The 72089-nt window shown below is 36.1% G+C and overlaps 1 pseudogene; it reads right to left on the reverse strand.

The window, feature by feature from the left end:
* Positions 1–22520: 22520 nt before the first annotated feature.
* On the reverse strand, positions 22521–25077 carry LOC101546880 (DDB1- and CUL4-associated factor 4-like; annotated as a pseudogene).
* Between the last annotated feature and the right edge of the window lie 47012 nt (positions 25078–72089).

A 72089-nucleotide genomic window follows, 5' to 3' on the forward strand; every position in this document is an offset into this window, starting at 1 on the left:
CAGGAGTAAGTTCTGAACTTAATTGTTCCCCCAAACCAAAGAGAATCTCAATTCAATTCTAACATATGTTACTGGACCATTACAAACTGGGGTTTAAATGCCCAATATTAGAAGGCTTAGTAAGACTGATTACATAGAATTTTCTCTGGAGAATGTCATATTCACTGGTTTTATTTTTTAAGCCTCAGTTTTATACTAGGATGATAAAACTTGTCAGAGCATGCACGGTTGATTATAATTCTTGGTAAATGTGAGAATTTTTCTTCCTCACTTTAAAAACAAAGGAAAAACTCTTTGCTTTAGATATATGGTTTAAATTTCAAGGACAAGGATAAAGGATTTGAGGATGTCCATTATAACTACAGTCACATCTAAAAGAGCTACGGATAGTTTACATGGATAGAAAGAGGGAATCCCATATTAAATTGCTCTCACTGAATTAAACTTTGTATTTTGGATTCAAAACAATTACTTTTAATCCAGAATTATGTTTATTGAATGCCACTCAATTTATCCAATCATTTTGAGAAGAGAAATATTAAATTTTAATAAAGTCACATTGACCAAATGAAAACCATTAGGTGCTAAATTTAAAACTGGAGTTAACTATGCTAGTATATTTTCTAAATTTTAAGACCATAAATATTATACTACTTTTAAGACCATAAATATTGTACTAGACCATAAATATCCACTACCCAGCCACCGCCATGCTCAAGGCCGCTCTCCGGACACTTGGGCCAAACCTCATGCACAAGTGAAGCCCCGCAAAGCCAGGTAAGCAGAACTTTGTGACCTTGAACTCTAGGTTCAAGGAGACCTGGAAACAAGATCCTCTGTCTACATTTTTATAAAAGAATTCAAAATAGAAAACTTTTTCCTTACCTACTTAAATGCTTTGCTGTGGATCTAGAGTAGAATCTTTAGTTTTATCATACTTCATATCAACTAATTCTGCCTCTTTTTCAGATGGGCCAACACACTGTAAGTATATTGCACAGCTAAGTAATATATTATTTTCAGAGAGAGCTTTTAGCTATAACTTTTATTTATCTCTTGAAAAAGTAATTAAGAGAAGGACTGCACCCATTTGTGGAATATAAAATAACACGAGACTAATACCCAAGAACAATAGACATAGGGGCCAGGAAGATTGCTCCATAGTTTGAAGTTTGCCTCATTATAAAATAACACGCAACCCAGAGATTCTTCTTGCAGTGATTTATTAAGAAACCTTCTCATGCAAACGGAAAAGAGGACAAACGAAGAATGGACGAAGGATGAAGGAAGAGGAACCAGGGTGGAACCCCTAGGTAGGCAGCTTCCCTCCTTATATACCTCTCGCTGCTTGTTTACGCCCAAGTGTCTGCAGCTGATAGGCTAGTTACACCTTGTGGGCGTGACAGGACATCCTGTTTTCTTATACCTTGTGGGCCTGACAGGACATCCTGTTTTCAAAGCACGGTGAAATTAGCAAGAACAGGTGTTGTTTAAAAAGCACTCGGTCCTGTGGAGGCTCTCCACACCTCATGAGCAGGGGAGAAGGCTGCTAGAATAGAGAAGGGATCACTAAGAAAATGATGGTTGGAAGGATTGGTCAGGATGGGAGATGTGTGCTGAAAGTAGATAAAAGATCAAAAGTGATGACCTCTCCGTATCTGTATTGCAAGACCAAAAATTAGAGAGAGAGTTTGGGAAATATTGTCTGCCATGGAGGCAGGGGAGGGTGGGAAAGGGGGTATAATGGGGAGATTAGTATACATGAAACCCTGTAACTTTATTTCACGGAGATTCAATAAAATAACATTTTTTAAAAAAGATAGAGATATGGCAAAGCTTTGCTTATAATGGCCGAGCATTTTATTATAAGCATTATTTTCTCAAGCATTAATGGGTACCTCTTTTAAATCAAATACTTAGAATATCATTTCATAAAACAGAATACCAAAACATACCCAAGGTTTGCCTCCCAAGCCCTTGCTGTCTACCCTCTAAGCTCCATAACTGAATAGATGCCAGGAAAGTCACTTTTGAGGAGTTAAAAGAAACACAAAACATACAAGATTAATTTTATCTAGGAATTCATTTCCTAAAGACAGTATTGAAAAATAGGAAATGTCTGTTCTAAATATTCATTGATATAATGACTCATTTCATTGTAATAAAGATAACTGACGTGTGGCTCCCTTGTTCAATCCAGGTGTAAGAATATGAACACACTAGAAAGCAATGCATTTGGATTTAGGGACAAAGAAATGGGTCTCATCAGGTGGTACTCAAGGCTTACTCCAAGCTCTGTGCTCAGGAATCACTGCTGGCTGGGCTGGGGCTGGGGAGGGTGGGTGGGGAAACACAAATACACCACTAGAAATGAAGACTGGTACAAATTATGCAAGGTAAGTGCCTTACCTACTGTATTCTCTCCAGCCCAAAGCACTGTATTGAGGGGTAGGAGCATTTGGGCCACACCCGGTAATGCTCAGGGGTTACTTCTGGCTCTGTACTCAGGAATTACTCTTGGTGGTGCTTAGAGGTCTATTTTTGAGGTTCCAGAGGTCTGGAAAGCCAGGTGCTAGTGAGCTCTCTATTCATTGTACTATCTCCCCAGTCCTGAGCTGTATTTGTTCAGTTAACTGATCCTGTTGAAAATTCTGAGGGGGAGAAAGTTCTAAGAGCATATCTTTTATCATAGTTGAAGCTGCTGCATGTCAGTATACGCAAAAGGGATAGAGGGAAAGGAATCAATCGTATGATGAAAATGTTACAAATACCTCTTAGCCACTATAAATAAGAATGTTACACTTTCCCCTCCCAATCTTACCAGACCCTCTAGACTTCTGCTTACAGGGTAAAATCATCTGAATGTTCTCTACATTGTTCCTGTAGATTTAGCTCACACATCTTTTCTCTGCTTGTGCACTAGAAGCCAGTGGAGCATCCATGGCCCTTTTTCCAGAAGGTCTACTTGCCTTGTGCAACTGCTTTTGTCTTTTCATAGCACTCAGTCTCTATTTGCATGTCAGAAACCACATGGTACACTCTGTCTTGTTTCAGCAGGTGAATTCACCCAGACCCTGGTCATGAATCGCTCAAGCGCTCCTTTCTTGTTGTTTTTTATTTTTTTGAAATTGAATCACAGTGATAAGCACAATTACAAAGATGTTCATGATTGGATTTCAGTCCTATAATGTCCCAACATTCATCTCTTCATCAGTGTACTTTCCTCAATACAAATAGTCCGTTTCCCTCATGCCTTCCACATTTACCCCCACCTGCCAGTGTGACAGGCACTTTTCTTTGCTTTCTCTCTGTCTCTCTCTCTCTCTTTCTCTCTCTCTCCATTTGGGTCTTATGATTTGCAATACAGATAATTAAAGTTTATCAGGTATATTCCTTTACTGATTTTCAGCACTTATTTCCAGTCCAAAATGGCCATTTCCAACTACTATTGTCATGCTGATCCTTCCCTATCCAGACTGCCCTTTGCTTCAATCCCCCTCCCCCCACTGACCAGCCCTTCTTCTGACTCATTTTACTCTGCGTGATACTTTCCATATCCATCCACTTACAAGCAAATGTCATGACTTTATTCTTCCAAATGACTGCACAATATTCCATTGTATAGATCAAGCACTTTGGCCTTTTGCGTATGTCAGCCAGACAACATCCACATCATCCCTGATACCCACCCATGGTTTCACCACCTGGTACCGGTTCAGCCCCTTAAATGTTTGTTGTCTGCCTCATCTTCTGTGAGCCTACCTTTTCTTCGGGGGTCACAGCCAGCCCATAGCTCCCATTGAGTTAGAGCTGGAGACTTACCTCTGTGTCCATCAGTACAGAAAAGAAAACATCACATGGCAGCAATGGAAAACATACATAAATAAAGTCATAACCACTCACCTGATACTGTGGATGGGAATATCTGATAACCACTTAGATGACCTGGCACTCATAATTCTACCCTTGGTGCTCGAAAATAGTAAGAAATTGTGAGAAAATAAAATAAATCAGTTGTTTTGATAGGTGGTCACAGGTCACTTCAAAGAAACAACCCTCTCAATATTTACTGAACTGAGAGAATTATAGGATGGGGCATTAAGTATACTTGGAGAAACACTGAAAAAATTAACAAATTTATCTAAAACAAAATTAAAGCAGTTGAAAACAATAACAAATCTGAACAGCAGAATAAAAGAAGCTAAAAATGTCAGTGACCTCAAAGACAAAACATTTCATACCATGTTTAAGGAAGGGGTAAAGGAAGAAATTAAAAAAAAATTTTTTTTAAAATGTCTTGGATATCCTTATAGGAACTTCAGTGAATCTGTATAGTGCTTTGGAAAATAATACTATTTTGTTGATGTTAAGTTCATTGCAGCACTATTTGCAATACCCCAAAACTGGAAACATCCAAAGTGCCTGAGAACAGATGTCAGGATAAACTATGGTACACCAACACAATGAATTGCTACTCATCCACCAGAAAAAAATACGTCATGAAATTTGTTTATAAATAGATGGACATGAAGAGTATCATGTTGAGTGAAAATAAAGTCTGAGGAAGAAGGACAGACATTGAATAATTGCACTCACAGCATATCAAAAAGCAAAGTATGAGACTGATATACAACTACAGTAGAAACAAGGGCCAGGAGGACTGGTCCATGGCCAAAAACTTACTACATTGGGGGGTGAGGGATGTTGCAATTTATACAGAGTAGGGATGATTATGTCAATTATAAGTGGAAATGAATCCTCTGGACAAGAACTGAGTACTGGCAGGAGGTACAGTAATATACATGATAACTTTTCAGTACCTGTTTTGCACACCAGAAGGGGGTTGGGAAGAGAGAGAAAGATAAATAGAGAGAGATAGAGAGAGAAATGTCTGCCATAGAGGCAGGCTGTGAAGGTAGTGGTGGGAGGAAAAGGGGACATTGGTGGTTGAAAATGGTGGAGAGACAGGAAGACAGGTGTTAGAGCATTGGTATGACAGAAACCCAATCATGAACAACTTTGTAGCTGTGTATCTCATGGTGAGTCAATAAAAAAGAAAAGGAAATTTCAGATTTTAATGTACAATGATAGGAGGAACAAACTCTGAATTAAAAGAATTCCAGAAGGAAAGAGAAAAAAATAATGGCTGGTCGATGATGTAATAATAGACAATTTCCCCAGTATGAGGAGGTGTAGGGTAACACTGAGTTTTTCTTTTCAGCCTTGCCACAGGGAACTTAGTTTACCTTAAAGCAATGGCCTTTCTGTATGGACACAGGAAGATAGTTAATATTATGCTTTGTAACTTGGGAGCTGATTGACTCCAGTAATATTTACTCCTGGGCATCTGCTTTCTTGACTCAGTTGCCATTAGTTCTTAGCACCCCAAAAAGCAGGGTCCTGGCAAGGAATAGAATGGACCCAGGTACGCCAGCTGTAAAAAATACAAAGGCGTGTACATGATGCGGGGTGGGGCTGGGGGTGATATGATGTGTGTTGTGTTGTTTGTGGGCTTCGGGGCAGTTTACTCTCATGCGTGCCACTTGTGTTCGGTGCTTTCAAACCACTGTGTATGGACTGGATCTGGATGGCTTCTCCTTGTGCTCAGCTTCTGTGTGCCACTGTGCTCTCTTCTATCTGTCTCTCTATCTCTGTCATTGTCTCTGTAGTCTCTCCTCTGGCCTCTTCTGACCTCTTTCTGTCTCTGCTTCTATTTCTTATATCTGCTTCTGTGTCTTCCCTCTTGCTTCTGTGGCTTGTTTCTTCTGTCTTGCCTCTGTGTCTTCTCTCCGCTTCTGTCGCTTCTCCTTGCTTATGTCTTACCTATGCCTCTTCTCCCTCACTTCTGTGTCTTCTCTCTTCTTCTGTACAGTCTTAGTTTATATAGCAATCACATAGGGAGGTAACACAAAAGTGGATTTAACATTAACAAATCAACAAAGAGGGGTAAGACCAATTCTCCAGGAGACATATATTATATATATGTACATATATGCACATATATCCATAAAATATATATATATGCATACATAAACATATATAGGAGATCTAAAGTATGTCAACAAAATTAATTATAAAGATAACATCAAGATAAATTGTAGGGGCTGGAGAGATAGCACAGCGGGTAGGGCGTTTGCCTTGCACGCGGCCGACCCGGGTTCAAATCCCAGCATCCCATATGGTCCCCTGAGCATGGCCAGGGGTAATACCTGAGTGCAGAGCCAGGAGTAACCCCTGTGCATCGCCAGGTGTGACCCAAAAAGCAAAAAAAAAAAAAAAGATAAATTGTAATGAAAATGGAAAGAATCAAATGATACATGGAATCCTAAAAGAGGAAAGAGAGTCAAAGCCTCAAGTACAAGGGAAGTCACATAATATTCACACTTCATTTCTAAAATGAGAGTCTACAATCAAGAAGGGAATACATTACTGGATACAAAGAAATTACAACCAAGAATCCTCTGCCTTGCCAAGCTGTTATTTATATTTGACATAATGAATATTAATAATATTTTCAGACAAACAACTAAAGATATTTGTTGCATCAAAGTCAACTTTGCAAAGAACACTGAATGGCCTTCAATTAAAGAAAAAGGTTGCTTGCCAGAGATAGGTACTTTTCTTGCATGTGTCAAACCTGTTTTAATCCCTGGCACCTCATATGGCTCTATAAGCACTCTCAGGGGTCCACTTGAGCAAAGTGAAGAATAGCCCCATGGTCCATCAATTGTCAATTGTGGCACACTGCCCTCCACCCTAACACCAACAAACCACCACCAACAACACAACAGAAAAAACTTACAAATATAGAATAGCTAAATTCTCAGAGAAAAATGTCAATAAGATCTTTATAAGAATAATTTTCTTAAATGTTGATAATTTGCTCTCTCATCACAAGATAGACAGTTACTAGGTAAATCAAGAAACATCATCCAACATCTGATATTTATAGGAATCAATCTAAACATATGGTCACAACCAGTTCAGAGTGAACGGATAAAAAACAAGCATAAAAGCTAAGGACACCTTTTTAAAAGCAGGAATAGCTATACATGTAGTCACCAGTGTTTAAATTAAAGAAAGTAATAAACAAGTGGGATGTGCTTTATAAATACATAAGTAAATAAATTAGAATGTGCTTTACAAATTGGTCAAGGGATTAATAGATCAATATGATTTAACTCTTAAATATATATGCACCAAATAAAAGGGGGTCAAAGTTTATGAAGTTTACGAAGCAATTACTAACAAAAGTGAGAAGATATGCCCATGGTGATAAAGAGTAGTAAAAACATTAACATAAAAACTGTTAAGTCATTTATAAAAGAATAAAAGAGGACATAAGGAAATAGAAATATTTTTCATATTCATGAATTGGAACAGTTTGTATTCTCAAAATGTCAACCCAAACCAAATCCCTATACTAATTAAGTGAAATTCCCATAAATATTCTGAAGATACTCATCAAGAAATTTTAACAGACACTACTAAAATGTATTTGGAAGTATAAAACTTCATGAATAACTAAAGTTATCCTGAGAGAAAGAAGTTGGTAAGTACCCCTTTCTCAAAAAATATCTATACTCTAGAGGTGTATTAATCAAAACAGCATAAAACTGAACTAAAGGATTGACTAACATACCAATGGGTCATAACTAATATCACTTCACTTCACTTCACTTGTCATCCCATTGATCTTCGATTTGCTCTAGCTGGCACCAGTTAGGTCTCCAGCCCAATGATATCTGCTTGCTCCAGGAACAAGAAGAGCCTCAAAATGTTCATTCAGGGATTTGACGAAGAAATTTGACCATCTAGTTGGTGGGCAGCCACGAGGTCTTCTGACGTCCCGTTGAATCCAGTTGGTAACAGCTCTAGTCGAATTAATATGCCAGTGATAAATTATCAAAAATATGGACATAAATTGTGGCAAAAATAGATACATGAAGTGGATCAAAGAAAGCCTCTCAACAGAAGTTGCTGAGAAAACAGGATAATGACTTGTAAAAAAATTAAGCTGAATTCATAGTATGTATTTCTCACCAAAATTAATTCAAAGTAGATCAAAGTCCTTGCAATTAGATCTGGTACCCTAAAATACCTTGAGAAAAGCATAAGCAAAACTTTAACAATCTGGATACCCATGGGTTTTCATTTACCTGAAGCTACAGCAAAAAATAGCAACAACAAAATAGTAAGTGTTATTATAGGTCTTTGAAAAGTTTTAGCATCACAAAAGAAACTTGGTTTATTAATAAAGATACCCAAATCCATGAGAGAAGATAGTAACATGTAATACTTTAGGTAAAGGACTGACATCTAAAATACATAAAGCACAAAGCACAGAAAAAACAACAAAACAATAATTCCATCAAAAATGGTGAAAAGAAATGAATAAACACTTTCTTAGTGAAAATATATAGTAGCCAATAAGAATATGAAATATTGCTCACTATAACTTAGACTAAGGTAAAAAGAAATAAAAATGACAATGTTGTAGCCGCTTATATCAGTGAAAGTGACATATATTAAGAAAGCAAAACAAGTTTTGGCAGGGGTGTAAAGGAACCCTCATTCACTAACCATGGGAATGTTCACCTTGTCCATTCTGTTGGTATATAACATGGAGATTTAACAAAAACTTTGAATGCCATTGCATTTGTTCTTGCAGTCCCACTTCTAAGTATCTACCCCTCCCAAGAGCAAAACTTCAAATAGATGCATTCACACCTATGTTCATTGCACCTATTTGAAATATCCAGGATACAGATGCAACCCAAATATTCAGAAACAGATAGATTTGGATTAATAAATAAGTGTCAGGAGTGTGCCGCCTGCACAGCAGAGCCTGGCAAGCTACCCATGGCGTATTTGATATGCCAAAAACAGTAAAAACAAGTCACAGTGGAGATGTTACTGGTTCCCGCTTGAGTAAATTGATGAACAATGGGACGACAGTGCTACAATGCTATATATACATATGCATGTATACATGTATATTTTATGGAATAATATGCAGCCACAAGAAAAATTTAAGTCTTGTAGTTAGCAACCACTTGGATTGAATTGAAGGAGATCATGGAGAAGCTAAGTAAGCCAGAGGCAGAAGAACAAATACAAGATGATCTCACTCATCTGTCTTTTACAGATAAATAAATCAAGGGTATGGACACTATCAGTCAATAATAAATCTTGGAAATCTTGGATACTGTAATATAGATCTGGCAATTTCAGGTTTGGGGTGAGGAGAATAAGTAGGAAGTAACAAGAGAAAACAAGTGCTTCTCGATAAAAAGTTGTTTAAACAAAAAGCCATTAGACAATAGAGAAAATGTCCCCTTACAAAAACCCCAAGGTCAAAATGTTACCCTGGGTAAAACAGTCCAGATAGCTTGGATAAACAGATCAGTAAGTATGGTCCCAGGAAATATTATACTGAGCTGAGCAATAATAGAATGAGAAGTTGTTAGAATTTTAACCTATACATTAAGAGTGTCTAATGATTGACTATGTGAAATATCCTAGCCTCTATTCATAATGTACTTGTTAAATTTTGATATGTATAATAACTGTTTAATGTCTCTGTTTACAGAAATAATGTCTTACCCTATGGGATCCATGTTCAAGGAGTGAATAAATGGTCATGTTGTGAGCTTATGCATGAATGCTCCTAAAGCTGGGAATCATCCTTGTGTGTTTGTTTTTTCTCATTCTTAAGACCAGGCCACCCATTGGGATGGTATATCCAGTTTGGAATAAAGTGGGACATTAAAAAAAATCCACACAGTGACCAAACTCATTGAAGTTTCTTGAGTGTTCAAGATGCCACTCTGTCTAACGTTCATAAACTTAAAGAAGGCCTTCAATTCTGTTGAGACTGAGGCGGTCATCAAAGCCCTGGCCAAACAGGGCGTTCAAACTCAGTATATCAAAATTCTCCGCGAGCTGTATTGTGGATTCACCACCAGGATCTCGCCATTCTACAAGGAAGTGATCATTGATGTAAAGAGAGGGTTTCACCGAAACTTTTCAGTGCCGCCTTTGAGAACATCATGTGACGACTGGAATGGGAAGGAATGGGAGTGAAGATAGACGGTCGGCAATTACACCAACTCTGCTTCGCTGATGACATCCTTCTAAGAACACCAAACATTATTCAAGCAGCACAAAAGCTAACCGACTTCGACCACGAGTGTGGAAAGGTCAGATTGCAGCTGAATCTCAACAAGACAATGTTCATGAAAAATGAACTAGTCCCTGAAGCTCCATTTGCTCTTAATGGAATGAACATCTCCGAATGCAGCAATGTATACCTGGGTTGAGAACTCAACATGAGGAACGACTTTTTGCCAGAACTGCACAGGAGAAAGAGAGCAGTGTGGAATGCCTTCAAGAGCATCGAAGAAGTGGTTAAGGACAAAGAACCTCCAACTCCTAGCACATCTTTTTGATTTCACCATTCTTCCTGCACTAACATATGCCTCAGAGACCTGGGCCCTACGCAAACAGGATGATAATGCTATTAGGGTATCCCAAAGAAGAATCGAAAGAGCTATGCTGGGAGTATCACATCTCACTCAAGCAAAAGAACGAATCCGGAGTTATGATCTCCATCGATGGTCAAAAATCAGGGATGCTGTTTCATTTGCGAAGGCATCAAAAATCAGATGGGCCAGTCATGTAATGAGATTCAGAGATGACTGCTGGACTAGAGCTATTACCGACTGGATTCCACAGGACGTCAGAAGACCTCGTGGCTGCCCACCAACTAGATGGTCAGATTTCTTCGTCAAATCCCTGAACAATGATTTGAGGCTCTTCCTGTTCCTGGAGCAAGCAGATATCATTGGGCTGCATTGGCACGTGACAGGGACAAATGGAGACGTTACTGGCACCAGCTCAAGCAAATCGAAGATCAACGGGACTACAAGTGATACAAGTGATAAAAAAAAAGTTGGCAATGAACAAATAATGGGAGAATCTGGGATGGAAGGACTGTCTAACCTTAGGTAAAGAGTGATGGAGAAGGGTAATGGTTACTGTATGGTAGAGCTGTGCAGTAGCTTTGAACATCAATACCAGAAGACTGAACACGACTATATCATCATGTTCTACTCTACTCTGAACTTTTGTAAAAAGAACATGAAAAACTGGGGGCTGGAGCGATAGCACAGCGGGGAGGGCATTTGCCTTGCACGTAGCTGACCCAGGTTCAATCTCCAGCATCCCATATGGTCCCTGAGCACTACCAGGAGTAATTCCTGAGTGCAGAGCTAGGAGTCACCCCTGAGCATCACCGGCTGTGAGCAAAAAAGCAAAAAAATAAAGGAAAGGATGAAAGAAAATATTTTTTAAAAGAACATGAAAAACTGAAATAAAACTATTAAAACTTACATACCAAAACTTTCAATTATTTATTAATGTTATATCATCACATGTTTAGATTAAAATTCATGAGCAAGAGAAAATATGTAATTGTCACTACTTGCTTTCTGTTCCTTATTGTTCTTTTTATTTTTTTACATTTTAAACTGTTTTTCTTTATTTAAACATCAGTTTATAAATTTGTTCATAATACAGTTGTTATAGGCTTTCTATATTTTAACAACAATCCCACCTCCTGAGTGACTTCCCTCCAACACTGTCACCATTTTTTCAGTCACTCCCCAATCTTGTACCCCTTGTCAGACATACAATACGTTGTTAATATTGCTTGTTACAACCAAATAACTGAAGGAATTATTAAAACTGGAGTGATAGCACAGTGGGTAGGGCATTTGCCAAGCACATAGCTGACCCAGGTTCAATTCCTCTGTCCTTCACAGAGAGCCTGGGAAGCTACCAAGTGTATCCTGCCGGCACCGCAAAGCCTGGCGAGCTACCCATGGCATATTGGATATGCCAAAAAATGTAACAAGAAGTCTCCAATGGAGACATTACTGGTGCCTGCTAGAGCAAATAGAATGAACAACAGAATGACAGTGCTACAGTGCTACTTCCTTAAAATTAAATTTGTGAAACTTTTATATTATACCATGGCGTCATTAAGTCTTTGAGGACCAACTAAGCTGTTTGTTATTAGTTGAGTCTTCTTTGTTGCTGCTTTTACTTGTTAAGTTCAGTTGGCTTCTATGTTACTTTCTCACCAAATGTGGTGTGTTCCTATAGGAATTTCAGTTCTATGTAATTTGGATGTGTTGTGTGGTCACATACATCATGGTCCAGAAACTTCAGGATCTGTAGAACAGGGATGAGTCTGATCTCTGCAAACTTGGTGAAACCATAGAATTAGGTACTCGACTGTTGGCATCGAGGCAACAGTCGGGTATGGATGTGGCTGCCAGGAGCTTCCACAGGTATGGGAGTAGGCCTGTCCCTCTCTGAGGGCACCCCAGAGTTATTAGTGGGGGTAGGAAAACCTGTGTGTCTATGAACTTCAGCTGCTTTGCTTGCATGTTCTTGAATATTTGATTCGTGAGTCTGAAGAGCAAGGCAGGTGGGTAGTCGACATGCTGGCAACTAAGGAGATGGGTCTGCCCCTTGTTCTTCCATTTGTGATTATATGCATAGGTTACCTTTAACATCCTGGGTCAAGGGTCATGGATTATGCAGAGTTATCAATAACATGACAAAGAGAAAAAAATGGAGAGAATAAAATTAATCTTCGCATAGCAGATTCTTTAAAATATTCTCCATCCATGCTGTGAGCTAATCGGATGCCTTTTGGCTTAGCTATTCCATTTTTGGCATAGATAGCACACTGGTTGATGTCTTACAAAAGGCCAATAGGCTTAAATTGTCTGTGTAAAGCTGCAATCTGGAAGCACAAATCTGTTTTAAGACATGAAGCAATAAATCACACAAGTTGCTGGAAGGGATGTTTGCTTTTCAATTTATTGGACTTCTGATAATACTTAATTTTATGGACTGCTGTAATACCAGACCTATATCAATCATGTTCCATACTTCTTCCAACAGAGGGCACTCTCTTGTGAGGGGCTTTTATAACAATTTGTTTCCAGATGATTTACAACACTGTACCTATAAGCAAATAGCTTTACTTATATCCTCCCTCTTCTCCAGCTCAAGACTGGCATTGGAATACTCCAAAGGCTGAAGTTTATGCTTGGCATGCTAAGGCCTCAGCTTCAATCTCCAGCACTCTAAGGTCTGTGATCACTGCACAGGTAGCTGAGCATATCACATACACAACCTCACTTCTGGGAATGTCCCCAAGGCTCCCTAAGCACTTCATGTGGAATAACAAAGTTAATTGAAAACAAAGAAAAATATCATATTATGACAAATATTGACAGAAAACTTATTAAGACATACTCTAGTGTGGTATTTGGGTGGATTATAATAAACCCATACAGAAAAAATATTTTGTTCATCTCCCCTGTGAAATTAATTTTACAATATTAGTAGGATAAGTCCAAAATTTAATGTTTTGTTTAATATTTTTCTGGTGTATTGGGCACTAAATTTGGTGTCCTAAATTTAAAGATTAGAACGACTAGGTGTACTCAGGATCTAGTATATGAGAAATTGCATATTTTCTGAGAAATTGCTTTCTTGAACTTAATATCATGAAAACTGTGAATAGTTATTCTTGTGATAGTTATATATTCTCTGCAAACATCCTTATATCCAGTCTTACTGGTTAATATTACAACTTTGCAAAAACATACTATTAAATTAATTATATACTTTGGTCACATTCAAAGTATTCAGCTCTGTGATTCTATTTCTAGGAAGATATCCTAAAGAAATTATCAGAAATTCAGATATATTTCTTTGGAAAGTTTCCTCATAAAGTTTTTCATAATCATAAACTAAAACTGAGTTGCAATTTACAGGAAGGTAGTAATTTAAAACATTGTGTTGCAACTCCAAGATAGGAATCTATCAAGTTATTGATGCTGAACAATAATTTATATGTAAGAAAAATATTATACAAAAATGTAGGATTCAAAATTGTGCTAAAAAGGATATAGAATACCCAAAATATAGTCTTTGTAGATAAAGAACACTATATACCTTTAGATGGTGAAATTATCATAGATTTTTATTCCTATAAGTTTGACCATGGTATATGTTTTTAAATGAGAGTGTACTAAATTTCTAATATTTTTTTAGTATAAAATGAACTTCTGAATGAAATACTAAATATGCTGAATTGAAGAGAAATATAACAACCTAAATTCTTTCAGTTGAAAAAAATAAAGGAGGTTTAGTTTTAAGTATAAATATGTACAGGAATCTAATTATAAACAAAAAAGTTAGAAGTAAAGAAGATAGATTAAATTCTTCACTTTAGGATTTGATCATTTTAGATATAAATGGGAAAATCATGTACAGTGATTCAGTGGACAGTTATATGATAATATAATACATGACTTGGGAGCTTTTTGAAATAGTTACTTTATATCTGGCTGATGTTTTTAGACTATATTCATTAGTATAAGGAGAAGTTGTAAAATTGAATGTAGATTATGTTATAAAAATTTTAATATATATCTCACAGTGATTTAATAAAAAAGTTTAAAAAGACTTTAATATAAATAAGAAAATATAAGGTAATATAAAAATGAGATAAGAATAATGAAAAAATATTGCATTATATTTGTATGATTCAAATTTTCATAGTAGGTTTCTAACAAATGTCATATTGATTACTTGTAATACCTAAACTCATTCTTCGAAGCTCTTGCCATAATGGTTAGTGGCTTTGTCCATATTTATAGAGTTTCTAGCAAGAAAAATAGAAGCTTTTTCTTTTTAGCGCAGGCTTGCTTTTCAGTAAAAAACAGATCTATAATAATTAAGAGAATCTTATTTCTCCATTCTTCTTGAACTTGACAATTAGAAAAAAATGGCAATACTTTAGGGGAATTAAAAACATTTTTCTCAAGAAAGTAAAAGTCAGTTACTCCTGACTTAAACACTACTGAAGCAGTTTCACTTGGGAAGTTTCAGCATAGCTCTATTTTTATCTGGAAATAATTATATATGTGTTTATGTGAATATCTACCTAAGTATGTATGTGTATGATACACAACTACTTCTTCATTGTATATAAGTTACCTAAAATTGTCAAATCACCAAACTTATGTAGGGAGAACAGAAAGAAAGGATTAACCTTTTCATGGTATATGCTTGACTGAAGACTGAAAATAAATTTCAATATGTGTGTTGTATTTTATAGGACACAAGACATACTAAGAGTCATGTTTCCTTCTTGTCACTTCACATATAGACTCCCAACACAACATCACCCAGAAAGCGTCCGCTGTTTGTATAGGTAGCAATCTGATACTTTTCAGAAGTTTAAATGACAACATAATTTAACATTTTGTACATTTGATTTCAGTTAAAAATTACAGTTAAAGTGGGAAAAGGTGGAATATCAGATCTTCATTCTGGGCCAAAGTTGAAATGACCTCAAGTGGAGCTCTATTTTCATCTGCAGTCGTGGGGCATAATTTAATTGCAGCTTAGGATGGTGCACACCATTCAGTAATGGTGCAAACCAAACAACAGACTACATAGTTTACCCGGTATGCACAGGTCTTAGTAAATATAGTTAATTTATTTATAAAATAGTTAAAAGAAAAGTATTAGATCAGGATTTTATGTAGGTAGGTATTATGTATAAGGTAAACAACATCTTTTTATAATTTTTATAAATTTGTTTTGGTGAATGAGACTTTTCGATAATTGCTATTGTTTTAGAATGATATTAAAAGTAATATTTTATTACTACAGTATCCTATTTAAAAAGATCTGATACTCTTGTGATTCTGTGTTTAAGTGAAACAGCTATAACAAGATGACTATTTTATGGTTAATTTTCAAATGTAAACTTTAATAGTTTTGAAAAAGTGAAGTGCATCATAATTTTTGTCATATTTTTAGACTTTAAAAGAATAATTAGCTCTCAATAAGCATACTTTTACATGCTGCATGTAATGTATTCTTATCAGAACTGTTTCTTATAATAAGATGGAAGTACATTATTCATGGGACTGAAGAACACATAAATGAATAATCACATTTAATTCCTTACCTTTGCATAAACCAAGCATAGCCTGATTCCTGTTGTACTGCAAAGCATACTTTCTATTCAACCTATTTATCACATTGCATAAAATTCACAAATATTTCAAGACAAAATTGGTTGACAAATTGAAGCCAGGGAGATATTACAGTGTGTAAGGCACTTGCTTTGCAAAATGAATCAGACCTGGGTTTGATCCATGGCATCCCATATGGTCCTTCAAGTCAACCCAAAGTGAACCCTGAGTGCAGTCAAGAAGAAGCTCTGAGCAGTGCTGAATGTGGCCCCCAAACCAAAACAAAGCGAAACAAAAAAATCACTGATGACTTACTAAATTCAACAAGTCTATATCCAAAGCTTCACAAAAGTATTTGAACTGTTACAGTTCCATACTATTAAATAAATGGCATTGTTAGAAGGGGTGAGTTTTGTGGGGGCTCTCACATAAGCCCACTGAATCTGACAAGTTGTAGGGAAATACTCTTTTTGTATTAATTCTTTGATCCTAACTCTTAAGCTGTTATCTGCTATCACAATAAATATAGCCATCTTAACTTTAAGTGAGTAATTTTGCTTGCTATGGTTTTAACAGTAGTTTTTTTTTAAATTCCTGTTGTTGGAAATAGTCTATATTTAGATAATTTTACACCATTTCCAATTGAAAGAAAATTATTACAAACTTTGAGAATTCCTAGAACAAGCAAGAACAATACTCAAAAGAAACATAAATACATGATTAAATACATGTTCCATTTAACGTTTCAGTTCTTATAGTAACAGATCTTGAACATAACCAAGGGGCATATACAGAGTAGCTAGATTGTTTGGAAAATCTTCCTAAGATATTTGCTGTTATTAATAAGTTTTGTATATAAAAATGATTATTTTTTTAAGGAGCAGAAGGAAAAGCAAGTCTGCTAGAAATAATTTAGGAGAGCTGAATGAGCATATGTGACAAGATATGGTAACTATATGAATTGCTCATGTTGGTCTTGCTTTGTCCTTAAAACATCAAACTAAGCCTGCTTCTGAATTTCTACTGGGAGAGAAAATGAGAAGTCATAGGTTTGTGTACTGTTTTTCTTTTCTCACCCATCCTATCTCAAGTGCAGTACCCCTAACTTGGTAATGGATATCTGTGTATTCTGAGATCTTCTTTCTCCTAAACAGAGCTGCATTGCTCCATAATGCTTTTTCAAAATGCCTCTACCACTTCTTTTCTGTAGTTCATACTGAAGTAAGTATCTCTAATATTAACCTGCTTTCTCCCTACCTTACATGATAGTGGCTTCCTGTTCTTTGCCACATGCCAGATTCTTCAGAAAAAATCAGCAAATCACTTTTTAAGAAAGTCAGGGGTTTAACAATTCCAACACAAGACTCTACCTGCCCTTCTTGTGTGAGGAGCTGAGCTTAATTTCCATCAGGGGCCCTAGAATGCCTCCAGGATACCACAAGAGGCAGTTGGTGTTTCTTAAGCACCATAGTGAGTAAATTCTATACAAAATTGAAAAGACAGCAATAAATATATTATTTATTGAGTCAAGTTTCTTGACTGAGTTACTAAAACCTTCTGTTTGCTCTCTAGTTCTGAGGAGTTGGGACTGTACAACTGAGAATTTTCCCCTCTTCCTCCTCTCATATCTTTTCAGATTTCTTCGGCATATTCTGATTTGACTGATCCTTAAGTTTCTATGAAGTAGATTTATTTCTTCCAAAACTCATGTCAGAAGGTTGATTAAATTTATTTCTGTGATTTATTATTATTTTTAAAAAAGAAAGGCAACTATACTTAAACTTTCAAATGGGTTTCTTTCTCCTCTTGACTCAGAAGCTCAGTTCCAAATTCTTACTAATTTCTTTTTACTATAACTTTGTAAAAGTGTAGATGACATGTGGGGAAGAAAGAGTTTGACAATTATATAAGTTAAGATTATGTTAGGACACTATATGGTAACAATGTCCTGGATCATGACATTCTCTAAGCAACCAATTTATAAGGAAAACCGAATAAGAAGAATTTGAGTTTATTTCTGGCAAGACAAATTGCATTTTCAATAGTCTGTATATTTCAAGTGAAAATATATCTAGTTGAAAAATAGATTTAATTGCTAGTTTTGGCAAAGATAATCTTCTGTCAGTGGCACCAGCAATTAATCTCAAAATAGATTGTTTACCTGTTATTGAGGATCAAAGTTAAGATTTATGTGGTGTTAGTTTCTTTATTGATAATGCACACTAAAGTTTTACTTTTTAAACATAAATGAAAATAATTTAATAATCATGTTTTTCAATGTGTTATTGTGTTGTGTTACTTTTAAATTCTTTAGAAATTCTAATCTAGATTATAACTAAAATAATTTGTTTTTTTTGTAAGTACAAAGCAGAATAAATTTTACTTTGAGAAGACACCCATTTTAGTATTAAACCAGAAAATTAAAATTCTATGGGGCTTAAGTAGAATTTATGACATAATATCTAGTTGCTCTCAACTAAATATTGCCTTAATATATGTAAGAAAAGTTACCCTATGATCAAGTGCATATTACATCTTAAAATAAAGTAAACTGAATTTTCAAGATTTGTCTATAGTAACAAATAAAAGGTGCTCAATCTGCCAATTACATGGCTTAGATATCATTCTGCTAGAAAATTCAATGATCACAATTTTCTCTTCTTAGAATGATTCTTCTGCATTTAATGCAATTATAAAATTACCATTACTTGTGCTCTAAAATTATGAAGAAATAAGGCTTAAAAAGACGAAAAATGCATGGCTTTCTTGAAATTTTAGAGATTATGGATGAGCAGTGTATATGAATTGAATCAGAGTCTTAAATATTTTTGATAAGTGATAGACTCACAAGAAGGGCTGAGTTTGAATTTATAATGCTTTAATGATTAAAGAAAAAATGTTTCCTAACTCCAGACTAAGGTTTATTTAGTTTTGCTCTGTGTAATATCCTACTGAAATATTTTTCTCATGAACAAGATTCAGATATGCAGAAAACTTTTGCAGCCAGATCAGATACCAAATGACTAGTGACAAGGTAGTGGTGAGATAATAAAAATACGGAACATGGACAGAATTTAGATTGCTCTAATATGATTGGAAGAAAACTATTAATCGGTTAAGATGAGAACACAAAGGCAAGTCCCCGGTTTTACTATTAGCAAGGATAAATTGGATCAATTTGAGATTAGTTTCACTCATTTCATGTGTTTTTTTTTAAGTAGATGCCCTAGAACGAGGACACAATCATCTATGTTCAGTATCTCTTTATTTCTTACAAGAGGTGTTTTAAGTTGAACTGTCAAACCACAGTTGTAAGATTTACTGCCACTTGTCTAGGCACGGCATCTCCAGCACTGAAAATAGGCTTTATTTCCTTAAAAGAAAATTCTTATTGCCCAAAACTTTGTGCATCCTGGGTTTATTTCCACTGCTTCATTGAGTATGCAAAATAGTTGACTATGCTCCCAACAGCTGTTTCTCATAACAAAACATAAGTCAAATCGTTCCATATTAAGAGACACTGTCTGAGAGTGGAGGGTGTATCTAGGAACTCCAATTCTCATCCTATGAGATTCAGCTTCTTTCGACATATTTAATGATAAAATCTATTCTACCACTGTTTGATTCATCTCAACACATCTTGAATGAAATAAAAATGTACTTCTCTGAATTTTATACTTGTTTAAATAAAACTGGTGCGTTGAAAGCATAGATTATAGAAAAAAGAATAAATAAAAAGATAATGATATATCTCTGTAATGTGTAAAGAGTCTCTTGCCCCTGAGCTTGGCTGTCTTCACCGGGGCCCCTCATATGGGGTAGGTTGAGTTTCCCTTCCCACCCTGAGCAGAGTGCCAGCAGCCGAAGACGTCCGGAACCCAGCCACAGCTATGCTCAAGGCCCCTCTCCACAGGTTCAGACGAGCCTCATGCATGAAGGAACTGGCAGAGGAACCCAGGTGTGTGGGACCCAGGGCTGAGATCTCCAAGACTGCTCAGATCAGAACTGGGCCTCTTCTGCTCAGATCCCCCATTCTCTAGTAGCTAAGTGATCACTCCCAGAAACTGCCCCCGGGGCTGTGTAATCCCATCAATGGCCAACATCCAGAGACTATAAAACCAAGCTCCCGAATGTGAGGGCACAACATCCTATAGCCTAATTCTCCCTCTCAGAGAACCTGGCAAGCTGCTGAGAGTTTCCTGCCCACATGGGAGAGCCTGGCAAGCTCTCCATGGCATATTCATATGCCAAAACCAGTAACAATGATGGGTCTCATTCCCTGACCCTGAAAGAGCCTCCAATGCTGCACCATTGGGAAGGACAAATAGAGTGGCTTCTAAAATCTCAGCACTAGGACGAATGGAGCCAGTACTGAGACCACTCAAGAAAATCAATGATCAAGGGGATGATGATGATGATGATGATGACGATGATGATGGTGATGATGATGATGATGAAAGTGTAAAATTGCAAAATGCTGATTGATAACAGTTTAAAGTTCACCTCTAGAGAGCTTCTCATCAATGTCAGTCTTCTCCATGGGTTAATGGCATCTGTCCCTATTTTTCAGATTTCCTCCAATCTTGTATAAATGTTTAAAATCCAGACTTCAAAAGGAAGTTAAAAAAATTGTGGCTTTGTTTGAAAAATACTTTAATCCCTCAGAGCTTCAATTGCTTCCTCTTTAAAGTGGTATGGGATTTAATAAGTATATTCTTCATAAATAAGTGAACTTTTCAATGCAGATCAAAAGTTTTCAATTATAAAAATAGATCCAGTCTAAAATCTTGCCAGATTAACTAGTGACTGTCAATAATCATTAAGGTCCATTCAAATTCAAAATACATACTTTGTGTGAAAGTATAACTTCAATTTTAAATTGTAATATTAATATTAACTCAAAATGTACAAGTGCTTTAAATAAAAAGTGTCTGTGTATTACCTAATATATCACAGGCAAAGGTCTCTAGTAGAAGCTAGCAATTTGTGCATCTAATAACTAGTGAGAGTAATCAGGTAAAAGACATACCCAATTGACTTTGTGAAAATGACTTAATAGTTGATACATGAATGATTAAAGGTAGAGTGAGGTAGATAGAAGGCTCTTGCTGTGCATGTGACCAAATTTTTATGATCCCTGCTACCACATATGGGTTTTGCCAATACCCCAATGCTACCTGGAGTGAATATAGAGAGAAGAGTAATCCCCCGGAAACCAGGATATAGTTTGCAAGCAACAAAACAAAAACAGAAGTAGAGAGATATAAGATAGAATGTAAGATCTTGGATCATCACACTAATTTCTAGTGTGTACACTACTACATCAATTTGCAACTCTAGACATGAATGTAGTTTTACCTCTCTGTCTGAGAGACTCATTATAGATTTGGCAGTGTGGTTTATGATAGTTTCTACTACTTCTGCTAGGATTTAAGCTTTGTCATCCCAGCCATCACCATATCCTTCACTTTTTTTCCCCAAAGTTCTTCCTAGTTTATTGTGGGGAGAAAGGTGCTGCCGCACTCTTGGATAAATAAGCATCTCAAATAAATAAGCATCTCCCAGGGTCCCCAAAGCCAAGAGCTGTGCCCCTTGAGATGAGGCCCTGGACTCGGACAGTCAAGTCACTGTGACAGGGTGCATTTGTCCAAGGCATGGCGAAGTCTGTCTCCAGCCAGAGATGCTGCTCTCCTTCCTGTGCTCAGGACCAGCCATGATGAGACACCCACAGCACTGGTTGCGGCAGAGTTGTTTCATGGTTCAGGATTCTGCATTCTGGCTTCAAGCCTTTCCCTGAGTCTCAGCTGGCCCGCAGAGGAACAGAGGTCTGCCGGGGGTCCAGACACTGCCGACCCTGCCTGGGTCAGCATTAGGCTCCGGTGCTCTGTCGCTGCAGTTCTTGGAGCCCACACTCAGCCGTGTGCACGCGTCCAGGAGTGACTGGGAAGATGGCCCACACTGGTAGTGCTTGGGCAGGGCACTGGGCTAGTGGGCACTGGGCCCAGAGCCTCACATGTACCAGGACTTTTGGTAGAACCAAGAGCTTTCGCTTACTGAAAGTTACTGTTGCTCTTCAGTCCTTAGAAAAGTGTGTGTGTGTGTGTGTGTGTGTGTGTGTGTGTGTGTGTGTGTGTGTGTAGGATAAAAACTGTGTGACTATTCTAAGGAATTGAACTTCGAGACAAGAAAATCGCAACATTCGCCTTTTTTGAAAAGGCCCGTTTAGCTCCGAGAGCCCCCAGCTTGACCAGTATCCACATGTGATGGGTGCGGGTACATGGAACAGCCACGTCAAACGCTGTGGGCCGCCGTGGTGGCAGGGCTGCATGCTTCCCTCCCCCACCCCCACCCCAGGATCCACCCTGCAAAACCGGTACTAAGCACACCCGTGATGCACGTGTGAGGCCTCGGCCGGATCCCCCACACCTGCTCCCTCCCCACTGCTCAGCTGTAGGAGAAATAATAAAGGTCCTGATGGACAGCCACGGGCAGCCACGGCACCCCCCGGGCACCCCCGAGGCTAGAGGAGAAGGCCACCACGCTGGGAATGTCGGCCTTGGAGGTGGGGTGAGGGGAGGGGACAGTTCTCAGCAGCTGGCCTTCGTGCAGGCTCCAGAACCTTGTGTAGCTGTCCTGGCCCACGGCCACCACGAGCCCCTCCTCCTCGTGCACGTGCAGGGCCAGGCAGGCGTCCTCGTTCACGTGCCCCTCGTACTGCCGCAGACACTGCTGGCCCTCACTCAGGTCCCAGAGTTTGATCTTTCAGGACATGCAGGACGCCATCGGTACTGCTCGTCCTGGGAGATGTACACCGAAGTCACGGCCAAGTCGTGGAAGAGGCGGGCGGCCTTCCAGCCTTTGCCTTGGTTGCACGGACGCAGATCGATGGCAAAGATCTCCGCGGAACGACAGCCACTGGACAGCACAGGAGCCTGGACCGCAAACCGCTGGGCCAGGGCATCACTTCTGGTCCCAAACGCCTGCCGGTGCCCCGTCACCACGTCGGTCACCAGGATCTGCCGAGACAGGCCTGTGCTGAAGCAGTTACTGGCCTGCGTGTTGAGGGTCCACCACGCACAGGACCGGGCCCCAGGGATCCGGAAGCTGCAGAGCATCCCGGGCCGGTCTCCTCCTGAGTGACTGCTGACGAACAGCGAGGCTGGGAGCAGGGTGGCACAGCCCGGTGTCTCCGCGATGCCCAGGAGGCAGAGCAGGACGTGGGAATCCAGGTGGTTCGGCAAGGCCCAGCATACAGAGTCCACCTTCCGGGGTTGGTGAAGTAGAGGTTCTCGTGCACGTGCGCGCGAGGCGGGGGCCCTGCAGGCCCTGCAGGTTGATGATGCGGTACTTGGAGCCCCCTCCATCCCAACCCACCCCCCCCCCCCGACGTCGTTCACCGTGAAGAGCTGCTGCTCGCTGCTGGAGTTCGCCAGTATGAGGTTAAATCGGTCTCTTGCCCGAGCAGAAGGATCCGAGCTCTGAATGACGACCTTCTTCCTCTGCATGCAGCTCACCCGCAGCTCGTGCGCTCAACTGGCAGTAGCTGTTGAAGTTGAGAAAACCCAGTTTGCTTCTTTGCAGCAATGAAGAGAGGCATTGCATCCTGTCCGGGCTGTTCTCTTCTTCTGCCTGTCGTCTGCCTCCAGCAGCTGCAGCCCTTCGGCTCTCCACGTCCTTCAGCCAGATGCTGTCCTTGGTTGAGGGGGTTACAGTTGTTATGTCCAGGCAGCAAGCAGAAGTAGCGTTTCTTCTCGAGGTCATAGTAAAATCCCGGCAGCTCTGGAGCAGAAGAGCTCCCCGCTGTGCTGGACCAGGTTGACGGGCCCTCGCTGTCACCACCAAGGCCACTGTGACTGGGATCCTGAGCCCGTGCATCACACCTCTCATTCAGGGTGCGCTGTCGGACTGGAGGGGTCTGATGTCAGCATCTTGTCCTGCACCGCCACGGCGGCATGCCTGTTCCAGAGCTGAGGGCTGCTTTTCCAACTCCCTTCACTTTTATGAACTCTAAAATCACAAGTTATTAGCCTCTAGATTTAGGAATTTATCTAATTTGCATATCTCTGCTTGCCTCCTTCTACTTGAAGTAGTCAACAGAGGTTAGGGTCTGCTCCAACAGTAAACTTGTTTGGTATCTCTTTGATCCATTATCTACTCTCTTTTACCTCTGGGATTCTATTCAGGAAACATCGGATAGAGCATGCGCACAAAAAAGTAGCTCCGAAGAAACTAATTGGTGGTGTCTGAACTTTACCCTGTTTTCTCACTTACTGGCTGTGATACCTATGTAGTAATTTGTATATTCTGGCCTCCTATTTAATCCTCTGTAAAACAGCAATTACAGTAACAAGCCTAATAGTTTTGAAGAAAGGCAATAACGTTATAAATTTAAAATAATTAGCATTGTAGCTAACGGTGGAAGTTCTCCCTAAAATGTAGCTAACATCTTCCAAAAGAGTGAAAAATCACTGCCTTGGCTGTTCTTCCAGTCTTGTAATCCCTCTTGACCTTCTCCTTTAGTCCAATCATCATGAAATATAATGGTTTATATTTGTACAATAATATTTGTTGAGCAACAGTAACTAGAGGCTATCTTCTAACCCCAGAATACTCACACTGGGAAAATTGTTTCTAAAATATTATTAATTTTGTAGATTTCTTCCCCAAACAGAAACATGTCTCTCATTTCTTTTCCTTTCACTAAAGGGAAACATAAGCTAGAATCAGAGCCCATCTGGCATTTCTGAATGCATAAACATGTGTTCAATATTGTTTAGAACAGCCGTAATTTAACTATAGTTGACTAATTCTGATTATGTTGGTTTATGTCCTTCAAAAGCAGTCACAAAGAATTTACTTATTTGCTTTTATTATAATTTTTTTAATGTCCCCAGAAAGCCTTTTGTGTGAAGATTTTCTCTTTCTTTTTACCTTCGTTATTATTTAGAATGCAATTTTGTCTTTCAAAGTAGTAATTGAGTCTATAATCAGCCAACTTCATGGGGATTATATTATAATATCTTAGACTGTCAAAATTGAGAAGTAAATTAACTACTTTAAATCATTTCAGCTATTGTAGAACATTTATAAAGACATACTAATATTTATGATATCATAAATATATTCAGCAACAAATAATATTGTTTAAACCTTTACAGGAGAAAAGCTAAATGACAGTAAACCACAATGAATTACTGGAACTTCAAAACAAAAATTATGTAAAAAATAGGTTCTGACCTATTTTTTCCTTCAAAAAATATAAAAACAAAATAGCTTTATTTATTTCCCTCATATTATTTCAGGTGTATATCTTTTTTTCTTTATAAAGTGTATTCTCATATTCATAGTATTAGGGGTGAGTTGAAATTTCATTTTAATGAGGATTTGAAGATAATTAAAATAAAAATGCGCAAACTTATTTTAGCAAATTTTATGTAAATTTTACAACAATGAAAATTCCTTATAAAGAATATTTTGTGTTTACCTGTTGTTAATGAGCTTCTTGTGGGTTCCTGATGAGATTTAAAACAAAACAAGCAAATTCAAATAGAATTGTGGGTTCATGCATTCAATCCTGAAGGGATAAAAAGCAGCGGTATAGCACTACTAATGAGAATATGATTAAAGTATAGTAATATACTTATCAATTTTTAGCATAATGAGAATATGTTTTATGTGTCATATTAGGTTTTGATTATAAATAACTAAATAAATGGATCCACAGATATGTAGGTAAGATGACTGTATACAAAGTTAAAGATTAATTTTCTCAACAGCATTGAAATAAATTAAAATTGTATCAAATTTAAAAAATGAGTCATAACTCTACTTGTGTTAAATACAATTATTGATTTAAGTACAAATAAAGTTTAATTCCTGAGTGCAGAGCCAAGAGTAACCCCTGAGCATCTCTGGATGTGACCCAAAAAGCAATATTATATATATATGTACTATTGCTTCTGCCTCTATGATATATCAGGTAGGACAATTGTCTTGCCTGCAGCTGACACGAGTCCAATCTCCACCATTTCACATGATTCACCGAGCACAGTTAGGAGTAATTCTTGAATGTAGAGTTAGGAGTAATTCCTTAGCATTTCTGGATGTGGCCCTAAAACAGACAAACAAAAAAACCAAAAATAAACAATATGTTATTGTTCTATTTTGATTAAATCTCTCTTTCAAACAGTTTGGTCCTTTGCAAATATTTTGCACCCTGTAGTTAAAATAATGTATTTATATATTTTGGTCAGATGTAAAGTGTGGCATTCATTTAGGTGTGTAATTTTATGCTGAATTATTTTTAATGCTGACAGTATATGTGCACACTGTTTTTAAAAACACTTTAAAATAAATCTTTATTGGCTCACTTTGATTGTTTTTGGGGAATATGCCCTGCTGTGCTCAGAAATTATTCCTGATGGGCTTGGGATCATGTGAGATGCCAGGGATTGAAGCAAGTCACAAGCGAGATAAGTGCTGTACTATCTCTCAGGGCCTAAGAGACATTTAAGTACTAAGGAATGGTTCTAGAAACTTTATTTTTTTATATTTAAAACCTCTTATATATCATTAAGGACATGTGGTTTTGTGGATAATGCACCGAAACATCCGGTATAAATTTGCATTGATAACTGAATTTATAATCCCTTTTATCCTCCATTCCTTTTACCTTGTTTGCTTCTCTCCATTTTTCTCTCCTTTCTTTTCCATTTTAAATTCATTTTTAAATGCAGGCACACATTTGGTGCCTCTCACATGAATATTACATGATTAACACAAGTTGCAGAACTAGCATTAATGCATTATGGTGCCATTATTTTTATATAAAACTCCTTGAAACTAATAAAATCATAAAAATTTAATTATTTATAGAAATATACTGATATTATTTTTTAGAGAATCCTGTAACTTTCACATAAACCAGTTAGCTGCCAAAAGTTGTCATTGTCATGTGATAATAGGTAGAGATATGTTCTGGTGTCTAGCATATTGTAGATACTCAACAGATAACATGTTCTTGATATGTAGCATGTGTATAATATTGCCCTAACATAATAATGCATTAATAATAAAACCAATAGCATTATCATATAATCAGTGGTATGACTGTATCACTTTATCACTGTCATCCCGTTGCTCATTGATTTGCTTGAGCAGACACCAGTAATGTCTCCATTGTGAGGCTTGTTCTTACTCTTTCTGGCATATCGAATACACCATGGGTAGCTTGCCAGACTTTGCCGTTTGGGCGAGATACTCTTGGTAGCTTGCCAGGCTCTCTGAGAGAGATGGAGGAATCGAATCCAGGTCGGCCGCGTGCAAGGCGCCCTACCCGCTGTGCTATTGTTCCAGTCTGAGATTTGGATAAATCTATCAAATCCTAAAATGGTATATAATCAGTGGTATATTATGAAATTCACACAATGACCAAATCAGCTACGTATTTGGTTTGGTCATTAAAGCTAATAGAATAACTTGCTGTTATATGAATAGTTTATGTAAAAGGGAAAGTAACTAATACACAGCTCGAAGAGCCAGAGATGAGAGAGATTAGACATTGCATGCAACTCTTGGTTAATTTCCAAACACACCCACAGCATAAGCTGGGAGTGAGGAGAGGAGAAGCCTGTAAGGGTGGCAAGAGGGAAACTGGGGACATTGGTGGTGGTAAATATACCCTGGTGAAGGGATGGATATTGGAATATTCTAGGACCGATCCCAATAATTAATAACTTTGTAACTGTGTGTCTCATAGTGACTAAATTATAAAAATAAAATAAAAAGTTAAAGCTTGTATTTGTTGGAACAACTTTTAAAAATTGAATAAAATGTCTCAAGGAGACATGATTCTCTAAGTTCCACATGGTCTTGAGCTCTTGAGCTAAGAATCAATTTCAAAAATCACCAGTTGTGATCCACAAATACAACAACAAACATTTAAAAACAAAAAGAGGCAGTATAGGATAATTTTCTGCTGAGAAATAAGGGCAAGTATGATAAATACTATAATCCAGTGTTGTTAATTTTTTTATACTTCATAAAGATTATCAAAGACAACCTATGGTAAATTGAACAACCATCAAGCAGATCTTATTTTTATACTTATATTAAGTGTGCCTGTATTTATATTTACTTCCTTTAGTTATCATTTAAACATTTTTTAAATAAGTATTTTACTTACATTTAATGTGCCTGTACTTATACTTATTTGGATTTAATTTATGTTTAATTGTATTTTTCTCTACTTATATGTACTTATATTCAATTTAATTATATTAAATGGCCTCATCCCAAATTTCTTATGTCTTTTAACAAGAATAGATTAAAGAAATAAAATACGCTTGTGAAATATCAGAATGCTAGTTTTACTAATACTAGCATGTCACCATAGTTACTGAAAATTACAGATTTCCAGTTAAAGAAATTCATATTAATATATAAAGAATTTGTAAAATTTTTATTATTTACTGAATCTTCAGGAATTATATTTAAATTGTATACTAATATTTCTTTTGACTTAGCTATTTATTGCTATAAAATTTATTTAATCATACATTTTACAAAACAGTGTTATCCCCATGGTCACATGGGTACTTTCTTAATCCATTCCATTCCTTCAGAGTAACAAAACCATAATGGAAAATATCAATAGAAGAATATCCTGCAAGAATACAGGCCATTCACCTCAACTGAATTGTTGCTGTCATCTCAAGTCACAGAAAGGTATAAACTCTGAAACAATAAGAACTTAAAATGCCACTAAGAATGTTTCATGTTAACAACAGAAAACAGGAAAATGTAAACCAGCATCCATACTTCCTCTGCATCATCTGCAATCAATAAATAGTAAGTCAAATTCTTGTTTTATTTTTTCCTTATGAGAAATATACTTTAGTAATTGGATGTTTCCATTTTATAAACTGGGGATTTTACATGCTGAAATTGAAAATCATTCCTTTTTGTTTGGAAATTTGTATTCCTCAAGTATACTAGATTAAAAGTAGATTTTAACACTTCATATTTTATAAAGAAAAAATATATCTGTATGTACATAATGTATAAAGTTTGGATAAGAATTTAAGGTTATAAAACCAGTTTATTTACCACAAATTTTATCATGGTTTCTTTGCAAATAAGCACATAATTTAAAATTGAATTATATAAGTATATATTTGTATATTTTTATAGAGTATCAAAAGTACAATATTGAATACCTGTGGGATGACTGCATTTAATTGCATATTTTGAGAATTTTTTTGTGTTCTACATATTTTACACATCCTTATTAATCTAAATTTGATTTCTGACACACATGGACTTTAAGACTTCTTTGCCCTAGAGATCATTCTACCATACAATCTAAAAATTTTCAAGTTAATTCAATTATGTTGCATTATTGAATTAAAGCCAATAATCAATGGAGAATGACAAGTTTTACTTAAAATTATAATACAATTACATATTTTTATATATATTTTTAATCATAGATATTTAAATGAATATCAAGCAAGCAATAGGAAAAGAGGGAATTTGCATGTGATCTATTCTATGTCATCACTTTTCATACTAGTGGAATTGTCTCTATCTGATAGTTGAAACCCATAAATATAAACTAGATGAAAAGTTAAAGATCCTCTGACTTAAGACAAAGGAATAACACAGGATGATATCACTTTTATATGTGAAATTAGAATAAATGAATGAGAAAATGCAGTGATTTAAAGGAGGATATGCCTAGACTATTCTTAGTCCCAGGAAGAAAAGGAAAGATAAAAAACAGAGGGAAAAATAATGGGAGAGAGTTTAGGGGATTCAGGTACATCAACAGCGTTAAGGAATGGTAGAACTAAATATACAAACCACAGAGTCAACAACACTGAAATCATGAGACTCAAACATTAACAACCCATCTTATAAAGGTGCCTGTCAAGAGGGCAGGCCTGGGGTTAGGAGATTCTGGAAGCTAACCTGGGAAAATAGGTGGGAGGGACTTGACTGATTGCGGGATAAATGCTGGATCATTGTATGTCTAAAATCCTACCATAAATAACTTTGTACCTCATAATTCTTTAATTAAAAAATTGCAAAATTGCCTCATCACATTTAAAATTGCAGAACTCTGATGTTCGTTAGAGCACAGTTTAGTGAACACTTGATCTGGTTAATCTGCCATATAGCCATACTAGCTCTTCTGTAATAATTCTGTAAACAGTTATATGAAATATAAGAAGGGCAATGTATTTGGGAGATGTATCATTATAAAACCATTTCTTGGGTTAACACTCCTAGTGCCATTTTCCATTACCTTATTATTGTTAATGAATAAGTTAATTTCTTTTATCTGGTAATTTTATAAAATGAGCCTTCATATATTTGAGGAAATATCAATATAGATGTAGTACATAACAATCACTTGATTGGTATCACTTGAAGCAAAACAAAGAACTAAAACTGCTCACTTTTACCTTCTAGACTAGTGAGGTACATTCTGTCTTCTGCTTCCTGCGTGAAACTGTGTTTATAAGTAACTTGGTCCTTTGGTCATAGCGATTAGCAAAATAAAATCATGTAGAAAAATGTAAATGAAGTTTTAGTTCTGAATAAAGCATTTCTAAGAATATACAGAGAATCAAATATTTTTCAATTTTTCAATTTCTTGTGATAAAACTATCAAATTCAGGCTCAAAATAATGGGGAATGAAAAGGTAAAATAAAGAAGACAAAAGAAAGTAGTTTGTAGTCTGAGAACTTCAAAGTTAAGACTTTATGTGTAAAGCAAAAAAAAAAAAAAGCATATTTCAAAGAGTACTTTATTCCAAACACATAAAATGCTTCATTTTAATATATTTCAACTATTCTGAAAACCGTTGTCACTTTGAGTCTAAAGTAATCTTCCAGGTCCATATAGCTATCAATAATTATACTTGTACTTAAGTTGTAATGGATAGTAACTAGCAATTGAATTTTTAGCTGAATGCTTTTCAACCTGTAGCAGTAACATTGCCTCTAATACTAGAATTCTGATCTGCTCCCATGACTCTCAACTCCTATGAATTTTAAATCAGTTAAATAGAATAAATCTATATTCTATACTGTTTTGTTATCAATGCTTTTGCACGAAATGGGGTTAGAGGACATTTCAGATTACAAAATATATTGACACCAAAAATTTTTAGAAATGAAGTATTGAAAGATAAATTCACAGAATATTGGATGTGATTCTTTGTATAAATCCTTCCATAGCTGTTTGAGGCTCTAAATATGATTCCCAGAATAATCACATATAAGTAGTGAGATTCTCCAGCACTATTGGGAAAGAAGTGTAAGCCTCAGTACTATAAAGTGGGCAACACCTGGCACTGCAACTAGAGTGTAATTCCAAACCCCACCACTTCAACAAAAATATAGAACTATCTTACAGGAAGAGATAATGAACACAAAGAAAAAAGACAATATGTCAAAATGTTCACTAGAAGACACTGAAATCATAGTAATGATCACACCATGCATATTGAACCACGGAGAGTGTGGCACATTTTACAGCATAGTACATAAAAATGGACTAGAGCAATTGCACAGTGGGTAGAGCCTTGTATATGGCCGAATCGGGTTGGGTTGTTCAATTCCTCCATCCCTCTTGGAGAGCCCGGCAAGCTACCTAGAATATCCTGCCCATATGGCAGAGCCTGGCAAGCTACCTGTGGCATATTTGGTATGGCAAAAACAGTAACATCAAGTCTCACAATGGAGATGTTATTGGTGCCTACTTGAACAAATCAATAAACAATGGGGCTACAATGCTACAGTACATAATAATAACGGGAAGGGTATCTTAATAGAAAATCAGTAATTTTGAATGGAAGTGACATATTTTGTGCAGGTAAAAATAGGATGCATTTCATAGAAAAACACTGAATCGAAATCTTTCCAATGTCAATCTATTTACCAAGTAACTATGTTTCTATATTTTTGTATTTAAAATTACACTGTATTTATGATTTTAGTGTAATTTAGGGGTATATTAAGATATTCATTACTTAAGGACCTTGAATAAATAAACTATACATTCCCTGACTAAAAAATTTAAATTTATTTTTATGACGTAGAAATCTATGCTGTGAAAGAATAAGTCTACAGTGGACTATGATTTTTATTATTAATATTATGTGCATTATTATTTTTCTATGTGTTTGCACACATTTGAATATCATAGTGATTTTGGTGTTTAACAATAAGTAGTTGAATTTGAGGTCATTTTTGTCACATGTGATTTTCCCAATGCACAACTTTTGCTTTATAAATTAAAATTAAAATTAAGGATTAAGTCACAATAGCAACAAACACAAGCACATAAAAGTATAAATAAATGGGAATTGACACATTTTATCATTTTTAAATCACCTGAATTACATGCATAAAATGAAAAAAATCTTTCCACATAATACCATGAAATAGAATAAGATTCAATCTTCAATGCACAGGAGTTATACTGAGTTAGAGGAGACAGTCTAATAGAGTAAAATCACTGTATTAAGTGCTTTCGAATTGTTCAATGCAATGTTAAGATTATATCTCAATTAAAATGGAAATATTTCAGCCTTTTAAATTTAGAGTTATCACTTTTAAGTTTGACAGACATGATCTCAATGTTATCACCAATGTTGTATGCTAAGTGTTCTATTATAACTCATTTATAGATAAGCAATCTGAGGAATGTCTGAGATATATTCTCAAAGCTTTGCAGGTATTTGGTGATAAAGCATGAATTCGAACCTAGATTCCAGAAAGTCTCTTAACAATCTTAATATTAACTCATATTTCTTTAAGTGGAAAATTAAATTGTTGCACTTTGGTATTATTTGAAACTTCATATAGTATCTTCTTGCAAGTGAGTTATCTTAATGATTAGCTTTTTTTTTCCAAATTTTATATTACAAGGTTATGGGGAAGTGGGACTTAGGAAGCACCTAGAATTGCTGATGGTCATGCCCAGAGATATTCAGATGATAATGCATTATCTAGGATCAAATCTTCCAGTATGATATGCACACACCCTAGCCTGTTGAATTATTCTCCAGTTCTTCCAATAATATTTTATAATTTTGAATGGTAGAAGAAATTTACCAAACACTTCGATTAACTCTATGTTCTCACCTCTCATAACTGTCCTATGGCTACTGTTTTCATTACTCTTCTAAGATACATTTTTAAACTTTTATTTTAATCCTTGTGGTTTATTTAAAAGTTAATAATATGGTTTCTCACATTAAACTTCTAGCACCACATAAATAAACTGGAAAAAAAAAAACTTCTAGCACCACAGTCTTTGATGTGTTGCTGTCTGATTTTCTCCACAATTGTTTCTTTTAACCACACTTAGAAAATGAAATCATATTCAAATCATTAAAGAAACGATCAGGTTTGTATTTTACCTCTATACTTCTGTCTCTTTATTCTCATTTGGCTTTATGCTTAAGTGTATTATGGTTAATACATAATAGAGAAATTGGCACTGAGTCACTAAGTCTCTATCTTAGAGAAACATATGCATGGTTTAACAAAAAACATTACATCTAGGGAGCTTGACTGGTTATAGGACCATGCCTTATTTTTTTAATTTAGTTGTGCCAGAGGGTGTTAAAATATCTTCATTATGGCATCCAGAGATTTTGTTCTCCACAAGCTTTACATATACAGTGAAAATAAAAGCAATGAACTGAGTCAACCAATTAGACGGGTAGTTTAGGTTCATACAGATGAAACAACTAGTTAATTGACTATATTATTCATTTACATCCAATTGTTAGGCATTGAAAAGTTACAGACGAGATTTTTTCCAAAGCAGTATATGCCTTTGTTTATTATGATTTAACTTTTATCTTTTAAATTAAACAACAACAACAACAACAAAGACAAAAATACATTGCTTTCTGGTCTACTCCATATGGGGATCTGATATTATCACAGTTAGAATGGAGCAGTCTAGAATATGCAATTTCATTTTGCAAAAAAGAAAAAAATGAATTCATTTTGGGGAAAACAATATTTGGCAATGCATCAATTCTTCTGCTTTTGTTCAACATTTGTTTAAACAAAAGTAATTATGCTTGCAAAAAATTGTGTCGAAAATTTTCTTGTGGTTCCTGATAGTGTAGTGTATTTTATAATATTCTAACATTTATATCATTAACATTGTCTTGTTTTTATTACTGCCTTTAGAAAACCAACATTCACATTAAAAATTTAGATATAGTATTGCCCATTGTTTTAGTTTATTAATGAAAACTAATAACCATCAGAGTGAAGTCTATAAATGTCTCAAGAACAAATTACTTAATGCTCATAAATATTGATTTTGAGGTAAATTTTAAATGAGTAAAACTTTATTGAATATTGAATAAACTTTAATTGAACACATTAAATGTGTGAAGATTATTATATTGTCATAATATTTTGGCATCAGGTTGAATATAACATGCTCCAAATAATAGATACCATTTACGAGAATGTTATTTTCCTTGAAACATTTACTAGTCCAGTCAGTGGTCAAAACATGTGATTCAGAATTTAGAACTTGTTATTTGTTTGTTTTCTTTTGTGACACACCCCACTGTCCTCATACTCCCAGTTTTCTGGGAGGTATAACTCCTGGTGGTCCAGGGGACCATATGTGGTATTTGGGATTCAACCCAAGTCAGATGAATGCAATCTAAGCACCTGGCCTGCTGACTGTCTCTCCAGCAAACTACAATGCTATTTTTGACATTTAATGCTATGATTAATTTGAATGGATTTTTGTCAAATATGTAATGTATATGTCTAACTTCTTCATTGTAACTATATATCCAGCAGTTATAACACTCTTTATTGAAATTATTCAATAAATGCCAATGTTTAATTTATTTATTTCAGGTTGAAAATGCTAAATAAATTGTATCATTCCAAATAAAAAATAATTTATTTAATTTGTCTTTACTCATTTCTCAAAGATCAGCAGATTATGTGTGTATCAGACCGAGATTTCTATTCTATTGTGTTGACCTGATTTTTATTATTTCAATAATACCTCATTGTGCTAATTAATATGATACTATAGCACTGTAGCACTGTTATCGAGTTGTTCATCAATTTGTTTGAGTGGGCACCAGTAACGTCTCCATTGTGCGACTTGTTGTTAATGTTTTTGGCATATCGAATACGCCATGGGTAGCTTGCCGGGTTCTCCGAGAGGGATGGAGGAATCAAAACCAGGTCGGCCAGTCCATGTATATAAGGGCTTAAAATGAGATATTTTTGTTTTATTTGCATAGATGATTTTGTCATACATGATCTAAGACAATTTCATTCTTTTCCTATAGCATCAGGAGATATATTTTATGAAGGTATATTTTATATACCTTTGTTTCTTTCTCTTTTTACATTGACAAATTCTTCTGGTACAGTATCAGGCATCTTGAAGTTTCTATAATCATAGTGGGAAAGGTCTGTGTTTCTCATCATGAAGAATGAGTGAGCTCTCTATTCTAATAGATATTCTTTAACATGTTCTGGAAATTTCCCTCTATTATTAACTTGGTGAAAAATTTAGTGATGATTAAAAACAAATGCTATATTATGTCCAATGCTCATTCTGCATGTGTTATAAGGTTATGTGACTTTTCTTCATCAGCCTGTTGATATGATGGATTACATTAACTGATTTAAAAAATATATTGAACCAGTCTTGCATAGCTGAGACAAATCCTTCTTTGTTTCATTTGATTATTAATGTTATAGACAGAGTTATTAGTGCCAGAGATTGAAGCCAGGTCAGCCATGTGCAAGGCAAGTGCTCTCATGCTCTCTATGCTCTAGATGCTCTTTTCTTGTTCACTCTACATATCCAATGCTGTTCACCTTTTCTTTCTGTAGGAGCTCTCACTGCATTATCTAACTTCTGAGAATAGTTTTAATTTCATTTGTATGTTATGAATATAACATATAAATTTATTCTAAATTTCGCTTAATATTTTTGTTGGAGCCATTTCTTCAAAGTATTTGGTTTATTTTTCTAGTATTTTACAGTTATTTTACATTTTTGATGTTTAACTTAGTTTTATTATGACCAAGTGTAAGACATCATGTGTTTTCTATGATATCAAATTTGCTAATGTATATTTTATTGCTCAAAATGTATCTTATCAAATGCTCTGTGTAATTTTGAAAACAATGGATATTCTGTTGTTGGATAAGGACATAGAAAAGTGGCTTAATATGCATTTTCTATTAAAATGCCCTTAAGTTGGATATTTTTAAAAATAACTTAACAAATAATTAATATATTATAAGTGTTCTTTGTCCTTCTGTGGTAGTGCCTTTAATCTTTAACATTTCATGTTAAAACATTTAACATCTCATGTTCAAACCTTAGAATTTCCATGTCTGCTTATACTGTTCATCTTTCTTTGAATGCTCTCTCCTTTATCCATTTAAAATTTAGCCTATTAGTCATAACGATTCTATATTTCTTGTCTGGCATATCCAACATTCTGTCTTACCTGATTGATACTTCATTCTGCATCTTCAAGCTATTTTGTCTTTTAATATTTTGTCTTTGTAGTTGTTTTCTTGAAATCAAGATCTAATATGATATATAGAAGTTATTAAAGTGTGGTTTTCTCATGGTTTCTAATTGTGGAGTTCTTCAAGGTGAATTGTGACATTATGTATTACTTATTTTTCTCTCCAATTTGGCGATCACCAGTTTGTGGTTTCATTACTTTATTTGGTCCAAGAAGGGTTGCTGATTTTTCAGTTATTATTAGGATGGAGTGAAAATATTTGTGTCTTACTATTGAATCCAAAACAAATTATTAATTTTATTTATAAAAATAATTTTTTGTTTGTTTTCTGGCCATACCAGGCAATTTTCAGGGCTTACTCCCAGCTCTACATTCAGGGAACTCTCTGATAGACTCCAAGTAAAATATGTGGTGTGGGGGATCGAATCCAGGTCAGCCACGTGCAAGGCAAATGCCCTCTCCATTGTACTATGTCTTTGGTGCCAAAAAAGTATATTTCATTGCAGGGGATGTGACTTAGTGGCAAATAATTTGCTTTTCATGTGTGAGGTTCTCGGATTTGAATCTAAACACTGCCAGAAAGTTATTAATGTCATTTAAAATAAATTCTTCATGGTATAGTTTATGAAGTTTTAATTACTAAAACTAAGTACAGGGGGGTAAAAATATGCATACAGTCAACTCTGCTTTCATCCTTGACACTGCATGGAGTCACCCTTATATGATACCTAGGATTCACTAGGTTTGACTCTGAGCAGAGAGCCAGGAGCAGGCCTTATACATAGAGGACTGTGCACCACCAGCCTCTGAAAAACACGAAATAATCTTGATTCGTCTTGAAAAATATTAAGTAGAAAATAATAAATGTGTTCATATTAATAACTAGATATAGGAACATTAATGGTCATGTATGATACATTTAACTAATTTTTATTAAAGTTATGAGAATTAATTTTACAGAATTTATCCAGAATAATTTTAAAAGAAGTTAAATCACCTGTAACATACTTAATAAAGTATTTGGGTTGTGAAGGAATTATACCTTCATAAGCAGTACCAATTAGTATCCTTAATTTTTTGATACTTCTATTATTCAGATGAAAGTCATTTCTAAATATTTGATTGATGCTAGCATTACATTAAAAAGCAAACGCCTAAAATTGACACTTAATGCTAATTACATGCTTCAAATAATTATTTAAATTCTACCACAGATTTTTATGAAATTGGAATATAGGTAATAAAACAATTAAGAACCTGTTAATGTAATCATAATCTAATTATATAGTTTAATGGATCTGTTCATCATTAAAAGACAACAATCTGTTTTAAATTATGATATGCTATGTCATAATATTTTCTTTGAGACAAACAGAACACATCTATCCTTTCTGTATTCATATGAGCTTGTCTCCTAAATATTCATGCATAACTGTACCTGCAATACCACTCTTGAATTACAACAACTAATGATTACTAGGCAAGGATAACTTATTTTTTAAATGCATAAGGTCATTCAAAGAAAGAGAAAATTTGAACTTGAATGTGACAACATATTTTATTAAGGTATTTTATTTTGTTTTCTGAAATACATATTTATAAAACAAACTGGTTGGATAAATTAGGCCAATTATGAGAGTAGTATATTCTTCTAAGGGACTTTTGTACTCATTGAGATTACAGGACAAAACTTTCAAAATTAGTTCTCTTGTACAATAAAAGAAAATCAAATATTATATATATTTATATATGTGTATATAAACATAAATGTATGAAATGGCAATGGATATAAAAATAAAATAGAAGATTAAGACCCACAAGCAGTAATAGACCCACACTGTGGCTCTGCATCGTGCTCCACCTAGTAGAAGAGACGGATGCATTATTTTGACTTCAGTTGTATTACCTTAGCTGTGGCCAAATGGGTGAGGAGTCAGTGACAGAATTGTAAGACTAACTACTAGGAGTAACATAAAAAGTGTGTGGTTGTTTCCTGGAGAAATGTTTCCTGTAGAAGAGCTCTATCCATAATGTGTGATATGAGTATCTAAGTATTACTATAAAAAACAATAGCAACAAGAAGAAACATTTGAAACTTTTAGACAAATGAATACAATTATAGGGAGATTATATATTTACAATGATACAAATATTTGTACAAATGTTCCTTTGCAAGTGTTGATCTACATACATATATATGCACTGAATATTTTGTTGTACATATAATTTTATTGTAATGTACAGTATTTCAGCATCTAAATATTGAAGAGAAAATATGAGTTAGAATGTCAAGGATCAAACAAAAGTTTTTACATAATTTTTGGCTTATGATCCTATATTGTTTTTATAAAAATGCAACTAGCATTACAAAAAATCAACTACATTCACTATTCCAAAACATAAAATTCATTTTGAATTTTTAAAAGTTTGATTTACATGATGTTCTGTATGTTTTTCATGAGTCATCAATAAATAAATGTATCATACAAATAGTTTTGAAAGAAAACAAAGATCTAATTCAGAAATAATGAAGATAAAATAATCTATCACAGAGGTAAATTAATCCACAGCAGGTGTTTTTTACAGAGTAGGTGGAAAACTTATTGAGGTAGGAACTATTGCTATTTTTATATTTCTAAAGTAGAACTATGTTTTAATTTTGATCCAGTTAAGAAAGATAAGAAATAATATATCAGGGCCGAAGCGATAGTAACAGCAGGTATGGCATTTGCCTTGCACTCGGCCGACCTGGGTTTGATTCCAGCACCTTCAGGAGTAATTCCTGAGTGCAGAGCCAGGAGTAACCCCTGACATCGCTGGGTGTGACCCAAGAACCAAACCATAAAAACAACAAAAGAAATAATATATCAATTGAAGGAGAATTTTGCCTAAGATCCCCTCAATTTTATTTACATTGGTTGTTAAGCCTTCAGAAAAATTAACCATACTCATCACTTTATTTTTATTTTTGGATTTTGGGCCACAGGAAGCTCTGATTAGTGCTTACTCCTGACTTTATGCCAATTAATCACTCCTTGTGCGGCTTGAGATATAATTGGTGCTGGTGAACAAACCATAGTTAATTATATACAAGACAAGAACAGTACCTGATGTATTATTTCTCCAACCCTTTCATAACCTATTTTAAAAAAAATCACTGCAGATCCTGGAGTTTATCAGACTAAAGAAAATCAAATAAGTTCATCTCTGTGGAAACAAAATATAAACACAATATAAAAAACTATTAGTCGAATATATGCAAGTATTGAGGCTGGAGCGATAGCACAGTGGTTGGGCATTCGCCTTTCACGCGGCCAACCCGAGTTCTATTCCTCCGCCCCTCTCGGAGAGCCCGGCAAGCTACCAAGAGTATTGAGCCCGCAAGACAGAGCCTGGCAAGCTACCTGTGCATATTGGATATGCCAAAAACAGTAGCACTAAGTCTCTCAATGAGAGATGTTCCTAGTGCCCGCTCGAGCAAATTGATCAGCAATGGGATGAGAGTGACAGTGACATATGCAAGTATTAAAACATGTAGTGCATCAAGTATTCATATTAGGTTCACATTTAGTCTTATTACAATATAGTAATATTCCTAAAATGGTTATAAACAGATATATATATATGTACATATATATATATATATTCTGGTGAACATAACAAGCTTGTCATCTTATGCCTACTTTCTCAAGACATAGTAAATGAAAAAATGAGAGATACTGGGGCTGGAGCAATAGTACAGCAACTAGGGTGCTTTCCCTATACTTGCTGATCCGTTCTGATCCCCCAAATTCCATATTGTCCCCGAAGACTGCCAGGAAGGATCCCTGAATGCAGAATCAGGCGTAAGCCCTGAGCACTGCCAGGTGTGACCCCCCCAAACAAACATAAAAAAACAAAAAAGAGAGATAGTAGCTCTTTACTTTTACTTTCAGTTCTCAAATACTGATAAAATAGAGATGTACTTTTTTTTCAGATAAACATAGACAAATTTGACATTAATATTTGATTGACCATTTAATTACTTAACATAACAAATGATAAATTAAATCCTACTAAGAAAGTCTTCAGATTTTATGCACAATGTTCAGATTCCAATAAAAATTGGAACATCATGGCATGTACATAAGTATATGACTATCTGTTGAAATAAAATAAAAAATATTTTTGGGGGTAGCGAGAGTACAGAGGGCAGAATTCTTGCCTTGCACACTTCTGATCCAGGTTCAATTCCCAGCATCCCATATGTTTCCCCAAGCACCACCAGAAGTAATTCCTGAGTGAAGAGCCAGGAGTAACCCTAGAGCACCACCAGGTGTGGCCCACTTATCAGAAAAGGAAAATGGAAAAGAAATTTGGCCTGAGAGATAAAATGACATGGTGTTGCTCCCAAAACAAAATTGAATGAATAAATTAAAGAATATTTTGGAATAAAATTTAGAATTGCCATAAATTTAAACCCTAATAATATATTTGAGGGAGTGAAGGGAGAAAAATCAAGTATATGAAATAATAGTTTTAATTTCAAAAAAATTATTTAGAAGTTTGGGGCTGGAGCAATAGCACATCAGGGTAGGGCATTTGCCTTGCATGCGGCTGACCCAGATTCAATTCCCAGCATCCCATATGGTCCCCCTAGCACCTCCAGGAGTAATTCCTAAGTGCGTGAGTCAGGAGTAACCCCTATGCATTGCTAAGTGTGACCCAAAAAATTATTTAGAAACTTTAGAAATGAAAAATTTAATATTTGAAATTAATAATTCTGCAAACTGGTTAAATGGAAAACTGAACAAAGTTAAAGAGAACATTAGTGAACAGGAAACAAATATTCAGGAAAATACTAAAACTAAAGAGAAGAAAGAGAATGGAATAAAAAGAAATATGTGAAACAGTCCAAAGTCCTAATCAGATTCAAGAATGAGGAATAAAAAATATTTCAAGAGATTATAGTTGAGAATTACCATTAGTGTACCATCCACTGATTTAAAAATTACCACAAATTCTAAAGGGAAAATTCAAGAATAAAGAATAAAAAATATTTCAAGAGATTATAGTTGAGAATTACCATTAATGTACCATCCATTGATTTAAAAATTACCACAAATTCTAAAGGGAAAATTTAGGAAGATATCCATCTTGCTACATAATTTTAAGCTTTTGGGAAAAAGATACCTAATAACAGGAATTAGAAAAATTGTCTTTAGAGAAACAGTGAATTGGTTATTGACTTTTCAATAAGACTACAAAATCAAAAGTAATAGTATCTCTAAAATGTATTTAAAAACTTATGATTATCTAAAATTCTTTATTCAATACTACTCAAAAATAAGAAAACATGAGGCATTTTTTAGATAGACATAATTTGCAATAATTAATTGCCAGCAGACATGCAATTAAAATAAATTCCAGAATTAGGTCTTTAAGTTGAAGGGAAATGATGCTAAGTAGAATTTTAGAGTGACTGGGAAGAATTAAAACACTGTGAAGGGTAATGATGCAAGTACAATAAATGTATATTGATGTTTAAAACAACAATTTAAATGCCCTGAGGAGTTATAGTATATACATAGAGGATTAAAAAAGGGTAAAAATAACTTAAATCCTTATAATTGATTGCAACTTAAGGTAGTATTTAAGGGACTAACATAAGATAGACTACACAATAAGTCAAAGATGTATATTGGGATCTCCAGGATAGTCATTAGAAGAAGAGTAAAATGATACCTAAAAGGTTAATAGAGGAGAAAAATGAAAGAATTATTCATACTAGATAGTTTTTCAAATTAAATAGTGAATAATGGAAATACTTCATTGGTTTAAATGAGTATTGTGTAAAGTACAGTTTGTTCTTTTCTCTAATGCAAAAATAATTAATGGAATTATTTAAATCTCTTAAACAACTAATTTCAATATGTTATCTTTATTAGAGTGTTCACTATAATAGTTGCAACTGCTTTTATGTTTAAAGAGTATATTAAATATTCATCTAAAAATAACATATACAATGGAGATATATAGCATCTCTATTTATTTTGATCTATGAGTAAAATTGAGTTACAATGTTTTTAAGAGCTATTGGCTCTAAGCGTATAAAAAGTGCTGATCTGGGGCTGGAGTGATAGCATAGCGGGTAGGGCGTTTGCCTTGCACGCGGCTGACCCAGGTTCAAATCCCAGCATCCCATATGGTCCCCTGAGCACCGCCAGGAGTAATTCCTGAGTGCAGAGCCAGGAGCAATCCCTGTGCATCGCCAGGTGTGACCCAAAAACCAAAAAAAAAAAAAAAAAAAAAAAAAAAGTGCTGATCGTCACTTATGATCAGCTGAATGACAATAAAATGATATTGAAATATCTTCCCATGACAGTAAGAATGACATATTTATCAAAAAGTCAGAAAACAGACAGTTTGTGTAGGGTTTCTATGAGAAAGGATTTTCCTTCACCATTGGTGGAAATGTCCTTTGGTTTAACCTCTATGGAAAGCAGTATGAAGAACTCTCAAAAATAGACATAGAGCTTCCATAAGACCCAGCAATAGCACTTCTTAGGATCTATCTCCCAAACAGAAAAACATTAATTTTAAAGATATATTGAATATCTGTTTATTGCAGCACTTAGTATATAGCCAAAGAAACAAACAACCCAAATGCCCAACTACAGATGAATGGATCAATAATATTTATATACAGATATAGATATAGATATATACAATACCTACACAACATATCTATATCTATCTATCTATCTATCTATCTATCTATCTATCTATCTATCTATCTATCTATCTATCTACACACACACACATTGGACTATTCTGTAAGTCTAAGAAAGAACAAAACCATGCAATTTGCTATGACATGGATGAAAGTAGTGAATTCCATTATTAGTGAAGTTAGTTAGAAGAAAAGAGATAGATAGTCATGAGGCTTTGCAGGGGACGCCTGGGGGAACAGCTGGGGTCGAAGATGAGTTCCCGAGACTTGACCCAAATGGACAAGCCTAGGTGGCCCCGCCCGGGACAGAGACCATTTGACTTCCCAGCAGCGACTCCTCCCACCCACCCACCTCAAATAGCCGGATGCAATGTCCAGTCATCAGAGGCCGTTGAGCAAACTCCAGGGAGAGTGAGGAATCAGAACAACCTGTTGACTGCTTGTGGGCTTGTGCGGGAATCTCCCCCCGAATGGTGTTCATCCGTTGTTCATCCCTTTTCTCTTAAAGTATATAAACCTAAACCTGGTTACAGTAAAGTGAGTCTTCTCCCTGAAGAGGCTCCCAGAGTCTTCGGTTTTCTTTGCCTCTTCTGTCTTTGTCTATATTATCTTTTCATAGTGCTCAGTATACTCATCTGCCCTCTAGGGAATGTCCTCCTTTTCTGTCCGATACCCAGCGGGTGGGGTTGGGTGGACTTCCACAGCTGGCGGCTCTCTTTTTGGTTCCATGTAACCAACGTTTCAGAATCAGATGCGTATTGATCTCTCTCATATGTGGGACTTAAAGAAAGCAACAAAGGGCCAAAGGCAACAGCATGGGAGAGGTCAGATATTGATTTCCAGGGACAAAAGGGTTGTTTATTGGGAGGGGCATTAGGGATCTTGAGCAAGATAGATGCTGGTATCAGATGTCGTCTAAGATCTATTGGCTCATTGAAAAAATATAAGAAAGGTGACTTACATTTATTGATAGCTCAGTTAGATATATAATATTTCAGCACCAATGCAACCACCAGTGTCAATTTCCTCCATGAGTGTTTCCATACTCCAGCCCCATTACCCCCTACCCTCCAGCCCACCTGCTACCTTGATAGGGACACTACAAAGTTCAGTGGTTGTAGCTTAGACCTCATGTTTTCAGTATTGCTGAGTCTGTTCTTTGGCTATTTATCCACTTTACCACATCACCAGTATAACTGAAACCTGTCCTCTGTTCCTCCATCATTTCCCTTTCTCATCTTCAATCTCCCTGTTTGACTTTACTTTTCTCGTTTTATAGTGAATTGACTATGCTTTTGGAAAAATAAAAGAAGTTTATTATGTTTAGGGTGAGGGCAGCAAAGGTGAATCAATTGACATAAAGTTGTCAAATTAATCCAAATAATTCTATGAGATTATATTTAAGCAGGATTGCAGTAACTAATTTAAAATATCAAGAATAAATTACCTGTGTTTATGAAAATTAATGGCAAGGTAGATTTTAGTTATTGTACTCAATAATTTAGCAAATTGAACTAAATATATTAATTCTAATATTCACTAGAGATATTAACTTACAAATGCTCAAATTATAATGTACTACAATAAGTAATTCAAAGCTAAAGCTAAAAAATATCTATCTTACTTTGATAATCTGAATTTGTCATTTCATCAGTTTTCTATTTTATCACATATGAGTGAAATCATAGTGCTTTTATTTTTCTTGGCTGGTTAATTTATTTAGCATAATGCTCTGTGTTCATCCACATTGTCGAATATGGAAGGATTTTTATCTCTGTAAATTCTGAGTAGTATTACATTGTGTAAATAAATACCATATTTATTTATTTCTTAGTCATTGAAAATCTAGGTATTTTCTTTATCTTGGCTATTTAAATGATTTTGCAATAGTCGTGATATTGCATCCAATCTCTCTGAATCAGTTTCTACATGAATAAATACTTGAAATAACTAATTTGTATAGTATTTTAGTTCTTAAGTTTTTGATGAATAAACATACAAACTTTGAATCAGAAGATTAATTAGTGATTTTCAGAATATAAGAAGACAGGGGAGAGGATTTAAATCAACATTGAAAATGTGTTGATTTTTACTGAAAAATTCTTGAAAAATTACATAACGGTGTAATGCCACATTTCTTTGATAATAGACCAAACAAATTATGAAAATAAAATTTTAAAAGGTTAAAAATACTCCCTAACAGCAACTACATAGGATTAATTACCAACATGAGATATTCTGAGTGAGAACTCTGTGTGACTGTTCTGGTTGAACAAACTAAAACTGACTGCCTATAGATTAAAAAAGTAAGTGAGTTTCCTCAATCAATTGCAACATATGGCTCTCATTTGAAGCCTGATTTGAACAAACAAGCTTGATGGACCTTAGAGATAATTTGAATGCTGATTGAATTTTGATGTACTGTTAATCCTCTAGATCAATTCTAGATAATATAATTGTAATATGGTTTTGCTTGATACTAAACATAGTCCTTATACTTTTAATAAAAAATATGAGCCAGGAATTGAAATTTCAATTTCTGTTTGATCAGAGAGAAAAAAAATCAATCAAAAATTTGTAAAATCATTTTTGGGAATTGGTATAAATGATCAAAGATTTTTAAATTCATGTCAGAAATATGAATACTAATAAACTTCTAAAGCAAGTCATGGGATGCTTAAATGTATACTTAATTAGTGAAGCCGGGGGGTGTGTTTCATGCTTGAGAAAAAACTACTGTTAGAGGTTTAATGTGCAAACCAGTAGTGGCACTAAACCCAGGTAATAATCTTCATATCATTATAGGATAGGTATTAATAGTAGATTGTTTTATAGGCAGAAAATGAATGTTAGAGAAATTTAATTATTTGATCCAGCTTCTAGAGCAAGAGCATATCTGGGATATCCTAGACCTTTTAGAGATCTTCCTACTATAGCAAACTATTCTTGGCAGAAGACATCTAATCTTATTTTTTCAAAAATATTCTAGTTAACATCAGTTGGTTGTGTCCTTGAATAATTTCTTAACAATTGGTATATTTCTTTGCTTTTTTACTCATGCTTTCTTCAGGGGCCAATGGGCTTAGTAACTGAGAGTAAGCTTAAAGGTTGTTCTAATCTCCCTTCCTTATTGTGTTACTATCTTCTTTTCTACTATTAATTTGCCATCAGCATTTGCTATTACTTTTTTATAATGATATTTTGTAGTGCTCATTTTTACCTTTATAAAATAGTGTTCTATTTTTATCAAACACTATTAACTTCATAATGTAGTGATTAAACATATATAAAGTAGTGTTTAATCCTCAGAAACAACATTTTTCATTCATTAGAAAGTCACATAGTATTAAAATGAAAGCATTTGTTTTCTTTAAATTGTGTTTCCATTCTCCAAGGATTTTCAGATAAAACTTAGAGTGAGATTTGTTGCAATAGCACTATACTATTTTTCAGAATCCATTTTCTCCTACGTACATGTAATTTATAAGCTCTGCTATTTCCAGTGTCTTTTGGAATAATAAATTTTAAGTAAGAGTATGATAATCTAAGTTTAGTGGATATTTCTGATTAAATAATCTCTTCTGAAACTATGTGGCATTTACAGTGGTAATTTGGCATTCTTTATCTTATAACCTAGAACATAGGATTGCTATTAGTATAAATATAAAAAGGTGATGCACAATTACACCATCTATATTCTAGTTTTTACATATAATTAAAATATATTCTGACACTCTAAACTCAGTTTAAACAACTAAGACAAAAGAGACAATTCTGGGGCTGGAGCGATAGCACAGTGGGTAGGGCATTTGCCTTGCACGTGGTCCACCAGATTCAATTCTCAGTATCCCATATGGTCCCCCGAGCACTGCTGAGAGTAATTCCTGAGTGCATGAGCCAGGAGTAACCCCTGTGCATCGCCGGGTGTAACCCAGAAGGCAAAAATAATTAATTAACTAACTAATTAATTAATAAATTATTTTTTTAAAAAAGAGACAATTAATATAAACCAGAATGATCCTTAACTATTTCTGCAAAGAAGCTTCATCTAAATAATATTATATTTATAGGTCTTAGGGGGTAATATATTGTATAAAATTTTAAGGGCTACTTTTTATTCTCCTTCATATTTCTATATGATTCTCATCATCAATATAAATAATCAATATACAGGAACCATACCTAGAAATATTGGTAATCCCTGGGGCCATATTCAGTGGTGTTGGGGTGACAATTTAGATGAGAAATGCAATGTCTAAAGCCAGTCTCCAGACCTGGAATATACTGGGCAGCTGCTCTACCGCTTGAGTTACAAAACTGGTTCACAGGGCTGGAGAGATAGCACAGCGGGTAGGGCATTTGCCTTGCATGTGCTGACCTGGTTTTTACTCCCAGCATCCCATATGGCCAGGAGTAATTCTTGAGTGCAAAAACAAAGTAACCCCTGCACATTGCCAGGTGTGACCCCCCCAAAAAAAAAAGGAAACAAGAAAACAACTGGTTAACTATTGCACAGGCACTGTGTAATTATTACACAGTCTATGTCATATTTGATTCAGAAATACTATCTCTTTCTGATATGCAAATTAATCAAATGGGTAAATCTTACCGATGAAACAAGTGACATTTATTTTTATTTAGTTGGTCATAGGAAGATAGTGCATCAGATCACTTCACAGGATTATACAAGGAGAATTTTCACAGAAGCATTACAAATTAGATACATCCCAATTTCATTTTAAAAAGAAATATATTTCTAGTCATTTCTCCCAGCATTAATTATCAGTTGTACAAAAATTAGAGACCTGTAAACTAGCATATGAGTTCTATTCCTTTCTGGTAATTTTGAAATTAAAAACAAGATATAGATAGATAGATAGATAGAGAGAGAGATAGAGAGATAGAGATAGATATGCATATGTGTGTATGTATATACATGTATATATATTTCAAAAGTTCAAGTTATATATATCAACTCAAGACATATATATCATATTCAATATGCCAAAAAAAAGTAACAAGTCTCACGATGGAGACTTACTGGTGCCCACTTGAGCAAAACAATGAACAATGGGATGACAGTGACAGTGACAGTGTGCATGTTTTGAGATATTATATATATGTGTATTAATATACATATAAACAAGTCAAACCCTCAAATCTCCCATATTTTGATATTACATCTTTCAGTTTTATTAATAATCTTATTTCTTCTATTTTTGTTTAGTAGTCACTCTAAAGTTGTTTGAGATTTTTAAAAAATTTTTTTTGCTTTTTGCTTTTTGGGACATGCCTGGCATACCGAGGGATTTCTCCTGGCTCTTCATTCAGGAATTGCTCCTGGTAAATTCCGTGGAACAATGGGCTGTTGGGGATCAAGTCAGGGTTGACCATGTGCAAGGCAGATATCTTACCCACTATACCATCTCTCTGGCCCAGTGGCTGTGAAGTCTAGATCCAAGTAGAAGTTCATGTCCCACTGGTTCTTGTGTTTTTAACTTCCAATACTAATGGTACAATTTAATTCAAATGCTAACTATTGAGGAAAGCTTTATTGTAGAAATTTTCAATTTCTTATCCATTATAGAGCTTGCTTACTTTTGATGTCTCCCTTCAACTAAATATCCATTTATTTGCAGTAATATAATGACTCTGTCAATTGTATACAAATTAACAAGATAAATTAATAATTTACTTATAGAACTACATATATAACTACTTAGCATTAGTTAACACATTTTCACAATTAATCAAAATAGCACAAAACCTTTGTTTCAAAACCTTTATCACATTTAGATATTCTTCTTTCTTATTAACAGAAAAGCATGACACAACAGAATAATGAATTTTCAGGAGTACAGAAATTATCCCCTCAGTGAATACCATTCTTCAGTCAAGCTCAACAGACCTTATTACTTAGATTTGGCTATGTATCCTTAGGCATATTATGAACCACATGAGCAGATGATTGAATGGGAAAAAAATATCTCCATTAAGAAAAAAATTGAGATTTTGATTCAACTGCCTGTCCATTAGTGACATAAAGTGCTGACAAGCAGAACAAACAGTGAGCAATGTAATGTCAAGGCCTCTAGTAAAATGAAGTCTCATAACTTCACTAAGGTTGATGGATGGGTAATAATGACATTTTCAAGTGTAGGAATATACTCTATTAAGAACATCATAGAATTTTTGTGCACAAAGTAGTTGTTGCAGCTTGGTTGCCCAGAAAAGATGACTCTATAGCATAAGAAAACAGTCATGTGCTTATAAATGTTTAATCAAGTTAATATTGTGTTGCTCTTTACCATGTCAAAGAACGTCACTTATATGTAGAGTAATAATTTAGAATAAAGTTCTCTTAGACAGTGAAAAGATGATTGAGCATTCTACATCAAATACTCAAATATTTGACATTAATAGCATTGTAAATCTGACATGAACAATTTATCAATTTACAGGGACCTTAGCAAAACAGCCTCAATAATGATATTATCTGAATAGTAAATAATCCTTTTGGTCTTAAAAAATAAAACCAAAATATTATTTATATCACAAATACAAGTCTAGTCATCTAGCCACTCAATTGCATGGAAAATCACCAATTTATTTTTATGTCAATAAAGCTTGTAATAACAAGAGTAATAAAATTAGACATTGTAGTTGCCTTTAGTTTTCCAGAGTAAGCCGAGAGATTTTTTACTTTTACAAAAAAGAAAAATCTCACAGCATCAAAAATTGTTTCACGAAACAAAAAAATTACAACTTAATAAAAAACTAAATTGGGGGGGGCTGGAGCAGTAGCACAGCTGGTAGGGTGTTCGCCTTGCACTCGATTGACCGACCCGGGGTTCAATTTTCAGCATCCCATATGGACCCTTGAGCACCGCCAGGAGTAATTCCTGAGTGCAAAATCAGGAGTAACCCCTGCGCATTGCCAGGTGTGACCCAAAAAGCAAAAAAAAAAAAAAAAAATAGAAATTTTAAAAATCACAAATCATAGATTTGAATGTCACTCTTTATTTTGAACCTTTGAATTTCACTAACAATGAAGTTACCTAAGACATATAAATGATAAAAATGATCTGATGAAAAATTTTATTATAGTTATACATTTTAAACATTAATAATTTTACTTCAAAACTTTGTCAATCAATATACTACAACTAAGCATAATATATAAAATTAAAAGGGATGACAGTTACAGTGACAGTTATACAATGAAATGATTACAATAAAATTGTTTTTGTAATTTATGAGCTCGTGGTTTTGGAAGCATTTTGTAAGTAAAACTCAGGAGGCCAGAGACACTCCAGAGATACTGAGGCAATAGATTTGGATGTTCAATAACTGGCCTAAGGTGGCAGAGCTTTTAAGTGCTGAGAACCATCAGGCCAACCTCTGACTGCTCAGGAGAGCAATTTTTGTTTGTGGCGTGGGGTGTTAGCTAAACCTAAAGGTGCACAGGGTTTATTCCTGGCTCCGTGCACTGTGATTATTCCTGGCAAAGCTTGCATTGCCGAGGGTCAAATCTGGTTATTTGCATGCAAAGCAAATGCCCTACCCACTGTAGCATTGCCCATGCCCCTCAGAGCACTTTTTAAAAATGATTTTCTTAATTTTAACATTAGAATAACATTGCTGTATTATAATTCAGATGTTTCCTAAAATTCAGAATGTTCAGCTGCTTCACTTGGTGGGAATTGTACCTGGGCATTGATGGGTTCAGAGGATCATAGACTAGCATATATCATTGTTTAATTAACAAAAGACTAAGAATCCCATGGCTCTCTCTTGCCACCTGTGCTTGGTGGTCTCATGCCACTTCCCCACCCAGGACAGTCAATGCCATGGGCAGACAAAGGAGGAAACGAGGGCCAGGCTAGTTGGTGATCAGTTGCCGTTTATTCCATTCTCCATGTGCCTGTCCCTTCTCCTCTTGTCTCTCTGTGCTCCCACTTGCAGCCTTGGTCTCTCTAGTCTCTCCCAACCTCCCAGCATTGGGGGTAGCACAATCAGCATATCAAAGCTCTCCTGATCCCCTGCAGTCAGGAGATCAGGCTCAATGGTGAAATACCACCCAGGGTTTTTTTCTCCTTTCCTTAGTCCATTTAAACATTCATCTTAATTTTTTTTATTTTTTAATTTTTTATTGAGTCACCATGTGGAAAGTTACAAAGTTTTCAGGTTTAAATCTCAATTATACAATGCTCGAATACCCATCCCTTCACCAGTGCTCATATTCCACCACCATTCATCTTAATTTTACTTCTTAATGATATTAGCCATTCCATATGGACATTGTAAGAGATACAGTAAGCTTATAGGATAGCTTGCCTGGGGACATCTGGCTATAGATCTGAAGACTACAGTGCTCAGGCCAGATTAGTCTTTCCTAACCCCCTAACCCTAGCAGGGTCTTAATCTAGTTGTTACTTTTTGGATAATGGCAGAATTTGTCTCCATGACGATGCTCTTAACTTATAGTTAAGTATTTTGGTGCTTTGGCCTGACCCATTTCAATGCCAGGATATCTCACAGCTTGCTCTGGGTCCATCCAGTCCCTCATTGGGGCCCTGCTTATGGGGTGCTAGGAACTAAGGGCAACTGAGACTTAAATTGAGAGAACAGGTGCTCAGGAGTAAATATTATTCAGATTAAATTAACTCCCAAGATACAAATGCATAGCATTAACTACCTTCCTGTGTCTAGACAAAAAGGACATTGCTCTGAATTAACTATGGGAAGGGCTTAAGAAGAAGAGAAAAGCAATATTTACAATTGAAAAAAGTCTGAGTAGGAGATAAGGGTGATCAACTAGTTGGGGAAGCAGAGCACAAAGAAAGAGTTACAGATATCACACAGGAATGGAAGTACCTCCGGAACAATGTGAATGGGTGCAACCCAATAAACCTAAGCTCCCTGTTGCAAGGCAGAAAGGACAAACCAATGTTATCCTAGATATTAGAATATGTTATATATTGTTAATAATATGAATTATAATATTAGTATGTATAATATTATTATATTGATCTTAGAATCAGATTATTGGCTCCCAATATGTTATATATTGTTTATATAGTCCTTCCTGGTGCTAAGTTTATTCATTTTTAATCATTAAAACATTTTTATTGTACTTAAGGTAACATGGTTGTCTTAACACTTGTTTCTGAAGTATCCTTACTGCAATTTCTCTATACCTGTGTCCAAGACTCTTCATCTCTATTCTTATCTTACCTCTAGTCAGTTCTTTCCACCTCTAATACCTGTCCCATACCCCTAATATTAGTAATCTTTGTTTTCTAATCAAAGGCCACAGATATATTTAGTTTATTCTTAAGTTAAAGAAAACAAATGGGTGGTATGGTACCACCTGTGGGGTGAGTGCATCAGCAGCCTGATGGTGCTTTCAGACTTCCAGATACCCCAAAATTGCTGCTGTGCCTTTGGCCAATCCCAAAAACTTGGGGCCAAGAAATTAAATGGCCAAAAGTTAGTTATGTGGGAAACACACTCACAAACCAACTCTGGCTCAGCTATATAAGCCATTTATTTGCCTTGTTTTAGAGACCTATAAATCTCAAAAGAAATCAAAAGACGCATTTAGGGCCTATAGCACAGAGGTAGGCAGGGACCAGTGACTAAGAGCTCCAGGCCCACTTGCATTGGGACTGGGCCTCCTCCTCCCATGTCCCCAGTTTTCCAGTAGCTTGGCAGTTGCACCCACAAACTGCCCTCTGGCTCTATGTAATCCCATCAATGGCCAAAACACAGGGACTATAAACTAAAACTTCCAAAAGAGAGCACCACATAATGCCCTGACCCCATGCCAGGCTGTCTTCACCAGGGGCACCCCGGGGGGTGGGGGGGGGGTGAGAGCCAGGTCCCTCTCCAAGGGACCCAGCTCCAGCAGCCAAAAACTTCCACAGGCCAACCATCGCCATGCTCAATGCCACTCCTCACGAAGTCAGGCCCAGCCTCATGCATGGGTGAGGTCGTGTGGAACGCAGGTAATGTGGAACTTTGTGACCTAGGACTCTGGGCTCAAGGGGATCAGGATTGAGACCCCCTGCCCATTTTCCCCAGTCTCCGAGGACCCAGGGCTCACGCCCATAAGTCACCTTCTGCTGGTGCCAGATAATCTCTCAATCAGCCACTGTCCAGATCACACCACACGGCTGCTTCTCCTGAAAGAGAGCATAATATGAGGACCCCATAACCATGCCACTGGATGCCGAGCCAGGTTATTTCATACAGGGCACCCCAAAGGGGTGGGTGAGAGCCCTCCCCGCCCCAAGGGACCCAGCTGCAGCCAAAAATCTCCCCAAACCAATGGCTGCCACGCTCAAGGCCACACCCCACATGCTAGGGCCGAACCTCACATATGAGTGAACATATTCCTGAATACATCATAAAACACTCCCTACCCATTCTCCATAATTACTACACCACAATTGATGGGGTTCGGATAGTAGGCAACAAATCATAGAAGGAAAAACATACATATATAGTATATGCATATATATGTATATATACATATTATCAGATATATATATATACCAAAACTCACATCACCCAAACTTTAACAACATGTTAGTGATAATGGCCCCTGCCAAAATAGAACAATCTTCACACTGTTTCCTATATGAATACTTTTATGTAAGCATGTTCAGCAGTTCTTCATAACAGACAATACGAAATACATTATTTCAGTTGTGTTTTGGGACAGGGATTGGGGCTTGGGATGGAAACAGGCCGAATTTGGTGGTGGGAAGGTGTAATGGTGGTGGGGTTGGTGTTTGAATATTGAATATAATCAAACATTGTGAGCTGACTTATAAAATTTAAAAATTTATTAAATAAGTAATGTGGAATTCATGCCCAATTCAGTCAGCTTAATCAATGGCTGAATAAATAGCAGCACTCCTACGTTATATAAAAGAAAGGAAAAAGAAAGAAAAAAAATGACTGGAGATTCCTTTAGTGCTCACTCAAAAGACATGATTAGACATTGAACTGAGTCTCCATTCCCCACTTTCTATGCTTTTCTTTTTCATAATTTCCTTACATTATCACATTACTACATTTGTAATGAAGGGGAAAACTACTATCAATTGTATCTTTGAATTTTATATCTACTTGTGAGATGTATAGCTTTATAATCAAACTTCCAACTAACTATGGGATATTATAGAATTTAAATTCATTTTATATACTAAACCAATAGTTCTCTTTAACTTTACTGTCTCCTTTCCTGTATTACTCATGCCAACTGTGCAGCATTTCTCAGCATGAACTATATTCTCAGGAGAAATTCCAGGATGGAATTGCCTCGAGTATTGTAGGCAAGCTTTCATTGAAAGGGAAATGGAGCAAAAACAACTCCATTGCCTAAATAAATTAATTGAGTTAAGACAAAGATCCACAAAAAAATAAAAAAGGAAGTTATGTTTACTCTCCATCATTTAACTCTATCTTGTGGAGTAGATTGAGGAGGCAAGTGTCTGAGTTTCCATCATAGGTGTCTTTGTTATTACCTCTACCCAGAGTGACTAGTGTTAACTGCTCTGAGGTACACAGCTGTTTTCACACTGTCAAGGCAACCACATATTTTACATTTATTGCTGAAACATCAAACTCGATTTCCTTAGCACAATCCCTGGACTAAATTCTTAGTGATAGCTGTAGAGGCGCTTCTGTAGAATTAACAATGTGGATCTGGAGTTGGTTTGGAATGACATAAAAGTCACAATGCATGCCTTTGGGAAATCTATTTCCTAAAAATCCACTGGTATTGACCACTGATGTCTCCACACCATCAATTCCTTTTACATGTCAACAATGAAATAAATTTAAACACTTTGGCTTATTTAAAGTAGGTAAAGGTTAAAACTGCAAACAATTGCATGCTAATTAGAATGATCCTTCTGATTTGCAAAACTGAATATGAAATAAAATTTGCTGGTATTATTTTATATATCTGTATACAGATGCATATAAGACATCAATTTTTCTCATGCAATTACATACTTTTGTGTGAGAATGAGTGATATTAACAATCAATTTTTATAAGTAAACAAAATACTTGAATGTAAGATATATAGATTTATTTACTAATTATAAAAATAAATATTTTCCTAGTGTAAACTAATTTTTATCAAAAATTTTATTTAAAAAATTCAAAATTACATAGAAATAATAACCAAAATATAACACTGTTAAAAGTTTGGGATGGATACCTGGCTTTAAACTTAAAAGTTTAAAAGTGTGCTGATTTCTCCAACTTCTTTTCATTTAAGATTTTTTTTCTCTGGTCCTTCGGTTCTACTCAATATTAAGTGTCTTGATGCTGGAGTTATCGTATATTGGATAAGGCACTTGTCTTGCTTGAGGTTGACCCCATGTTCAGTCCCTGGTACCCTATAATGTCCCTCAAGCACTGCCCAGAGTAATTCCTGACTGCAGAGCCAGAAATAACCCCGGAGCACTACTGCGTGTGGCTCAAAATGAAAACAACAACAACAAAATCCAAATCAAACAAAAAATTGAGATTTAATATAAATTGCTTATTCACATAGATGACAAGATTTTTCGTTTTAATATGAGAAAATTCCTCTAGTTTAAAAGTGAACGCATATCAAATTTCTCAGAGATATTTCACTTGCATAATATCATCCTATACTCACGTCCACAATACTCTTTTCACCAGTATTTTTGTCTGATTCACTTTAATTAGGATTTCAAATTCATTTGTTTAAAACTGTAGACAGTATAGGGAGAGATAGTACAGCACAATAAAGCCTTGAATACAACTGATCTAGATTTGATCCCCAGAACCACATACAAGCCCTGGAGCCCTGCTAGCAGTGAAACCTGAGTTCAGAACCAGGAGTAAGCCTTGAGCACATCAGGGTATGGTCCAAAATCAAATAGCAAATTAAGTAGGAAAGTAGCAGAGAGTCCATTAAACTCAATAAGAGGAAACAATAGCACTAGTACAAACAGCTTAATAAGTCCTCAGACAATGCCTTTAATAACACCATTTTGAACGTAAAAATTTTCACAAATTTTCTTTTACTGCACTAATATTTTATAATTCTACTTATCATGTTGTTGTAAGAAGCAACACAAAACAAATTATTTTGTGTCTGCCATGAAGCTTACTTGGGGCTTGGGTGGGAAACCGGGGACAATGTGGAGGGAAAGTCACACTAATGGTGGAATTGATGCTAGATCATCGAATGCTCAAAACAACTGTATTATGAACAACTTTGTAAACAGTGCTGAGCAATAGCACGGCGGGTAGGGTGTTTGTCTTGTACTCGGCCAACCCAGGTTCAATTCCTCCGTCCCTCTCAGAATGCCCGGCAACCTACCGAGAGTATCCTGCCTGCACAGCAGAGCCTGGCAAGTTACCTGTGGCATATTTGATATGCCAAAAACAGTAACAATAAGTCTCACAATGGAAGCCTTACTATGCCCGCTTGAACAAATCGATGAACAACGGGAGGACAGTGCTACAGGTCAGTAGTGCTACAGTGCTTGTAAACAGCAATGTTTAAATAGAGTTTTAAAATAATGATTAATCATATCACTATATAACAGGCTTATGTTAAAAACCACTGGGAACATTAGTGGTAGGAAATTTTGCAATTGTGAAAGAACAGGAGTTGCAACATTATATGACTGAAATTTAATCATACACAACTTTACAACTGTGTGTCTCACAGTGTTTCCATTTCAAAAATGGCCAGGCCACTAGCACAGAAAAATTAAAGAAAATCAAACAAACAGGAACAAAGTAGTAGTACAGCACATAGTACTAAAGTAGTAGTACAGCACATAGAATTCCTAAACTTGCCCACCAGCCACTTCTTCCTTATCCAGATCATAGAATCTACCAAGTTTGCCACGGGCACAGGTTGCTATCTACTCTTGGGATACAAACCACACTGCCCACCACTGTTGATACCCAATCCCCACACCTTACACTGAATACACTTATTAAGGAAGCTGTTTACTGGGAGACATGGGTGGAGCCTGGCTGCCCCCAAGGATTTCATGCTGTTATTGTTTTATTCTTAGCTCTGTACACCAATCTGCAGAAAAATCCTCACAAGGAAGTGGTGGTAGTAAGCAATCAGGCACTGTACCACTGTCACTGTATCACTGTCATCCTGTTGTTCATCGATTTGCTAGAGCAGGTACCAGTAACATCTCCATTGTGAGACTTGTTACTGTTTATGGCATATTGAATACATTATGGGTAGCTTGCCAGGCTCTGTTGTGCGGGTGGGATGCTCTTGGCAGGTTGCCGGGCTCTTCAAGAGGGACAGAGGACTAGAACCCAGGTTAGCTGCGTGCAAGGCAAACGCCCTACCATATGTGCTATCGCTCCAGTCTGGTAACAAATAAAATTGCAGCTGGGGAGAGGCAGGGCAAGGTGACATAGAAAGTAGATTTCCTATATAGCTCTTCTCTCTCTGCCAGGACACAGGTCACCGACCAGAAATATCAGTTGCTAGGAAGGGCGTCACAGGGAAGGAAAGCAACATTTAGCTCAATTCATCTAGTTAGGTGAAATATGCAAAGATTTGTACTCAGGTCATAGCAGATAAAATGAGGAATATGGAAGCCCATGAAGCTCATGAGTGAATATAATATCCTGTAAGACTACTGGTACTATCAAGTTCTATATATCTCAAATAATGACTTTAGAAACATTATAATGAGGATGGTCATGAGCTCCAAGAAATGAGGCACAGGAAAGAAACTACAGAAACACACAAACTCGTGGAAAAAAAAAAAAACATAATCAGAAGTGGCAGAGCTCAAGAATATGGTAAGTGAAATTAAAAAAAAAAATAATAATCAATGGAAAAGCCGCAGAAGCAAAAAAAAAGTCATTGATGAAAAAAATTAGCTACAAGAGCTGATGCAGAAAACCTATAGAAAAAGAAATGGAAGAATGAGGGAATTCTATATCAAAAGCATAACAAAGAAGACATGAATTCAAGAGGCATGCATTCAGATGCAAGAGGCTCAAAGCATTCCAACTAAAATAAAACAGATATACCCCAATCAGTCACATTGTTATCAGAATAACAAAAAAAACAATGATAAAGACACAATACTTAAGAGCAGAAAAATCAAAGAAAGTAATTAATTTACATATAAAGGAACCCAATATAATTCATAGCAGGTCACTCAAGCAAGGCTATACAGAGAAAAGTTAAAGATGGAATGCAGAAAATGGCGTTGTAGCACTGTAGCATTGTCATCCCATTGTTCATTGATTTGCTCAAGTGGGCACCAGTTATGTCCCCATTGTGAGAATTGTTGTTACTGTTTTGGGTATATCTAATATGCCATGGTTAGTTTGCAAGGCTCTGCTGTGCGGACAAGATACTCTTGGTAGCTTACCGGGCTTTCAGAGAGGGAAAGAGAAATGGAACCCTGGCTGGTTGCATGCAAGGAAAACATCCAACCTGCTGTGCTTGAGTGATAGCAAAATCCAAGATTGAAAAAAAAGAAATTCTAGTATCCAGAGCGATAATACAGAGGATAGGGAGGTTTTCTTGCATGTGGCTGACCCAGGTTCCATCAGTGGCACACCAGATGATTTCTCAAGCAATGCCAGGGTTTATCCCTGAGTGCAGAGCTAGGAGTGCTAAGCCCTGAATAGCACCAGGGGTGGCCCAACCCTTCTTTTCCAATTTAATTAATAAACTAATCAATTAATTTATTTTTATATGTGAAATGTAAAATGCATAGTAAGGAAATAACAGGGCTAAAATGATCAGAACCTGAGAAGTGGCCTACAGAATTGATTTCACCAAGGACATGGGTGAAGATGCTAGAGGAGGTATATGGGAAGGAACCCCAAGACTATGATGGAGGAATGTCAAATGCATTAAGTTCTATGAAAGATAGTATTCTAGAACTGGAGAGATAGTAGAGCAAGTGAGGCACTTGCCTTATATCTGGCTTACCCAGGTTTAATTCTCATGCCCCTAACAGAGGTGAACCCTGAGCACATAGCCAGAAGAAAACCAGAACATCACAGAGGGTGGGACCACAATGATAACAACAAAAAGGTAATAATATTCTAAATCAGAACATATATTTTTGCAATAATATTTGCATGATGCATAACTTTTACTTATATTTGCATTGTATTTTCACCCAGTAGTTACAGTGGATCTTTGATTGTGGTGCATGGTTTCTCTTGTTTTTTCTAAAATAATGTCTGGTATTTTATCATTTTATTCTATAAGTAAAGAAGATTGGTAGCTTTGTCCTTGTAGTATCATTTTTGTATATCTTTATGTACATAGTGTGCTGCTAGACCTTTTATATAGATTTCTACATTCTTTCTTAGAGTTAAACGATTTTCTCTCCTTTCCATCTTTAACTTCACAGATAGTCAAGTATAGCTAATTCTGCTTTTGCTTCCTTTCCTCTCTTCATCTTCATTTTCTCCTGTTGCTATGTTTCTATTTTATTAAGTCATAAAACAAATAACATTACTTTCCCACTCTTATACCCAAATTTATTCAATCTTAGCTTACCAATTAAACATTTTTAATGCTCACTACGAGGTATTTTACTGAACTTGGCACAGCCATTAATTGGTAGATAGAGCTTGAGAATCTCTTGCCTTTCTACTATAGCATATTCAGACGCCTTGGGTTGGACTGTGATTTATTGGTCTTAACTTTTAGTAACCACTTTCTGTCAGACTAGTACTCTCTTCTGTTCTTTTTATTTCCATTCAGGATAAGATTTTTTCCTTCACAGTTAAATCCAAATGAATACTATTCACGTTTACCATCACAGATATTCAGCTCCAAGCATCTGTATTCTGTTTAGTACATAATGAGGAAGATTATTTTAAAAGATAATCTCTTCATTCTACAAAGTTTTATGATTGTTCTAACTTGTAAGCCCTCAACTTTTGGTATTAGGGCAATAGCAGAGCAGGTAGGGTGTTTGCTTGCAAGCAGCTAAACCAGGTTGAACCCCAAAACCATGTATGGACCTTGGTACCTGATCCCTGAAAATAGAGCCAGGAGAAAGCCCTGAGCATGACCCAGCAAGGTCCAAAATCCCAAAAAGCATAAACATATTTCCAACTTTAATCTGAAGATACTCTGTAACAAAGACTTCCTTTACCATGAACCATTTGACAAGAAATTAATTGATACAAAAACCAAAAAGTGGCAAAACTGTTATCTGTATTAAAATAATATTTTTGAATAAAAATTTATGTTTCAACCAGTTTATTTTCTAAGTGTTCTTTATTTTTCTAGCATTATCTGTTTACCTCAGTGGAAAAAAAGTCCACATTTTCTGGTATATTGTATCTTGTTCATTGATTTAATATGTGTGTCACAAAGATGACATTGAAATGTTCTAATTTTAATTACAGATGCTTTACCCTCAAGTGTTTCTCAAATGAGTGTGAATGGTGAAAAGCAAAAATTTAGTAAATTATAACCTGAGTGCTTTTTAAACTTAAATTTATAGAAACATAATATATACAAATATAAATATGTTTACATAATATATATTTTATGTATTGCATATCACTGTATCACTGTCATCCCAATGATCATCGATTTGCTCGAGCAGGCACCAGTAACTAGCCAATAACTAGTAATTACTGTCATTACTAGTAATTCATCGTAGCCCTGAAATTTTAGCAACCTCTCTTTACTCATTCTGCCCAGTGGTGCCACACTGGAGGCTCTATCATTGGAGGCTCTCTTTAAGGGGAATGAGACCCATTATTGTTACTGTATTTGACGTATCAAATATGCCACAGAGAGCCTGCTAGGTTCTGCATGTATATTATAAATATATTTTAAGATATATATGCATCTATATATTTGTATATATTTAAATATATAATATATAAATTTAAAAGCAAGAAATCAAATATTGAGATAGGTATAAACTGATGATTAAATAAAATTGCAAAATTAAATTTTGGATCTCAAGTTGATTACATGTAAGGAAATTGGCCTTAAACATAAGTAAGAGGCCATAAAATACCCAGAAATTCTATGATATAATAAAAGCAGAAGATAACACTATGTTGACAAAATGTAGAACATGTTGAAATCTTATATATTATTTTGTCAGTAGGACTTTGAAAAAGTGCTAGGCATTGTCTATCTACATATGCTATGCCTTTTAAAGTTGTAATTCTACAAGAATATGTATTCATATATATTTTCTCATGGCATATATGCATCATTTATGCCATGATATATATATAATTGGGTGATTGCACATGTATCACCCAATTATATATATTCATAGTTACAACATCGAAGTTTTTGATAGATAAGATCTAAGAGCAATAAAAGGTTTATTAACAGTAGTTAATAATCCAGCTTGTCACTGGATTTTGCATATTAATACACCTTGGGGACCTTGCAAGACTCTCCCATGTGGGCAGAAACTCCCGGTAGTTTGCCAGGTTCTTCCAGAAGGAGAAGTAGGCTATAAGATATCACGCAGCCACACACTTCTGGGAGCTTGCTTTTAAGTCTCTGGATGCTGGCCGTTGACAGGATTACATGGCGCCAAGGGCAGTACCTGGGTGTGACCACCTAGCTACTGGGAAGTGGGAAATCTGGGTAGAGCAGGCCCAGTCCTGATCTGAGCAGCCTTGGAAGTCTTAGCCCCAGGTCCCACACAGCTGGGTTCCTCTGCCGGTTCCTTTATGTGTGAGGCTCATTCGAACATGTGGATAGGGGCCTTGAGCATGGCTGTGGCTAGGCTCTGGAGGTCTTCAGCCGCCAGGAGCTCTGCTCAGGGTGGGGAGGAAAGCTGGAGCCATCCCCTCTGAGGAGGCCCCAGGGAAGACAGCCAGGTGCGCAGGCAAGAGACTCTCGATAAGAGAAATATAATAATCATAAATAAGTACATAAATGTATATATACAGTTGAATAATATATAAAGTGAAACAAGTCAGAAAGAAAAAGTCATAAAAGAAATTCTACTGTAATATTTAGGTTTAATATTACTTCAGGTTTAATACCATTTGAAACCAATATAGAATAACCACTAGTTTTAAGGACAGTAACAAGAGGTGCAAGAGAAAAAAACTAAGGTAAAAGTAATGCTATACTTTTATATCCGTATGGTAGGCCACTATGGATTCATTTGTAAAAATTGTAGGGTTTTAAAATTAAAAAGCATGTTATTTGACCTTTTAGTTAAAAAATATAGTAAAAATTATGCTCCTTTAAAAAATATCAAGTTGATTTCCTCATCTAGAAGAATGGCTGTTGCAATGAGGCAGGGCATAATTTCTCATTCATGTAATATAATAACAATTGTATATATTTCTCAAGACTAATCGATGATATTGAGCATTGAATATACATGTAAAAATCTATTCATCTATTTATTCAGCCATGATATTTCACATTTCACCCACCCAAAATATTCTTGTACAAGACAAGGAAAATTACAAAAAAAAAAAAGAGAGATCCAATACCCTGAAAATTGTTCTCAAAAAATTACTCTACCTCTTCTCAAACTACTATCTTATATATCTGTAAAACATTTAAATTATAGTTACAAATGAAATGAGAAAATTGAGCATTTTCTATTTGTGTTTCCTTTTTTCTTTTTTAAAGAATAGAAATTAAATGACTTTCTAAAAATGAAATTTCTTTAGTATTTCCACACTGTGTATTTTATACAAGATATGTTTCCATGTCAAGAATTAAAACTATTGAGAACTAAAAACTACATAAAATAACTTATGCTTTTGTAATGGCCATACCCATATCCCACAGCTGCTGTCATATAAATTTAATCATTGGCCCAACTCATAGATTCAAGATTAAAACTATGAGGAGATGCAAGCCAAGCTGCTAAAACCCATGTTCTCCCACACTGTTCTTCCAGCCAACAACTCTGGGGCACCCTAGGGAGGTGGGTGGACTGAGTCCCTTCCCTGCTTAGTTCGTGGCTGCCACCCCACACTCCCACAGCTACTCCTATGACAGTGGCCCGCCTCCAATGTCTCATGATTAATCTCTGAAGAGACACCAAACTATTGAAATGTTTAGCTACATCTCAATCTTCAGGCTGAGAACTCTAGGATCTTTTCAGAGTCAAAGTGGACAGCTTCCCTACCACCCTTGAACTTCTGGAAATAAGGCAGCCACATTCACAGTCCATAGCCTTCACCATATAAATTCTTCAGCCTCTTTTGAGGAGCTACTAGAGGCTTACTTCTTAATTCCAAAATACTGACATCCCAATAGGAGCCAGCATATCAATGGTAAAGTAACATAGGAGGCAACTAATCTTAATAAGCAAACAAACAAATAATATAGAAGTCTTAAATAGAAGGAAACATCTTAGTAAACTCTCAGGCAAGGACTTAATGACCAGCATGGTGATATATTATAAATTTTACAAGTTTTCCTTTACTGAATTATTTTTTGATAATTCCATTAGCCACTTAACTGTAACAAGCAGCATAAAGTAAATTATTTTGTATGTGAAAAGGAGGAAGTGTTGGTGTGTGTTTGGAAAAATGTTGGAGAGAAGGTCACTTTGGTGGAGAGATTGTTGTTGAAAAGAAAACAGTTTGCTTAACATGTTCCAAATTAAGAAATATTATAGAAAATATTTCAATATCCATTTTCAACAGAAGAGATGTCAAAATATTTTCCAATAATTTTTATTCAAATTTTAAGAATCAAATAATTATTCTTCATCATCATCATCATCATCATCATCATCCTGTTAATAATCGAATTTCTCAAGCGGTCTCAGTAATGTCTCCATTCATCCTAACCCTGAGATTTTAGAAGCCTCTCTTTACTCGTCCTTCTCAATGGTGCTGCATTGGAGGCTCTTTCAGGGTAAGAGGAATAAGATCTATCATAATTATTAGAATCAATAAATTTGAGTGTGCCACAGTATTACAAAGAAAATAGCTGACATATTTGACTGTGAAATCCCTGTGCTAAGAGAGACACTATATTTATAATTATTCTCTTATATTTAATACATGAACAAAATTTGGAATAAAAAAAGCACAAACTTAAATTACAAGTTAATTTAAATGATAGGTCACATGTTTCACTATTTTAAGTTGTATGTTTCTAATCATCATACTGGGCAAACCCTGAAATTAACACTAACCGACACTTTTGTGTTTCTTCTACCTTGTCAGATTTGTGTCTTCTGAGTGTTGTGTTTAGTAATATCAACATATTTTTATAAATATGAAATATTTCTGAAATATTGCAGAAATCTTGCTTATTTGCACACAAACACACACAATGAGTTATTTACAAATAAGCCTACTTTCAGGTTCATGCCTCTTCCTATCATGGAATAACTCATGCTATTGTTGTTTAAGAGGCTGGCAGGGACAGCCGTGTTTAATGTTTCTCTCAACATTGTCTGAAATCAGAGTTGATTCTTTAGCCACTTGTGTTCAAGAGCTATTCATTTTTATTAGAAAGAGCCTTACAATATCTTCCTTGAAGGGACAAGTTAGATAAATTTCTTCCGGAAATTTCTGGGAAAAGATGTGTTAATACTATCTTTTTAATTTAGTCATGTGTATAAGTAAACACTCTATTCTCTGAATATATATTAAAAAAAAGAGGTCATTGAAACACTGAATATATAACACCACAATTATATTAATTTACTTCTATAAGTCTATTAATACAAGTAAAAACTTTAAATGGATGTGGAAATGAATATTACACTTTTAAAGTATTTAGCTGTCCTAGATAATTGAGTCATATGTCCACTCTATTCAATGCCCATGAAACTTGCTAAGAAAATATTGATCATACGATGTAGGATGACATTGGTTTGTCCTTCTGCCTTGCCGCAGGGAGCTTAGGTTTATTGAGTTACTCCCATCACAGTGCTCCCATTCCTCTGTGTTTATTTGTAAATTCTTTCTTTGTTCTCTGTTGACTTGTAAATATTGTTTTTCTCTTCTCCTTAAGTCCTTTGCATACTTAGTTCAGAGCAATGTCCTTTTTGTATGGACACATAGAGACAGTAAATGCTATGCTTTTGTAAACTGGGAGTTAATTGACTGAATGATATTTACCTCCTGGAAATCTGTTCTCTCAACTTAAGCCTTAGCTGCCCTTACTTTCTAGCACCCCAAAAAGCTGGGTCCTGATGAGTGACTGAATGGACCCAGGGCAAACTGTGAGCTATGTGCTACCCTGGCATTGAGATGGGCCTGGCCAAAGTGCTATAATGCTTAACTATAAGTTAAGAACATGGTCATGGACAAATTATGTCATAATCCAAAGAGTAATAAGTAAATTTGGACCCTCTTAGGGTTCACTGTATCACTGTCATCCTATTGTTCAGCGATTTATATGAGCAGGCCCCAGTAACGTCTCTATTACACTCAGGCCTGAGATTGTAGCAGCTTCTCCTTACTCATCTTCCCAATGATTTAAGGCTCTTTCAGGGTCAGGTGAATGAGACCTATTGTTACTGCGTTTGGCATATTGAATACACCACGGGTAGCTTGCCAGGCTCTGCCATGTGGGTGGGATACTCTCGGTAGCTTGCCGGGCTCTCCGAGAGGTATGCATATATCTTTTACTGTATTTTGGGATATGAATACGCCATGGAAAGAATACGCCAAGGCTCTCTCATGAAGGCAATAAGCTCTTGGTAGCTTGTCAGGTTCTCCAAGAGGGAGAACAAGGCTATTACATGTTGTGTGGCCATTTTGTAGCAGTGTACTTCTGAGAGCTTGGTCTAATAGTCTCTGGATGTTGGCCATTGGTGGGATTACATGATGCCGGGGGCAGTTTGTGGGTATGGCTGCCAAGCTACTGGAAAATGGGGTTCTGGCTGGAGAAGGCCAAGTCCCAGTCCCAATCTGAGCAGGCTTGGAAATCTCAGCCCCGAGTCCCGCACACCTGGGTTCCTCTACTGGTCCCTTCATGCTTGAGGCTCTTCCAAGTGTGTGGAGAGTGGCCTTGAGCATGGTTGTGACTGGGTTCTGGAGGTCTTCAACTATCAAGGCTCTGTTTGGGGCAGGGAAGGAAAGGCAACCTGTCCCCTCCAAGGGGCCTAGGTGAAGACAGCCAGGCGCAGGGGGCAAGAGACTCTGCATCACTTTCTTCCAGGATCTTGGTCTTACAGTCTCTGGATGTTGGCCGTTGGTGGGATTACATAGCGCTGGGGGCAGTTTGTGGGTGTGGCTGCCAAGCTACTGGAAAAATGGGGGGTCTGGCTGGAGAAAGCCCAGTTTCAGTCCCAGCAGGCCTGTGTTAGGAATGATTAATCTGGCCTGAGCACTGTGGTCTGAGTCTGTGGCAAGATCTTTCCAGAAGAGCCACCCTAAAAGCTCAATGTATCTCTTATTGTGTCCATCCATAATAACTAATATTTAGAAGTAGAATTACGATGCTAATTAGGATGTCAATTAAGTTATTGGACTACTGAGAAGAGGAACACCCCTAAATGGTGTTTGCCCCTTAAGCCTGCTGGGCAGTCAGGAAGGGTTTTCTTATGTTGATTTTGCTAGCAGACTGGGTTTTGTGTTGGCTCAGAGTGCTGGGAATGGAAAGAGGAGAGAGTTGGAGTTGGGAGAGAGCAGGGCAGCAAGATGGAGTGCAGAGAGATGAGTGGGAGAGACAGGAGGAGATGGGAATGAGGGTCAGTGTGAGGCTAGAATGGGGGACGCAGAGAAACTGGAACAGGATCTCGGGGAGAATGGAATAAATAGCAACTGATCAACCAATTGAGTTGGCCCTCGTTTCCTCCTCTGTCTGCCCCATGGCACGGGCTGCCCTGGCCAGGGGAGTGATCCGAGGAACCCTGAGCCTGGGCTGCCAGGAGGAGAGCTGCCGGGGTCCCCCTGGACATCCTGGAGAATAAACAATACTCTACATGTTAAATTGAATCCTTTTTTCCCCATCCAATTCTGCTTTACGGGCACCTGTTGTCACTGATTCCCGAACATCTTTCCCCATATTGGAACTTGCCTGTTAATTATTACAGCTAATCTAATATTTGGTACTTTTTTAATTTTCCAAAATTAATTCCTATACTCTTTGAAACATACAATCAATCCATAAACTCCCTTCTGCTTATATCATATTCTTGCCATAACATAAACCCGGGTATCTCCCCATACACTATTTCCTTTGAAGGATCTGGGGTAATTCACCCCTCTCCTGCCATGCAGAGAACCTCAGGTTCCAAAGTGGGAGGTAAATATCCAATGTTATTTTCAAACCATTTTTCCAGAAATTTCTTCACAAAAAGCTAACTTTCCAAAGTTCATGACACCAGCTTAGATGACTTACTTTTCTTTCTTGTGGTCCAAGATGTAGTTCTTTCACTGATGACATGGTATTGAATCAACATAAACATAGGGGCCCAAAGGAACCACAAACATTCCTGTTGAGAATAGCTTGACCCAGGCCTCCCATAACACTTTGATTAAAAGTAAAGAAATAAGGAAATGGATAATGAATTTGGGGTTTTAATTTCTTTGAACTTCAACTGAGAAGGACAAGATTAAATGACTTCAGACTTTAATTTCTTTGACTTTAAAAGTGCCTGGATTTCAAATCAAAAGAGAATTAAATTGTAAGCTCAATTTTCTTCCTGAAATTAATTTAAAGACATTGTATTTGAATTTGAATCAATAGACATTATTGACACTTTATTATTCAAGTCTTCTTGAGTATCTTAATGCTGACATTTAATTTCACCTTTGTATCTATGAGTCTCTTTTTAATAACATGACTATATACAATTTATGATGAAACATATACTAGGGAATAGATTTTCAGCCCTGAGTAATTTAATTAACACTATATTTTTATAGTGTAATTTAATTAACACTATATTTTATTATATATGGTGTATAGCACTGCACTATAGCACTGTCATTCCATTGTTCATTGATTTGCTTGAGCGGGCACCAGTAACATCTCCATTGTTGTAGGATATCATTAGTTTGTCCTTTCTCCCTTGTCACAAAGAGTATAAGTTTATCTGGTTAATAATCTCTAAACATTTTAAGACAACATTGGTATGTCCTGTTCCCTTTGCCACAGAAAGCTCAGGTTTATCACAGTGCTCCCAAGGCACTTCCATTCCACTGCATTTATCTGTAAACTCCTCTCCATGCTTTCTTCCCCAACCAGTCTGTCATCTTTTCCCCCTAATCAGACTCTGTTAACTTGTAAGATCAGATTCCTCAGAAATCTATGATTTTATATGTCTGAGTGAAATATTGTCTTTCTCCTCTCTTTATGTCATTTGAATAGTTTATTTTAAAGCGATGTTCTTTTTGTATGGACAAAGAAAGACAGTTGTATTATGCTTTATAACTTGGGATTTAATTAAGCTTTGAATATTACTCACTCCAGGGCATCTGCTTTCTTGACTTAAGCCTCAGTTGCCTTTAGTTCCTAGAACCGCCAAAACAGAGTCCCAGTGAGGGACTTAAGGGACCCAGGGCAAGCTGTGAGCTACCCTGGCATCAATATGGGCTAGGCCAAAGAGCCACAATTCTTAACTATAAGTTAAGAGCTTGATCATGGGCAAATGCTGTCATGATCCAAAAACAATGACGAGACTAGGACCCTGCTAGGGATAGGAAAGGCTAATCTGGCCTGAGCACTGTAGTCTAACATTGAGATGACTCCAGTAGAGCAGTTCTTTAATGTATATCTTACTATGTCCATACAAATGATTAATATTATGAATACTTATATTTTAGTTGGACAAGGAGAGGGGAAACACACCCATGGGATTCTGCCCCTGGGATGGGTCATCCTGCTGAAATAGAATCTGTCCTAGAAGCAGCATCACCTGAGGGAAAGAACTTTACCCCAATTTATTGTGACCACACCTATGTGTAAGCCCCAACCCCTCATGCTGCGGGACTTAAGGAGGCTGTAAGAGGGGGTTCAGGGGAGAAGCAGAGAGAGAGAGAGGAGTGTATAGAGAGGAGATTGGAATAAAATGCAACTGGGACCAACCAGCCTGGTCCTCGTTCCTTCTTCCACCTGTCCATAGCCATCAACCTCCATGGGGTGGGGGAAGCGGCTCCAGAATACTGAACGCAGGTGGTGGGAGAGAGATAGAGCGCCACTGCCCTGTGCCCCTTTTTTTGGGTCTACACATCGTGAGACTTGTTACTGTTTTTGGCATATTGAATATGCCATGGGTAGCTTGCCAGGCTCTGCCGTGCAGGCAGGATACTCTCGGTAGCTTGCCAGGCTCTCTGAGAGGGATGGAGGAATTGAACCCACGTTGGCCACATGCAAGGCAAACGCCCTACCTTCTGTGCTATTATGCCAGTCCAATTTAATTAACACTATCACTGTCACTGTCATCCCATTGCTCATCGATTTGCCTGAGCGTCTCCATTGTGAGACTTCTTGTTACTGTTTTTGGCATATTGAATATGCCACGGGCTGCTTGCCAGGCTCTGACGTGTGGGAAGGATACTCTGCGTAGCTTGCTGGGATCTCTGAGAGGGACAGAAGAATTGAACCTGATAATATAATGTACATAGTGTATAGTATATACATTTAATTATATATAACATTATATTTTTAATTAACACTAGGTAGTCTTCATTGGAGCCCCCTAATACCGTAAGCTATATGTATCTTGTATTACATAGCAAGAAAGTTCATATTAGTGAAAAATGTCATGGGGCTGTTAGAAGGGCTCTCCCCACTCATGGTTTGTATTGCTTCTTTTAGGGGGGTGGTGGGGGCACACCTGGCAGTGCTTATGGATACACACACAGGGTCCGGGGGCCATATGGGCTGTGAGGATTGAAACCCAAGACAGCCATGTGCAAGGAACTGCCTGATCCTCTGTACTATGGCCACGGTCCCTCCCTATTCATTTTTAATATTCTTATTAGGGGGGAGAAAAAGAAAGAGCCATCATATTTCTCAGGCTTTGTAGTTAAGTTCATGTTGAATACAGAATATAAATATAGGACTTTTCAGGAAAACTTATTCCTCTCTCCTCATCATGCTTCCTGAGAATAGGGATGACCTCTTTCTTTTCTCTACCTTCTTTCTTTCTACGTCTAATGAGTAAAGTGTTGCGGGGAGTTTTAAGTTTAACATGAGTGAACCCACATAAACGTTTACATACACAAGAGGTCACAGAGAAAAAAGTTGAAAAAAGGCTTCTTAGACCTTGACTGCTGTTTTCCACCACAAGAATGGAAATAAAATGAAGATATTTTAAATCATGAGTAACTTTACCCCATGAGTAACTTTATCCCAATTTTGCCCAATAGGGATAAGCTCCCAAACAGAAAGCCCCCCTTATATCCTGGACCCATCAGGACACAGAAGATTTTAAGACCTCTGGAGAATGACTACTCTGAGAAACCTGCTTTCAGGCCACATCAGATGGACCTATTTTATCTAACCAGAGTATCTGTATTCCCCTGTTTGTGTTTTTTTTCTCTTTGGATCACACCCGGAGATGCACAGGGGTTACTCCTGGCTCTGCACTCAGGAATTACCCCTGGCAGTGCTCAGGGGACCATATGGGATGCTTGGAATCGAACCGGGTCAGCGGCATGCAAGGCAAATGCCCTACCCGCTGTACTATCGCTCCAGCCCCTGTATTCCCCTTAATTTGCAGAAATAAAGTGTTTTTGTTGTTGTTGTTAGCCCAACTCTGTCACATAGTTTTTTGTTGTTGTTGTTACAGTTAAAGAACTGTAGCACACTACACTAGGAACATTTCTCTGCTCAAGTTACAAATAACTTAAATTTCAAATGGGACTAAATGAACTTATCATGTAAAATACATGTAAAAAGTACAAAAGGATACACACAAAACGAACAAGTGTCCTTGCCTCTAGAATGTGTTTTCCATAAAACAAACAAACAAACAAACAAAACTGAATTAATCCTACATAATATTATTCATTTCCAGGTTTACATTCTAGTTTTCTGTTTCATGGAAGATTGAAAAGCATGGTTTAATTTAAATATTTTTAAATAAATAGGATATGCTAATAAATAGAGTTGGCTCCCTTTTATAATTTTGTTTTCCTTATCTAGTGGTTTCCCCTTATTTTGTTTATACTAAAGTTAAAAGGAATAGCGAGTGTTGACTGCTAAAAAGAAACATTAAGGAAAATATTATTCACACTTTTTAAACCTCAGATTAAGCTGAAAATAATTTGCTAAGGCAATTATAGTATCAAGAAAACCCCAGGAACTATACTGCTGCTTATGATAAATATTAAGAAAAACACCAGGATCTTTAGTTTAATACATGATATACTTTATTCTAAATTGAAAAGCTTGAAAAATAGCCATTCTACTTCTTCTGTTTTGTATGTGTTATGAAACCAAAAAAGCCATGTGTTTTTCATTTTTTATTGCTCATTATATACCTACTGCTTTTTTCTTTCTTCCTTTTCTTCCTTCCTTCCTTCTTTCCTTCCTTCCTTCCTTTCTTCCTTCCTTCCTTCCTTTTTTTTCTTTCTTTCTTTCTCTTCTTTCTCTCTTTTTTTTTTTTTTTTTTGCAAAATTTAGGTAAGAAAAGCCTTTACCATTGAATCATGTTTGTTCATGCCCATTGATACCCCTACTTTAAGTTTAGGAAATCAGTATTTTATTAATTGGTTACAATGTGTGTAGTCAGCCCTTTGTCTTAGATCTTGCTGTAACAGTTGACTTGCCTCACAGCTTTATA

Source organism: Sorex araneus, chromosome 4 (assembly GCF_027595985.1).
Source record: "Sorex araneus isolate mSorAra2 chromosome 4, mSorAra2.pri, whole genome shotgun sequence".
Classification (NCBI taxonomy): domain Eukaryota; kingdom Metazoa; phylum Chordata; class Mammalia; order Eulipotyphla; family Soricidae; genus Sorex; species Sorex araneus.